The sequence below is a fragment of the Solanum verrucosum genome, unplaced genomic scaffold (genome assembly GCF_900185275.1).
Source record: "Solanum verrucosum unplaced genomic scaffold, falcon-dt-bn FXZP01000127.1, whole genome shotgun sequence".
NCBI lineage: Eukaryota > Viridiplantae > Streptophyta > Magnoliopsida > Solanales > Solanaceae > Solanum > Solanum verrucosum.
In genome coordinates this window covers 309,847-362,912 of record NW_026020321.1, presented here as the reverse complement: position 1 = coordinate 362,912, position 53,066 = coordinate 309,847, and the positions used below count along the sequence as shown (strand labels likewise).

The following is a 53,066-nucleotide window of genomic DNA, read 5'->3' as shown; positions in this document are numbered from 1 at the left end:
TTATCAAGTTCAAGCCTATGTTTATGGTTTAGAATTCCCCTTACATGCTTGTACATTCCACGTACTGAGCCATTTGGCCTGCATCGTTTCATGATGCAGATACATGTATTCAAGATCATCAACATGCATTTGTTGAGGTCATGGGATGTTCCAGTCAGCTTTGGTAAGCCTTTTTATATTCCGGAGGACTTTACCTTTACCTTACAGTTAGTAGTTTTGAGATGTCGTGGGTTTTATCCCGATATCTTTCTGTAATAGTAGAGGCTTCATATATAGACATAGTTGAAGAGTTTTCTGTATTTACTTTCTTTTGAGTATTGTTCAGACTCTTAAAGTTCACTATTGGAGTTTAATGAATTTAATTCAGTTTTAAGCTTTTGCATGCTTGAGTTAGTTCCGTTTGTAGTCAGCCAGGATGAGGGTTCGCTTGGGGACCAACAATGGTTCTTGAGTGCCGGTCACGTCCAGGGTGTAGACTCGGGTCGTGACATATGTATTTATTTCTATATTTGAATATGAGATCTTAAATGAAGGATGAATGAATCTTTTACATCTCATCACAATGTATAAGACGATCTAGTCTTGGTAACGAAACGACATATAAGATGACTCTAAGGTAAATCAAGATTTTATTTATTCCTAGATTTGAACATGATGTCTCAAATGAAGGATGGAAACACATTATACATCTTATCACAACGTATAAGACAATCTAGTCTAAGTAACAAAACGACCTCTAGGTAAAGCGTTGTTGTCACGCCTTGAGCTACACCCTAGACGTAATTGGCACCCGAGAATCATTATTGGCCCCAAACAAACCCTTGTCCTGACTCAACTCTCAGCGGAAGACTTACTCAACAATAAAGAAACCTTAAATATAACTCAACTCATAAAGACATCATTACTAAAACTAGTTTAGCTCAATATAGTTTGAAATGTTCAATAACATAACTGTTCAACTGAAGTCTTGAAACATTTAACAAAAAAAATGAAAAAAGACTCCTCAAAACACTACTATCTATGACGCCTCTAATGACAATGATGGAAGTCGGGACAAGACCCACGACATCCTAACAAAACTGAAAAGTAAATGGGAATTCTCCGAAAGCAAGGAGGCTTACCAAAACAACTTTGGAACTGCAAGTGGTATCAATCGTGCGCCTGTTGATGACCCTGAACTCTTGCCTGAACTCTTGTATCTGCATCATGAAAGATACAGGCCAAATGGCGTCAATACATGGAATGTACGAGCATGCAAGGGGAACTCTAAAGCACAGACATAAGCTTGAAATGATAAAAATGAAGAACATACTCTCCCCATCTCGACTCAACTAAAGGATACTCAAACTCAGAAATACTCAACTCAGCTCAATATAAAAGCAACAATAAAGATGCATTATAAAGAAAGCCTTTAAAACAATAGATAATAACTCAGATGTATTTAAAAATACAGTAATAACTCTTTTACTCTTATTTGGGAGATTAACCTACAACCATCACTATGAGCTATGTGATAATACAACGTCTCGTCTACGCTGCCAGAACTACTTTGCCGGAGTATAAGATATCCTCAACTAAGTGGATCCACTAAGCTAAGCTTAAAAAACAATAAGGAATCATCTATATGATCCTTTTTACCCATGTTGGCATACATGGTTTATGAGGATTTTGAGTTGTCTGAACTCGTCCCCATATCGGTGCTCAATATTACTCCCAATAATATAACTCATGCTCATATGTATAAAAATATTTCCTCATCCTCAAACTTTGAGATTTATTACATAAAAGGGTCTCTTAAAAGAGATAGTGCTCAAAGACTCCCCATGAACTCATTTGGAAATCAAGGTTTCATTCTCATTTTAAATGTAAAACATTTACTCTTGGGAATACTTAGTTACCATATATTCATTTTAGAAAAATGAAACTCAACTCTCCTCATCCTCATACTCAAGTCTTAAAACAAGTTTTAAAAGTTTGTAAAAGACTTCACAAAATTGACTCGAAAGGTTCTCTCAAACTTGAATCTTAATCTTTTCTTGAATTTGGAATGTGAATTCAAGAATTTATGATTTGGATGTAATACATATTTCTCAATGATTAGATGTAGTTTGAATAGTTATAATCGATGAGAGCAAATATACGTTTTAAAAGAACTTAGACGAAAAAACAGACGAGGGTAGCCGACCCTGACGCACTGAGTGGCGTGGAGTGCCAAATCTTAAACTACAGAGCAACATTTCTGGTGCACTGCTGGCGCATCGGTGGTGCGCCACCCCAGGCCCTGCCCAGAAAACCTGACGAATTTTCCTCTTCGATTTTAGCCCTAATTCGCCTAGAACCGATTGGTTTCTCCCAAACTCTCTTAGATTTGTATACTCGACATAAGTAAACAACAATGTACTAAAAAACAACTCTCAAACTCATAACATTCACCTCAAGAACTCATTAAATCCCATTATTAAAGATTTAAGAACGAAACTTCAAGAAACTCATCAAAAACCTCAATACATGGATTGTCATGGATGAAATTAACTCAAGAAACTCATGATTGGCGTGACGGTGAATGAACCCATCACTATGGAAGCTTACATACCTTGTAAGGATCAAATCCTGGATGAAATTCTTCGAAGATCGCAAGAACCTTGAACGAACGCTTGAACTTTTCCTTTTTCTCCTCTTGAACTTCTCTCTAAAACCCTAAGCTTGTTTAGGATTGTGAAAACTAATCTCGATCAGTTTAGACCCCTATTTGGGTGCGAAAATGCTTAAAGCTAATAGGGTAAGAAAATGACCAAAATACCCCTCCTTAAATAAAATGAATTTCCTAAATCGGACAGGTTGAACTCAAATGAGAATATCTCCCTCATCCGAACTCAAAATTTAGCAAAATTGGTAGCGTTGGAAAGAGGATATAAAGATCTTTCATTTGATATCTCATGGGCCAGCTAAATCATCTTATGCTAAAAGTTATGATTGTTTGAAGTTGACCCAAAACTCACATTTTAAGAATAACTTGCGCAAATCTCAAATTAGCTCTTTCCAAATTAGTTCTTTCTAAATTTTGCTCTTTCTAAGACTGAGGTTATCACTCCCTGAGCCTATACCCTGGACGAAATTGACACTCGAGAATCATTGATGGCCCCAAGCGAACCCTTGACCTGGCTCAATTCTCAGCGGAAGACTTACTAAACATTAGATGAACTCAAAAGCTAAAATTTTCTCAAAAGTCTAAAAATTTATAACTTAGAATATTTTAAATAAAACATTCACTGGCCAAAAGAGGCAACTCAAGTCTCAAACATCAACACTGGAAATGAAAAGACTCCTCAATTATTATTGTCTATCTATGAAGCCTCTAATAACTATGATGGAAGTCGGGAAAAGACCCATGACATCCTAACAAAATTGAAAGATATAAATGAAATCCTTCGGAAGCAAAGAGGATCACCAAAGCTAACTCGAACTGCAAGTGGTATCAACGAAGCGCATGTTGATGACCCTGGTTACCTGTGTCTGCATCATGAAAGATGCAGGCCAAATGACATCAGTACATGGAATGTATGAGCATGCAAGGGGAACTCTAAAACACAGACATAAGCTTGAACTTGATAAAAAGGAAAAATATACTCACCTCGTCTCAACTGAACTCAATTCAATATAAAAGCAACAATGAAAATGCATTATAAAGAAAGCTTTTAAAACAGTAGATAATAGCTCAAACGTATTTAAAAATACAATAATAACTCTTTTACTCTTATTTGAGAAATTCTCTAACTGTCAACCATCACTATGAGCTATGTGATGATACAACGTCTCGCCCATGTTGCTAAAATTGTCATATACATTGCTGGAGTATAAGACATCCTCAACTAAGTGGATCCACTAAGTTATGCTTAAATAGCAATAAGGAATAGGGGTGTGCATCGATCGGTTCGGTTTTATGTATTATCGGTTCGGTTTATTTGTTTTTGGTTTTTAAATATGCTAAACCAATAACAAACCAGTAAGATATTCTTTATCGGTTTTTGGTCATTAACGGTTCGGTTTTTAGTTTACCCAATAAGAAAATGCTCATAAAATAAATATATGATTTCTTACTTCTCTAACAATTGACATGATACAGTGAGACAAACAAATCAGTTGTAAATGCTTTGATATAGTGAAACAAGAAACATAATGAGAAATTATATCAATAAGAGTAGATGTAGTACGAAGGCTACAATAACATGTTACAACCAAAACATAATATGGAATTTCTGATGTGAAGTAGAAGTACTGTGACGTGTGAAGTGTGTAGACCATAATGTAGAGTACTGATATAGTGTCCAGTTATGTTAAATTATTAATATTTAATATTTATGAAGGGTATAGTAGTAACTTACTATCGTCTTAATGGGTTATCGGTTTACCCAATAACCCAATACTTAAAACCGATACCAAACCAATAACCCAATAATTTTTTTTTTATAAAACCATTAAAAATCCGTTAACCCAATAACCCAATAACATTTTTTTTTGGTTCGGTTTATTGGTTGGTTCAATTTTTGCACACCCCTAATAAGGAATCATCTAAAAAGTATGACCATTTCTACCCATGTTGGCATACAAGGTTTATGATGACTTTGAGTTGTCTGAACTCGTCCCTATATCGGTGCTCAATACTACTCCCAATAATTTAACTCATGCTCATATGTTTAAAAACATTTCCTCATCCTCAAACTTTGAGATTATTACTCAAAAGGTTCTCTTAAAAGAGATAGTACTCAAAAACTCCTCATGAACTCATTTGGAAATCAAAGTTTCCTCTCATTTTAAATGTAAATGCATTTACTCTTGTGATTACTTAGTTCCCATATATTCATTTTGAAAAATGAAACTTAACTCTCCTCATCCTCATACTCAAGTACTCAAGTCTTAAAACAAGTTTGTAAAACACTTCTCAAAAAGACTCGAAAGACTATCTCAAACTTGACTCTTAATATTTTCTTGAATTTGAAATGTGAATTCAAGAGTTATGATTCATGATATAAAGGATATCTTGATGATTAGATGTAGTTTAAAATCATTATAATCAGGAAGAGAGTGAAAATACATTTTAAAAGAACTCAGACGAGACGAACGACGGAAAAAGACGGAGGCAGGCGACCCTGGCGCGGGGCGCCAACCCCTAAACTACAGAGCACCATTTCTGGCGCACTGCTGGCGCATCGGTGGCATGTCCCCCCAAGCCTCGCCTAGAAAACTCGATGAATTTTCCTCTTCGATTTCTGACCCTAATTTACCTAGAATCGAGTGGTTTCTTCCAAATTTCCTTAGATTCATTTACCCAACACAATTTCATGAAAACCTACTCGAAATTCCTCAAGAACAATGCTCATAAACAAGATCCCCATCTCAAGAACTCAACAAAACCCCATTATCAAATAATGAAGCACAAAACCCCAAGAACTCAAATCATTCAACCTCAAGAACGAAATTACGGATGAAAATCACATGATTGGTGTGTCGATGAATAAACCCAACACTATGACAACTTACATACCTCGAAAGGATTGAATCTTTGGTGAAACTCCTCAACGATCACAAAAATCTTGAACGAACACTTAAACTTCTCCCTTTTCTCCTCTTGAACTTCTATCTAAAACCCTAAGCGCGTTTAGGAATTGTGAAAATTGATCTAAGTCAGTTTAGACCCCTAAAATATTACTAAAAATGTTTAAAGCTAATGGGGTAAGGAAAATACCAAAATACCCCTCTTTAATTCAGATGAACTTTCCTTAATCGGACAGGCTAAATTCAAACATGCATATCTCCCTCATCTGAACTCGATGGCGTTGGAAAGAGGACCCAAAGACCTTTCATTTGATACCTTATGGGCCACCTAACTCATCATGTACTGAAAGTTGTGGTCGTTTGAAGTTGACCCAAAACTCACAACTTAAGCATAACTTGGACAAATCTCAAATTGGCTCTTTCCAATTTAGTTCTTTCTAAAAGTAGCTCTTTCTAAGACTGATGTGTTACAGAGGTGTTACAGTTGTTTATCAAGATTGTATTCATTCCTAGATTTGAATTTGAGATCTCAAATAATGAATGAAAAGACCTTATACATCTCATCACAATGCATAAGATCCATTTAAGGAAAATTGTTCGTCATCAAAATTGATACAAAATCAAAATTTCCTATCCGTGACAAAAAAATTTATATACATCCCACCACAAGTCGAAATTTCTTTCGCTCTCTGTTTATCTTTCCAAATTGCTTTGAAATGTTTTTCCTTAAGCCGACGGTCTTTCTGAAACGACCTTTTTACCTTCGAAAATAAGGATAAATCTACGTACACTTTACCTTTCTTGATGTTAGACTCTACTTATAAAATTACATTAGTATATTGCGTTTGTAACTGTATGAAAAGCTTGCATTTGATGTACTTTCGTAATTTACGTTACTTTTAGCATATAGTTCAACAATATTATAATTTAGAGAAAATGGCCAAAAACCCCCTCAATCTATATTCGAATTTTCAACTACACACTTCAAATTCACGAGGATCCTATCACCCCCCCTGAAGTATTTACTACTGAATTTATTACAGCCCTAAAAGGTCATAGTTACCCATCTATGTTAGACATGTGAATATCACGTGCTTGACACCTGGAAATTTCATTAAATTTTATTTTTTTTCAACTTTTTTTATAATTCTTTATTCTTTCCTCCTATATCTTCACTATACCCATTTTCACCATTATTGTAAAACCCAAATATCTTGGAGTTGCACTTGTGAGGAAGAGGGGGGAATAATGATGGTGAGACTTGTTAAGAAGCTTTGCCCGTCGGAAGATCTGAAAAACAAATTAAAAAAAGTGAGAAAGAAGAAAAGAGAGGGGAAGAATAGAGAAAGTAATGTTGCCATTAATGGAGATCACTGGAGATGAGCATTATTCTCTTAGGGAAGATGAAGAGGAGTCGGCGATGTGTTCCACATCATTGTCATGTCGATGCCAGTGACAATTTTGAAGAGAAAAAGACCGATTCACCGGCGATTGAACAATTAATAAGATTGAGAATATGTCTAGATGTAGTTGATTGATTGAAATTTGAGATTGATAATTAAAGGGTCTATTAGTAAGATTTTTTTTTTTTTGGTGTTCAAATGAATTTGATTTAAATTCAGATCAGTTTTTTTTTTCAAATTAGATTCAAAGCTTTTTGGGGTGATATACATGTATTCTCATATCAATTTATCAATAGTTTATTAAAATGATTTTACAAATTTGTTTAACAGAGAGTTTAAATTTTTTTCTTCAATCAAGAATGGTGAATTTGGTGAAGATGGTGATGATAGTAATTGTTTAGAGATGGTGACTTTTGTTACAACAACAATAATAATTAAAAATACATATCTTTTTAAAAGAAAATATCAAAAATAAAATTTTAATATTTACTTTTGGAGTTCACTCTCTCAAAGAGAGTGAGATACACTCACTTTGCCAGCTATGCATTTAGGGTGGTAATAATTTCAGTTTGAAACACTTTAGAGGGGTGATAGGACCCCTGTGTAATTGAAGTGTGTAGTTGGAAATCAAAACATAGATTGAGGGGCCTTTTGGCCATTTTCTCTATAATTTACTTCAATGATTAATCAAGTAAATCATCTATGTTGAGAGGGAAAAAAAAGAATTCAGTTATAATTATAATTTTTATGCCTCCCACATTAAACAATTAGCACCAGTGGTCCTAGCGGTAGAATAGTACCCTGCCACAGTACAGACTCGGGTTCGATTACCGACAGGTGCATTTCAAAGTTGTGAAGACCCAACTTTGTGAAGGTTGGGTCTTCATAGATGTCTGATATAAATAGACGAAAATCTAGTGCATTTTCTGTTATTTCAGCACGGTTAAGTACGATCCATACTAGTATAGAGGGTTACTTTATGCTCACATCATGACTTTTTCCATCATTGTGCGAAAAATTTGTTTGTATTGGAAATTAAAGCATAGTGTGCAAACATTGGTAGAAAAGTGGTAATATATACTAGAAGGTGTGTGCAAGATGACTCAGAAAAATAATAATAAGTTCAATAATTTTCAAGGTGAAAAGAAATATTCAAGTGAAAAGAAGGGACTATTGAATAAGTAAAATGGCTCATTTCCCAAGTTACGTCCTATTGAGGAGGATGGATTCATAATGGTTTGCAACTTTCTTTTGTCTTACGAGTTAGTGAACTTAACGCTTACATTTTCGGGCCACAAACTTATGAAACAAAGATTAAGCTTCACTCGACTAGTGTCACTTCTATGAGTCACAAAATAAAAAACTTTCAATTTTGAAAGTTGGTCATTTCAAATGACTTGTGAACTTGGTGGTTGGTGCACAATTTTCAAAAAAATATGAACTTTAACTAGATTTTTATTTTCATCAAACACACCTTTTAACTAGTCTAGTTAACTAGGTCCCTCAAACTCTTTAGAAACTCTAAAGATCGTGTCGGATTCTTCAAAATAATTTTTCTAAAGGATTTGACATGATTGTGACAACATTTTTTGAAAGTCAAAGCAATATAACTAATTAGCATAGTGGATTTACTTGATTTTCATATACATTCTCTTTTATTAGGAGGAAATTAATAAACGTAATTACAATCCAATAGCTTTTTCTATATACTTGCCTAAAATTGATAAGAAGAGGATGTGAATTAGAAGATAAAACAAAGACAGTTTGATGCATTAAAGTTTTTGTTATGTGCAATGTCTGAGAAAGGGTCCGACCACAAGATGACTTCTTCCAAAGCTCCCCTTCTTGAATTAGAAGATAAATAAAATAATATTCAATCTCACATCAAGTTTATAGGGAAAAAAATAGTTTGTACCTGTAATAAATAACCTAATATTTTAAAGACTATAAATATTCTATATTAGAAAATGCACATGCCCTCGTGTCTTTTTTTTTTGAAAATTTTCACATGTACGTATTTATATATTAGAACCACGATTAATAAGCTAATTAAAAGATAAAATGTTCCTAGTTTAACTTTTCTCTATTAGAGCTCGAACATGACACCTTTATGTTAATGTGGAGAATTTTATCCATCGGTCTCAACACCACTACCAAAGAAGAATTATACTAGTCTACTTTAAGTAGCCAAACAATTTTCTACCACAATTATTTTCGATACATTTAAATACTTTTCATTACTTGACACTATGTAATTTTTAAATATATAAGTTTTATTACAAAAAAAAAAAAAAGGTTATCATTTCAATTCTAAATCATATTTATTCTTAATCAAAAGTCTCAATAACGTCATATTAAATAAATTTAGTACTATAAGATTTTATCTCGAAATTATTATCTTTATTCCGAGTACCATACGAAACCATATGTGACTATTGATTATACTGTTGGGGAACTTCAATTTCTCTTTGCTCAGTGACTGTAAGTTCTTGCCACTCATAAAGGTTAATACTGATTCTTGATTTTAGTAGTATATTTTTTAATTTTCTGTAATGGGTGTAGAAATTATCTGAAATTGAGTTTGTTTGTTCATGGACCCAAATGTTTTCTTGAGCTGATTCAGCAAGTTCTTGATTTTTTATAAAAATGGGGAAATGGGAGGGCGGGGAATTGAACTCTCATGGATAGGTGAAAGTTCGGATAGCTAACCAATTGAGTTACTAAGATTCTCCTGCTTCTTGTTGTTTATGTATGAAAAAGTTACCTTTTTTATTTATATTTCCTTGATAAAGATGATAGTAGTGTATTTGCATATGCTTGTTTTGGTTAAGTGTTCTGTACAGAGGCGGAGCTAGGATTTGAAAGTTATGAATTCTGAATTCTAAGATTTTACTGTCTCAAGTGTTAGTAATTGGATTGTGAATTTATGTGGTGATTTTTTTAAATGCATATACATGATTTGAATCAAAGCTAGAGAGTTCTGCCGAACCCGTGATATATGCTACCTCTATCCATGTGTCTGTGTATCTGCATCTTGTTTGTTGGTGATGGGGAAGTTGGTTATCTCATTGAGGGGTTGCATTTTAAGGTAGCGAATGTCGAATAATGTTGTGAGCATGTGACCACTGACGTATAAGTTTTGTTGTTCGGACTCTCTTCAAGGTGTGTGTTGGGTCCTCCCAAAATAGTGCATTTTTGAAGGATTTGACAGGGGTATATTTACATATGGTTATTTGGTTGATTGGTCTGTGTATCTGGATCCAGAGGAGGAGCGAAGAAAGGTAAAGGGGTTCAATTGAATCCGTTCACTTAAACAATGTTTTATCGAATCCCTCGACACATAGGCGGATCCAAATTTTGAACTTTATGGTTTCAAGTTCAAAACTTTTGTTGCATCCCATTCAAATCCATTATCTGTTCTTATTTAGTGAATCTTTATACACATATACTAAGTCGGAGCTAAAGCTACTGGTGTAGATGAACTCGTAAATTGTGAACTACATCCATTCCTGCTCGCGTGAGGAAAGATTCTAGTATAGTGGTGTAACAAGAGGAGGACCCTTGTTACTAGACTGTTGAAAATGGAATAAGAGAATAGAGAAAGGAAGAAGAGAGTAGAGGAAGATAAGATATTTTGATAATTTTCTACCTTTCTCATTGATAGTACTACGGATATAAGTATTTGACAGATACAATCATAAGACGACACCTGTCTACTTCCAAAACAGAATTTAGGACTGAAAAGAAATTACTAAGTGTAACTAATTAAAACTCGAGGGACTAAAACAATTTATTGAAAACTTAAATAAACTAAGTCACAAATAGACATTTGTGACACCCCATCCTCCTTGAAATCAGTCTTGCCTTCAAGAATCTTCAAACGTAGGAAACTGTGACCTGATAAACTGATAATCTTCCCAAGTGGCTTCTTCCGGCAACAGGTTGGCCCATTGCACTAAAATTTGAGTAGAAGCTATGTTTCCCTTCTTGACCATTCTTCTGTCTAGAATAGCAACTGGCTCAACTAAAGGCTGGCCTCCTGGAGAGCAAATGGGAGGGTCTGTAGCCGGAACTACATGTTTACCCATTTTTTTCTTGAGTTGGGAAATATGGAAGACTGGATGTATTTTAGCCGTGGAAGGTAAAGCTAGCTTGTAGGCTACTGGTCCAATCTTCTGGATCACTTGATAAGGACCATAAATTTAGATGCTAGTTTCAAACTCCTCTTCACAGCTATAGATGTCTGTCTATATGGTTGTAGCTTTAGGAATACCCAGTCACCTACTTCAAACTCTCTTTCAGTCCTCTTTTTGTCAGCATACATCTTCATTCTGTTTTGAGCCTTTGCAAGATTTTCTTTTAATGCCTTAGCCATGATCTGTCTTTCTCTGTAGTACTGGTCAACGACATCAACACTTGATTGTGCAATTAACTCGAAAGACAACTGTGGTGGTTCATAACCATACAACACTTTAAAATGAGCCATTTTGAGGGACGAATGGTAGTTGCTGTTGTACCAGAATTCTGCTAGAGATAGCCATTTGTTCCAATCATTAGGCTTGTGTCCTGTCATACATCTCAGATAGTTCTCCAAACACCTATTCAGCCTTTCAGTTTTTCCATCAGTTTGTGGATGATAGGCAGAACTGTAAAGTAATTGCACCTGCAGGAGTTTGAACACTCCCTTCCAGAAATTACTTAAGAACACTTTATCTCTATCAGTGACTATACTTTTAGGCAACCCATGCAGCTTGTAAATATTATCCAAGAATATTCTAGCTACTTGGGAAGCAGTAAAAGGATGAGATAGTGCAATGAAGTGCGCATATTTGCTATACCTGTCTACTACCACTAAAATAATATCCTTTCCCTCTGATTTTGGCAGACCTTCTATGAAATCCATGGAGATGTGTTCCCGTACTCTATCAGGTACAGGTAGTGGTTGAAGTAAGCCAGGATAGACAACTTGTTCATTCTTGCATCTTTGGCAGATGTCACATTCTTGGACTAAAACTTTTACTTGATCAATCATGGCAGGCCAATAGAACACAGCTTTCAACCTCTGATATGTAGCCCACACTCCAGAATGACCTCCAAGCCCAGAATTATGAATTGTGGAAATAAGTTGTTGCCTCAACTGCCCATGCTTTCCTACCCAAGCCTTCCCCTTGTACCTCAACACCCCTTGTTGTAAGGAGATGTCCATCGTGGGATCAGGACTGCTGCTGAGAAGTGTAATAGCTTGTAACATCTCTTGGTCTCCTTTATAACTTTCAAGAATTTCTTCAATCCACTTGGGCTGTAACTGTGTGATCAGCATACATTGTTGAGTATCAGTTCTCAACTGATGTTCTTGCTTCCTGGACAGTGCATCAGCTACAAGATTTTCTACCCCTTTCTTGTAATGAATTTCAAAGCTTAAACCCATCAGTTTAGTTAAACCTTTGTGCTGTAATGAGGTAGTGATCTTTTGTTCCTGCAAGAACTTCAAACTAAAATGATCAGTTTTAATTATGAAGTGTTGAGGATGAAGATAATGTCTCCACTTGTCCACAGCATGAATGAGAGCAATTAACTCTTTCTCATATGTAGACAACCCCTGGTGTCTTTTACTTAATGCTTGGCTCATGAATGCAATTGGTCTCTTGTTCTGCATTAACACAGCTCCTATTCCAGTGTTGCATGCATCTACTTCTAAAACAAAAGTCTTAGAGAAATCAGGTAGTGCCAACACAGGAGCACTAGTCATAACAACTTTCAACTTATCAAAGGCTTTTGCAGCTTCTGAGGTCCATTGAAATTCTCCCTTTTTGAGTAGGTTGGTTAAAGGCTTGCTTACTTGGGCATATCCCTGTATAAACTTCCTGTAGTACCCTGTTAACCCTAGGAAACCCCTTAATTCCTTCACTGTTTTGGGATATGGCCATTCCACCATAGCAGTGACCTTAGACTGATCTGTGCTCACTCCATAACCTGTGATAATGTGGCCCAAGTATTCAATTTGTGGTTGTCCAAACTCACACTTGCTTAGTTTGGCAAACAACTTGTTGTTTTTCAGCAACTTTAACACCACTTCTAGGTGTTTAATGTGATCCTCCATATTTTTACTGTATATTAGTATATCATCAAAGAATACTAATATGAACTTCCTTAAGTGATCCTTAAAAACAGCATTCATGAGGGATTGAAATGTGGCTGGAGCATTAGTCAACCCAAAAGGCATGACTCTGAACTCCCATAAACCATGATGAGTTCTAAATGCAGTCTTATACTCTTCCCCTGTTTTCATTCTCACCTGATGATAGCCAGCTCTCAAATCCACTTTAGAAAAAACATTAGCCCCAAACAACTCATCCAACAAGTCATCGATCATAGGAATTGGATATTTGTTTTTAACTGTTAGACTGTTTAGCCTCCTATAATCAATGCACAATCTCCATGTCGAGTCCTTTTTCTTCACTAACAATGCTGGGGAAGCAAATGAAGATTGACTAGGAACCACAGTAGTTGCTTTAAGCATGTCATTAATAATGGATTCAATGGCATTCTTTTGGTCAAAGGAGTACCTGTAGGGTCTTAGATTGAAGGGCTGAGCTCCAGGGATCAAATTGATGACATGATCAGAACTCCTTTCAGGTGGCAATTCACTTGGTTCCTGAAATATGACAGCATGAGTCTTCAACAGCATGGCTATGCCAGGGTGTACTTCTTCCCTCTTTGGCATAACTACTCCAGCATTAACCATTGACAATTCAGCAACCACCTCACAGGTTCCACATTGCAGCATCCTCCTCAATGCTTCAGTATCAACCGTGGTTACTTCATATTCTTCTGTAATTCCATATAGAGGGACCATTCTTCTATCACACATGAAGCTCAAACTGTGCGGCCTAGTATGTAGAATGACTGGAGCCACCATATCAATCCAGTCCATACCAAGGATCATGTCATATCCTCCCACTTTCATTAATCTCAGTTTAAAATTAAATTGTTCATTCTGCATTTTCCATCCAAAAGAAGGGCACTCCAGTTGACAACTCATTTGTTGCCTATTTGCAACTGTCACTCTTATAGGTCGTTGCATTGGTTGAACTGGCAACCTCAACAGTTTGATAATGTGAGGATCAATAAAAGAATGAGTGGATCCACTGTCAATGAGGATTGTCATAGGTAATTTTCCAGCATAGCCTATAATTTTAATGGTAGAGATTCTGCCACTTGTGGTACTCAGCCCCAACAAAGCATTTAGAGAAACCTCAGCTTGTTCCTCCACTTCTTCTTCCAGGGTCTCAGGTACATCCACAAATTCCTCTGGTTGTTCTCCTTCAGGTTCCGCCTCTACCCCTTCTATAGCATGTAAACCCCTCTGTTTGCATTGATGTCCGGGAAAATACCTTTCCTTACACCTGTAGCATGTAGCACAGACCCTGTTCTCTCAATGCTTCCAAATTCGGTGGTAGGGTATTTGGTTTGAATGGAGCTCGAGTTTGCAACGACTTCTGATTAGGATAAGTAATCTTCAGAGGTTGCTGAGGAGTAACATTAGGTTTACTGTTTGTAACTTGTGGATTTCGAGGGTATGTAATGGCTAAAGGTCGTGTAGTAGTGGTTTGAGGAGGTTTGGTCGACACAAAGGGAATGAGAGCCTTGAAGGATTCTTCATACAGTTTGGCCACTTCATAGGCATCCAACACTGTCGAAGGATTTGCAAGCTTTACTAGAGGCTTAAGCTCAGATCTAAGACCACTGATGAAGCTTCCGACATAATGAGTCTCATTCACAAGGGATTAATGATGGTCATATAACTTGCAAGTTCCTCAAATTTATCCTGGTATTGATCCACAGTTCCAACTTGCATGAGTTTATTAAACTCATCAATGATGTCTTGAGGTCTAATGTTGCCAAATCTCCTACAGACTTCAGTGCAGAACCTCTGCCAAGTCATTCTTCCCCTATGGTTCATCACACAACTATCAAACCATATATCTACCCTTTCCCCTAAATGTACTGAAGCATAACTGAGTTTATCCTGCTCAGGTATGTTATACAATTCGAAGAACTTCTCACATTTCCTCAACCAGCTCCTTGGGTTTTCTCCTTCAAACTCTGGGAAATTTATCTTTGGTTTCAGGGTTCTTTGATTGTTGGTAGGTTCAGGGATATGAACAACGGGTGTGGGTAGTAATGGGTAAGTTGTGGAATGAGCTGGGTTCCTAAATATTGGTGGGCTTGAGAAGATTGGGGCAGGTGGAAAAGTGAATCCACGACCCACTTCAAACGTAGATGAAGTAAATTCGGTCTGGGACCTTACCATCGGGGATTTCGTGTTTGAGGTCTGACCGGCTTCCCATCGGTGCAAAGTTCCTTCCGGTGTTGTATTTGGAGTCGACCTCGGAGAAGGGGTTTTTGCTGGTAGCTCCAAACTCGAAATAATGAGCTCTAATTTCTTGTTAGTCTCCTGCATCTCAGAAAGCTGGCTCTGGAATTGTCCCTGAGTTGATTCCATAGTTTCAAATCGTTTGTTCGCATCTCCTACAAAAACAGAGAGCTGGTCTCGAACTGCTCTTACGTCGTCTTGTAGGCTTTGAAATTCCGGTGAAGAAGCCATCGACGGCAGCAGAGGAACCTGCTGCTCTGATACCATTTGTAACAAGAGGAGGACCCTTGTTACTAGACTGTTGAAAATGGAATAAGAGAATAGAGAAAGGAAGAAGAGAGTAGAGGAAGATAAGATATTTTGATAATTTTCTACCTTTCTCATTGATAGTACTACGGATATAAGTATTTGACAGATACAATCATAAGACGACACCTGTCTACTTCCAAAACAGAATTTAGGACTGAAAAGAAATTACTAAGTGTAACTAATTAAAACTCGAGGGACTAAAACAATTTATTGAAAACTTAAATAAACTAAGTCACAAATAGACATTTGTGACAAGTGGTAAAGGGGGTTAAAAAATTGTTTTAGGTCATAGGTTCAAATCCTTGGTGTAAACTCTAGTATTTATAGCAGATACCAACTAGTTGAGGGTTTAGGCCTAGTTGATTGATTGATTAATATAACTAATTCGAGCCGAAGACAGTTCGTTCAAATTGTGGGTGATGGGGGTAAAAAACTGATAAGTCTGAGTGCAGTACATTGAAGTCCTTTGGGACACAGAATGCCCTTTGTTTCGCAGGAAAATATGTGTATTACGTTTGATTCCTCATTGCCAAGTTCACAAAATTTTTTATGTTATATGACATTATTGTTTGTATGGAAGTGTATTCTTCTTGTGTCAACTGATTATATATTTCTCGTCTTAGTTCTTCATTGGATAGATTTGAGAGATTCCACATGTTTTCAGTTTCAGGAGTGTTGACTTCCATAGTAATTATTGATGGAACCTAACCACCCAACATCTAGCAATGATTATGCTGCTGATATCTCTTCCATCAGGCAAGCTCAAGTACGCATCGGGCCCTTTGCGCACAAAACTCCTGTCCTCACCTCAGAAACTTTAGACTCTATTGCTGGAAGAAAGTTGTACTTTAAATGTGAATGCTTTCAGAAGGGGTGAGAAGCTCTTTAACATAGAGTGGAAGGATTTCTTTCAAAGTAGCCTGTATAAGTGTGTTGTAGTGAACTAGAGTTTCTGCTATTTTTCGCTTCTAAGGGTTCTAATTAAGGGCCATTGTTTGTGCAATTTATCAGGGGAGCTTTTAAATTCCGAGGGGCATGCAATGCTATTTATTCACTTGATGATGATCATGCTGCTAAAGGAGTTGTAACTCATAGCTGGTTCGTTCAGATCTTTCTTGTTTATGTGGTTTACTATCTATATTTATTTTTCTGGATTACCTCCTGATCTACTTCCCGTTAAATTTAGTGGAAATCATGTTGCAGCTCTTGCTTTGGCTGCAAAGCTACCGGGCATCCCTGCTTATATTGTTATACCAAAAAATGCTCCAAAATGCAAAGTCGAGAATGTCAAATGTTACGGTGGTCAGGTTATCTGGAGTGAGCCATTGATGCAGTCCTGATAGGATACTGCAAACAAGGTGTTGCAAGATACTGGTGCTGTTCTTATTCATCCCTATAATGATCGGCGCATTATAAGGTAACATTGGTTTTCTTTGTTATTTTTGAATAGATGATACTTGGTACTTTCCCCTTCTCAACTACAAAATAGATTGAGAGGGGCCTGAATGCCCCCAAAGAGGCCTTAAAAGTATTCGGATGCACGTGTTTTGTTAAAATTCTATCTCCTGCCCAAGACAAACTGAGCCCTACATCTCACTTTATGTGTTAATGATCCTTCTGTATGATGATTTCATCTTTCTCGACATTTGCACATTACGAACTATTCCAAGGCAACCTTGAACTTCTAATTGAACTGTATGGAATAGTAGTTTTTGATATTCCAAAATACTACTTTTTCCAAAAAATTGAACCTTTTTGCTAGGAATCTAGACAGTATGATCTGTGCTGATGAATATTTCTCCATCTAATATGTTTTTTTGCGGTCTTTACAGTGGGCAGGGTACAATATCACTGGAGCTTCTGGAACAGGCTTCCGAAATTGACACCTTAATAGTCCCAATTAGTGGTAAATCAACTTTTTAAAGACTTTGATATATCATTTTCTTCAAAATTTAATTTGTAGACCAGCCTCAATTACTGGTATGGAATGAAAGTGGCGGTCTGATATCGGGAGTTGCGTTGGCTGCCAAAGCCATTAATCCTGCCATTCACATTTTTTCTGTCGAACGAATGGGAGCGGATGATGCTTTCCAGTCGAAGATCAATGGCAGGATCACTAAGTTATCTGAGGTCAACACTATTGCCGATGGGCTTCGAGCCTTTCTTGGAGACCTCACATGGTAAGGTCTTAGATCTTCTCCTACTCTAAATTACTGTGCCTATTTTGGAGCTTTTGGCAATCAAAATCAAAGGTTTGTTGGCGGCAAGATCGGCATGACTTTATATTTTAGAGATCGTACTAATTTTTTTAAACTATGTTGCTTGGATTCTTCAAAAATATTGTCAGGTATGCATTTTGAGGATCCGACCCGAGCGAGGCAACATCTTTGGAGGGTCCAAGCAACAGAATTTTTTGGTTCTCACTTTTAGTGTATTTACCCCTGCACTGAAGAAGCCTCTTGGTCCCTTTTTCCCAAGCCCTTCTACCCCCTAGCTCCTTTTCTTTCACTTCTACGCGGATTTCTAACAAGCCAATTTGATAACTTTGCTTTTTCTAACACACTCTTGATAACTTTGCTTTTTCTTACAAGCCAATTTGATAAATGGTATCTGGCATTTACCTTTACTGTCAAACAGGCCTATCGTCCACGATCTCGTGGATGATGTCATAGTTGTTGATGATGAAGAGATAATACAAGCTATGAGACTGCTATGAACTTCTAAAGATTGCAGTGGAACCAAGTGGAGCTATTGGCCTTGCAGCCGTTCTTTCCAATAGTTTTAAAACAAATCCAGCCTATAGTGAATGCAATAATATTGGCATTGTAATTTCTGGAGGCAATGTTGATCTTGGTGTGCTTTGGAATTCCGTTAACAAATGAGAAACCCTGTATTCAATCTCTCCCCTGATTCATGTATTCTTGCAAATTCTTGTTCTTTGATTTATGTTTCACATTATTTGTTTTTTTTAGTGTTCTTTTGTTATGAATGCTCTGTACTGCTTTCCTTCTTAGTTGTCATTTTCCCGCTACTGTCTTATTTTCTTTTTTATAACTGCTTGCTTTGATGCTCTTGAGCCGATGGTCTTTCGGAAACAAACTCGCTACCTCCACGAGGTATGGGTAAGGTCTGCGTATGCGTATACTCTACCATCCCAGACCACTTGTGGGATTACACTTGGTATGAAAGTTCGATCCAGTGTTGAGTCAATTTCTGTGGTTTTAGCTACTGAGTATTGGGGTATCTTTCTGCTCAGGGACCGTAAGTTCTTTCCAGCCATTAAGGTTCATTCTTTCCCTCTTATTTCTCTTTCTATTTTCAGTGTCTACTATCCACTAATACTGGTTCTTGATTTTAGTATTTTTTTTTTGCTGTAATGGGTGTAAAAACTATCTGAAGTTGAGTCTGTTTCTCATGGACCCAAATGGATTTTTGAGTTGATTCAGTAAAGTCGAGAATGTCAAATGTTTCGGTGGTCAGGTTATCTCGAGTGAGACATTGATGCAGTCCCGAGAGGATACTGCAAACAAGGTGTTGCAAGATACCGGTGCTGTTCTTATTCCTTCCTTTAATGATGGGCACTTTATAAGGTAACACTGTTTTTCTTTGTCATTTTTGAATAAATGATACTTAAATTCCACTGTCATTATTCCGGATATAGTAATATATCTGATACATGTATTATTATTGATATTTTTATCATACATAGCAAAATACAATGTTTATTATCTCATACATATTGTGGCAAAATATAATAATAAATGTATACAATCAAGAAGAAAAAAATTCAATCAAACCCTCTCAGGATCATATTTGGGTAGTATCTAGAAATTTGTGTGTACCTCGAAAGGGATAAGTTACCTAACCAAGAGCTCTCCTACCCTACACTTGTTTCCTTGATAGCATGGGTCGAAATTTCTTTTTTCTACTTTTCGATACATGTATCTTAAACAACCTCTTTCCTTTCTTATTATTGATACTTGCATCTGCTGCAACAACTTTCAATTTCTCTGATTTTTTTGTTGTTTATCCAATGACCGCATTTTTATGGGGTCATTGCGGAACTTGATTCTCCTCTCGGCTTCTAAAGCAGCAACAATCCCTGCATTGTTATCTTCTTGAGTGAAAATGCACAAATCAAAGTATGGACAATCTTGATAAGAATGTTGGTTAGAGGGTAATACCTCGAGTAAGCCTCTTAGGAGTAGAAGCTTCCGCCATTGATACACATAAAAAAACTTGAGAGGCCCACTAAAATAATTCAAATTAGCAGCTTAAAGTCTGAGAATCAGTAGAAAAAACTATTAGATACACATAACCAACATATTTATGCAAAATCGTTACTTAACTGGAAAAATCACGGTGCCACGAATTGAGGAAGAAGCAAAATCGCGAGATAGAGAATTAGGAGCAAATTATGGAAAGTGGGATTTGGTAAGAGAGTTAACCGATAGATACATACAGTGTATTAAGCCTTCAAAAAGGCAAAGGAAATAAACTAGTGAATTTGCTATAAAATGGTAACTGACGCCACATTTGGTAATATTTTTAAAACTAGAACTATGTATTTTTAGATATAGTAGCTATATTTGCTTAGTTAAGTAACTAATTTATGAGTGAAGAAGTGGGCTAGACCCATTAATCCTTAAAAAGGGGAAAGGAAACAAGCTAGTGAATTTGCTATAAAATTGTAACTGACGCCACATTTGGTAATATTTTAAAACTATAACTATGTATTTTTGATATAGTAGCTATATTTGCTTAGTTAGGTAACTAATTTATGAGTGAAGAAGGGGGCTAGACCCATTTTTTCTTATCAACATATAAGTATATGAGATATATTAGGGTAAGAGAGCTCTTGGTTCTTTTGAAAAAAAAACATTTTGCTCGAAGGAAGCAGCTGGAACTTTATTTGAGCCGATAAGCTTCGGGTTAAAATTTACTTAGTTCATAGCTTTATTGGTTGCTTTTTTAAAAAAAAAAATTGTTGATAAGGATATGCTAGAATTTGATAACGATATAATGTAGAGTCCAAATGGAGCAGATGTGATAAGAGAATCAACACATCTGTGATGATGGTCACATCCATTTTCCATGTAACTGCTTTCTTGGTTCTTTTGAAAATGTTTTGTCTAGTAAGAAATGATGACGATTTAAAAATTCTATAATGATTCGTATACAGTTAAGATGTTTTACTTTGGAACAAGAATGTTAATATATATATATATATAGTGATATATTAAAATTGAATATTTTGATGGAATGTGGTAATGAGATATGCTTTCAGCTTTAGATTTATGATTTGAGGTGTAGAATATTGAGATTTGGCCTCAAGTTTGAAATTTAGGGAAATTGAGATTTAACCCATCATTTGACATTAAGATTGAAACTTGATTATAGATTTAGACTCCGTGGCTTATGGGTAACGAGTCCATGATCCATAATTTCCCTTGGTTGATCCTTGAGATCAAAACAATTTCCTTTCTCTTTAAGACCATACTCAGGCAATTTGTCATGTTATATGATATTATTTTTCTTGGAAGCGTATTATTCGTGTGTCTGTTCTCAAAGTCAACTGATTATATATTTCTTGTCTTAGATCTTCTCTGGATAAACTTGAGAGATTCAACCTTGTTTGGTATTTTTGTTCTTTGATCTTCCCTGGACTGACTCAAAAAATTTCACATGTTTTCAGCTTTGCGATTGTTAACTTCCATAGTAATTATTGATGGAACCGAATCACACAAAATCTAGTGACAGTTATGCTGCTGATATCTCTTCCATCAGGGAAGCTCAAGTACGCATCAAGCCCTTTGCGCAACAAACTCCTGTGCTCACCTCAGACACTTTAGATTCTATTGCTAGAAGAAAGTTGTACTTCAAATGTGAATGCTTTCAGAAGGGGTGAGAAACTCTTTAACATAGAACGTCAGGGATTTTTTCAAAGTAGTTCCTATATAAGTGTGTTGTAGTGAATTAAAGTTTCTGCTATTTTCGCTTCTAATTAAGGGCCATTTGTTCGTGCAATTTATCAGGGGAGCTTTTAAATTCCGAGGGGCATGCAATGCTATTTTTTCACTTGATGATAATCAGGCCACTAAAGGAGTTGTAACTCATAGCAGGTTTGTTCAGAGCTTTCTGGTTTCTGTAATAAAACTATCTTTATTTAGTTTTTTTGGATTATCCCCTAATCTACTTCCCATCGAATTTAGTGGAAATCATGCTGCAGCTCTTTCTTTGGCTGCAAAACTACGGGGTATCCCTGCATATATAGTTATACCAAAAGATGCTCCAAAATGCAAAGTCGCAAATGTCAAACGTTACGGTGGTCATGTTATCTTCAGTGAGCCATCAATGCAGTCCCGGGAAGATACTGCAAACAAGGTGTTGCAAGATACCGGTGCTGTTCTTATTCCTTCCTCTAATGATTGGCGCATTATAAGGTAACACAAGTCTCACTTTTTTCGCTATGAATCTAGACAGAATGATCTCTACTAATGAATATTTCTTCATTAATATGTCTTTATGTGGTCTTTACAGTGGGCAGGGTACAATATCTCTGGAGTTTCTGGAACAGGCTTCGGAAATTGACACTTTAATAGTCCCAATCAGCGGTAAATCAACAATTTTAAGACTTTGATATATTGTTTTTCTTGAAATTTTAATTTGTAAATTAGCCTCATTTTTTTATTCGGAATGAAGGAGGTGGTATGATATCGGGAGTTGCATTGGCTGCCAAGGCCATCAACCCTGCCATTCGCATTTTGGCTGCCGAACCAATGGGAGCAAATGATGCTTTCCAATCAAAGAGTAATGGTAGGATTACTAAGTTATCTGAAGTCAACACTATTGCTGATGGCCTTCGAGCTTTTCTTGGAGATCTCACGTGGTAAAGTCGAGCTTCTTCTACTATAAACTACTGTCTGCCTATTTTACAGCTTTTTCATAGTCAAAATCAAACCTTTCTTGGACTTCTGGCATTTACCTTCACCATTAAACAGGCCTATTGTCCGCGATCTCGTGGATGACATCATAGTTGTTGATGATAAGGAGATAATACAAGCTATGAAACTTTGCTATGAAGTTCTGAAGATTGCAGTGAAACCAAGTGGAGCTATAGGCCTTGCAGCTGTTCTTTCTGATGGTTTCCAAAAAAATCCAGTCTATAGTGAATGCAATCATATTGGAATTGTTCTCTCCGGAGGAAATGTTGATCTTGGTGTGCTATGGAATTCCTTTGATAAATGAGAAACTCTATTAGGCCCAAGGGGCAGATTCAGAATTTGAACTAGTATTCGAGTTTGGAATTCTACCCCAACTCATTTGATTTACTGGGTTCGGAATCAATTACTATTTGTTCTCTTTAGTTAAGTTTTTATTTTATATATATATATATATGGGAAAAGGACAAATATAGCCTCGAACTATCATAAATGGTATGTCAATACCCTCCGTTATACTTTAAGGTTGTATATGCCCTTACCGTCATTCTTTTGGGTTGTATATATCCTTGAATCTAACGGATGGACACGTGGCATCATCTAAATGATTTACCCAATTTTATTTATTTTTTACCCAAAAATTAAAAATCCACCCGACCCACAACCAAAATGGGTGGTGCTAAAATCCACTCTTCATTTTTATCAAAAATCATCCCTTTATTCTTCTCAACCCACCATAACCATGGAATCAAGAACTCATCTTTCAAGGAAGAAGATGACTTGTTCACTAAAACTACTATTTTCTTCACTTTCACTAACAACCCTGCAAGTTATGTGAATCTTGTGTCTTTCAAATTTTTTAAATATGTAGCTTTATGCTTGCTAAACAAAAAAAATTTAAATTCATCTTCATTTAGCATTTAGCACAGTAGGAATCTAGGTTATTGGGTGTTTTATACATCATCTATTTCAAAAATATTTTCAACACATTCAATAATAACAAATCAATTTGAGCTTGAAATTTTTGATTTGATTGTAGACCCACTTTAAAGCTTGAAGCTTTGTCCATCAATGATGATTGTATTTTCTCAAACCTTTTTAACAATAACAAATCGATTTGAGCTTGAAATTTTCGATTTGAATGTAGACCCACTTTAAAGCTTGAAGCTTTGTCCATCAATGGTGGTAGTATTTTCTCAACCCCTTTCAACAAATAATAAATTGATTTGAACCAAAAAAAAAATGAAATTGATTTCTTGATTTTGATTGAAATAATATGCTTCTAGGTTTTTGTTTGTGAGATTTGGAAAATGAATTGAAGAACACTTCTCCTTTTATTTGATTTTTAATGAAGATGAAAAGCTATGTTTTTTTATTTTTAGTTTTAAATGTCATGATATTTTAATTTGGGCCATGGGTGGGTAAAGTATAGAAAATGGGGGGGTTTTCAATTTTTTTGGATAAATAAATAAATAAAATCAGGTAAATCATTTAGATGATGCCACGTGTCCATCCGTTAGATTCAAGGATATATACAACCCAAAAGAATGACGGTAAGGGCATATACAACCTTAAAGTATAACGGAGGGTATTGACATACCATTTATGATAGTTCGGGGGTATATTTGCCCCTTTTCCCTATATATATATATATATACAATGTTCAATCCAAAGTTACAAGTTTTAGATGAATCCGTAACTTTCACTCAATGTCCATCCTTGGAAACAAGTGTTATTCAAATTATCATTGTTTTTTATATACATACATTGTTGTTGTCATTTTCTTTTCACCATAAGTTGATGTCGGCTATATGAATCTTTATTGTTTTGTGTGCTTGTTAACTTCTTTTGTTTGTTGCCTGCTAGGACAGATATTATGTTGTAGCAAATTGTTGGTGGAAGACATACTATCTGGTTCGAGGTGTTAGTGAGGATTCATATTGTCGATTTCAATTTATTCTAGATTGAGACGATCCCAATTTATTCTAGACTGAGACGTAATTATTGTTGTTGTATTCGAGCATCAAATGTAGGTACTACAATTATGTGCAGGACAATATAAATATTTCTTATATGTATAATATAGACAAACATGATCCCAGTTTGTATAATATTGTATTGATTTGCATAGCTATATAGATGTGTATATAAACACCTTTTATATAATATCGTAAATAAACATGAAGAAATCGACAAATTGTGAAAACTATCAAAATTTCTTAAATTTTTATACAATCTTATCAAACGAGCAAATCATACTCCATAAACAAGTATGACATAGTGTTTCCTTATATATTAATTAAAGTAGTACTACTATTTAGTATTTACAGTATATATATATATATATATACTAGTTTAGGGTCACGTGCTTCACACGTGTACACCAAAAATGTATAATTTTTGGGGAAAATTTATCAGGTTTTGCTAAGTGATAAACATATGAGGAATTCAATTATACTCTTTACTTTATTGTTATAAGTTTTCTAAAAAAATTCTTTATTTTGCAGTATTTGGTGCAGAGAGGGGGAGGGGGAGATAGAAAAACGAAATCTTATGATAAAATTAAATTATTGATAAACCAAATTAAAACAAAGCTATAGTAATAAATATTCAACCTTTGACCATAAAAAAAGAGTTAAAAATCTTGGAAGACAAGTTAACGGAAGTGATATTCAACGATATAAGTTAAAAAAATAAATACATCAAGCTTCGATATTCTAGTAATTGCAGTGTTATTCATCCCTATAATCACATTATGCCTTATAATTTTGCCATAAATCCTCTTGTCTTGAAATTTTGTTCACTTGATCAAAGCTTCTGTAGTCTCCCACACACAAATATTGTATCACATATGAATCTTTCTATGAAAATACTATTGAAAGATTTGTTTTGTAGGAAAAAATATAGCTTTGAAAATATGAAGATTCACTTACAAAGTTGAAAGGTCAAGTGTTACAACAAATTAAAGACAAATATTAATTAAGAACATAAATTAATTTGGAAGATGAAACACTTACATGTATCTATTTAATTTAAATACTTCAAATACAATTCTTTGACTTTTCCGAGGCATGACATACTAATTACTTAAGTGAACTTGATTTGAATTCCAAAAGATACACGTTTTTATGAGGTTAAATACTACTATATTAAGTTATTTAAATTAACTAAGAGAAGTGGAAAAAACTTAGTTGATTTTCATTTAGAATAACTGTAATACTTTCTTATGATTATTTTTATTTTTTAAGTTTTGACTTAATATCTCCACACTTTTAAAATTTATAATAATAATAATAATATATAATATAGGGAGATAAGTTGAAAAGTGAAAAGGCAACCATTAGTAAATAGAATAAGATAAAATTTATAAAGAAGATAAAAATAAAAATTATTTCAATTAAGTAGTAGGCTAACATTAAAACATACAAATTATTATATTTAATAGGAGGAATTTACTTTATAATAAATGATTATTATTTTTTTATTCAATTAAGTATATATTTTATAATATTTTAATTTGGTGTAGGGGTAAAATGGTATTTCAACTTTTAACTTTGTGGCTTCCCACTTTTAGTATTATATATATATATATATATATATATATATATATAGAGAGAGAGAGAGAGAGAGAGAAAGATAAAATATAATAAATAAAAGGGGAGAAAAGGGGAATAAAGAAAATATCATCCAAAATAATGGGACAATATATTAAATAGGAAACGAAGAAGGGTCTAAAATACCCTTAAAGTATATGATATATGATAAATAAAAGGGGAGAAAAGGGGGAATAAAGAAAAATATCATCCAAAATAATGGAGACAAAGTCATGCTCTAGGGGATGCTATGAGTATGTTGGATTGTTGGAAATGCCTTGGCCAGATTTATAATGCATCTCAATAATTGAGTTTCAGCAGCTTGAAGAAAATAATTTGGGTTTTTCCCTTTTAGAATAATTGAGTTTTAGAAGATGGATTGGGGTGTTTTTTTTTTTTTTGGGTGGATCCGGGTTTGGATTGACTTAATTTACAACGAATCAAATAATGCCACGTATTAAATGAAAATGTTAATTAAATGGACTAATTATTCTTTTTGTGAAAAGGGTATAATAGGGCCACAAAGGTTAACCCAAGGGCATTTTGTGGCGAAAAGGTAAATGAAGAATATATATGTACCAATTCCAATACTTTAGGGATATTTTAGACTCTTCTCCGTTTTATTAATAATAAATACTTCCTCCATTCCATATTAATTGAATTTTTGAGGTGTTTCACACCCTTTAAGAAAAGTAGATTAAGACATAAATTGAACATAGTTTTTTATTTTTACCTTTATTAATTATTGTCAAATTTATTGAAGTCATCACTTTGAAAATTCAAATAAAGGATAAAATTGGAAGAACACTCTAAAAGTAGTCCTGAAAACTGAACAATTAAGTTAATTTGAAAAATAAAAAATGCCTCAAAAATTCAATTATATGAAATGGAGGGAGTACATAACTATTTTTCCTCTTGGTGAAATTTCTTCAACAGCTAATCCCATTTTTAAACAATAATCCAATTTTGACTTATGTTACTGATATCTAGAAGAAGACTAAAAGTTTCCCAAGTTAATTTTTAAAAAAAAATCCATTTTGGCTTATAGTATTGTTACCTAGAAAAAGACTCTCTTCCCCACTTATATATATATTCTAGAAGGACAGCCGGTCTATGACCAAATCGACCATTAATATTTATTATTAGTCATGTTTTGAAGTTTGTCAAAGTAATTTTAAAATGACAAAGTTATAAGAAATTTCTCTCCGTATTCGCTAATACTCCTTCCTTTGCCTTGTATTCTAGAAGATGACTCTCTTTTTTTAAATTAGTCAAGCCTCTCATTGTTCTTTTATGGTCATCTAGAAGCCAAATTAGTTTGAACTTCCAATCTTATATATAAGCATATTGGCTATAACTTCAACATCCAAACACTCTCCTATATACATTTCTCTCTTTTAGAGACTAATATCATATACACAAAGTTTATACTATACTTGTTAGTTTGAGGCTACCATTATGAAAGGATATATGGGAAAGAAGGATTTAAGGATATTGGAAGAGGAAGATCTAGATGATACTCTTTCGCTCTCTGATCTAATTCTCGTTCATGACGATGATGATATTGATTCTGAAGTAAGTGAAAAGTATTACGACTCGAAGAGTAGTGTTACTTCATCATCAGATGATGAAGATCACACGTTCGAGTTCATTAGTAATTACAAGAATAATGTCGTACTTCCTCCTGAAAATATCCTCTTTTGTGGGAAACTTATTCCTTACAAAAATAATAATCCCATATTGTCATCGTCGATGTCAAAGAAACGATCGTTTTCATTCTCACGTAAAAATAAGTTCTTGGGATATAATCAAACTCATGAGATGGAATTGAAGGATCTCAAAAATCGATTAGATCGTAAAGTTGGCGATGGAATTAGTGATTATAATAAATATGGCAAAGGAAGTGGGAATGGAAAAGGGAAAGGGATATTATGGTCATTGATTAAGGCAATAAGTTGCACTAGTGGTGGTGCATCCTACCATGCACAATCTGCGGTCAAAGCGTCTATTGGTTGCATGTCACTTGTCTAAGCGTCACGGAGCTTTGAAGTAACAGTAAAATTGAGTTTAATTTATGAAAGTGGGCATGATACTATTTGCATTAGAGTAGACGATCTATTTCACTAAGGCTTGGATGCGACCCTTTCCTAAATGAAGACAAGTCGGCTGCTTACTTTTGTTGACTCTAGGAGCATGCATGAGCTAGAGAGCTTATAATTTTATTAGAATTAGGTTGTTGAATTAGAATATTCAATAATATTAATCTATATATATCTTTCTCTACCTAACATCTTTATGTTCATATTTCAAGAATTCGTTGTTGTTCCAATTTTGAAATATCTAAGCTCTTCTATAAAATTAAAATAAAATAAGAAGAAAAAAATATACATATATATAGTATATAGTCTCCAACCCGATTTTATTTTATTTTTATATTTTTGGTTTGAATTTCCGATTCGACTATAACTGCTTAATACTTAGGAGGAAATTATATATTAGGGAAAAGAACACATGTACTCCAAAAAGGGAAACTATAACAAATGGTTATTCTATTAGTTTCATAACCCCCCACCCCTGGTTTTAACTATCAATGTGTGTGTATATATATATATATACTTTGATGGTATCAAAGAGGAAGAAGCAATGCTTCAGTGAAAACACTATACTTCTTGATATCATTAGAATATATATATACTCTGATGGCATCAAGGAGGAACAAACAATGTTTCAATGAAAAGATTGTTCAATTATTATTTGATATCATCATAGTATATAGGTTCAATTAGAGTATATATAGTCTGATGGTATCAAGGATGAAGAAGCAATGGTTCAGTGAATAGTAGGGGTGTGCACTATTTGGATTAAACCGAAAAACTGAACCAAATCAAACTGATATACTTTTAAGTATTGTGTTTTACGTTTTGCTTGTGATTTATATTAGAAAGTATATTTTTAAGAGATTCAATTATATATAACTTTGATTATGTTTCTAATTAATAACATAACCGAATAACTAAACCGAAAAGAGAAAAATCGAATCGAACCAAATTTATTTTGATTTGAATTGAGTTACACTTCTTCAGAACCAAAAACCGAAAAATCCAAACTGAATAGTACAAAACCAAAGCGAAAAACCGAAAAATCCAAACTGGATAGTACAAAACCAAAGCGAAAAACCAAATGCACACCCCTAGTGAATAAAATAAGAAGGTAATCAAATCTCCAATCAGAATAAATATATTGGATTGAGTCCAATTTGTATAGTTTTCCCAAATTATTAAGGGCTTAGTTGAATGACGTTTAAATACACAATTTTAATGAAAAAAAGATATCTTAAAGGTCGATTGATTCTTGGCACCCTTCCTAAAGGTGGTTGAGGCTAGGGAAGTTCTCAGTTAGATTTGGGTCCATTTTGATTAAATTTAAAATTAAATTACTTTAGTTTTTAAAATTTTAAAATTAAAACTAATATAATAATAGACATTCATCAGTTTTTATTAGATTGTATCACTAAAATCACTTAACTTAAAATCTTTATCTTCTAAAATCACTCAACTACAATTTATCATTAAAATAAATTTGACATGGCAAATTAAATTAATTTTTATGCCATGTCATCGTGGACCCCACAAATAAATAATCTAGAAAATTTATTTATTTTAATGTCATGTAATCATGGACCCCACAAATAAACAAAATTATAAAATTTATTCATTTTTATGTCTTCCCCTCTTAAATTCTGTTTTTGCTATCAAATCTGTAACTTTTTTTTTTGGAACTATTACAGACGATCAAAATTTCGTTCTTATAAAAAACAAATTCTCATCAACATTGGAAATAAATGTTAAATTCAATGGCATTGACTATATTGACTCCCGTGATTGAGCACCATTGTTAGCTAAAAAAAAAAAAAAACAATATATTGTGTCATAATAGGTGTCTCACATAACCACAAAAAATTACAAAAATAATTTCTATACTTTGTTATACATGCTGAAATCTTGTTTATAATGAAGTATTTTGGGTACATTTTGTGGTTTGGATCTTCATTTCAGTTTTTCTATATATGAATTCCATTCCTCTTATAAATAAGAGACTATAAGACTAATTATCTCTGGATATATTCATTATAGACTTTACAACGCCTTTATGTGGATGAGAACTTTAGGGAGAAATAGAGAAAGAAGGAAGCGGGAGATTTGAGCAAGAGAAATAGGGTTTTAGTGTTTTAGAAGAAGACAACTTGTGGGTGGGTGGGTATATTAATAAATATATTTTATAATTTTATTTATTTGTACATGGCATAAAATATATTTTATTTTGCCATATCAGATTTATTTTGGTGACAAATATAATTTAATGATTTTAGAAGATAAAAGTGTTAAGTTGAGTGATTTTAGTGATACAAAATAAAGTTAGTGACTTTACAAGATAATTTCTCATAGTTCAGTAACCTTTTAAGATATTAACTCCATTCTATATCTACAAATTCCATATTTGTTGCACTAAATTTCATACAAAAATTTGATTTTTTAGTGTTCTTCCAATGAAATCTCATTCTCTAGGCATTTTAACTTCTTCACCTCTTCAAAGGGAAGTGGAGACCAATTAGATAACAAATCATTTATTATTGAGCAACTTTCACATATAGCAAACATAAAAATCATATTTGTATGTTATAACTATAGTTTACATAATTGCGCTCCATAGTAAATTTTATGTTTGCTATTGAGCTTTTGATTTGTATAATTTGCTAGATACATCCAATTTTATACAATTGTTATGTTTTGTATAAATTCATTTATATGTGTAATTTGTACAATAAGATCTGTATTTGTATTACTATAAGTGTATAGGACAAAAATATATGTATTTGTATTTGTATTTATATATACAATTTTCTCTCGCTTTATACAAATACAAACGCATTTTATACATTTGTATACCGAATGGCTAATTGCATACCGAACCAGATGACAAAAAAAGGGGATATTTGCTGCGAATTACAAATAAAATGAACTATGGCTATAATATTTAATTTGAATTAATAATTTTTTATTTCATACAATTTTCCCTTTATTAATCCATGTGGCCTTAATTATCAAATATGTACTCCAATTAGGCTAAATCGGGTTATTTGGATAAAGTTGGGCCAATTTTGGCCGAGCGGCCCATTCCCATAATTATTTCATTAAACTTTGTGAATTTTATGATAAGTTCAGTCTATTTTTAAAAATTTTGGAAAACTTACAAAAGTCTCATACATTTGGTGGTTAATTACATCATATCTCAAAAGTTTTCCTAATTATAAAAAAATTCAGATTTTTCATTGCTCTCAAATACATTCATTGATTGACTGATACATTACTTAATGAGAGGGATATATCCTGGGGGTAGGGTCATAGGGATTATCATAGAGGGAATTTTTGTAATTTTTTTAAATGATAAGGAATCATAAAGATTATGATATCTTATGTTGTGTATTTATGTAATTTTTTCAATTTTTTTTGACAAGTTAGAACCCAAAATATGTTGGGTTATGAAGGTGATTAGGGCGTCATGCGGAAGCTTACAATTTGCAAATCATATAGTTGATAAATCAGATAACAAAAACTTATACTAAAAATCAAAATATTATTATATCAAAACTAATATAAAGAAAAACATTGAAACTTTAGAGAGAATAAATCTCTCAATAAACAAGACTCTTAAACGACTACATTGTGGATGCTATTGTTCTATGTTAGAAGAAAACAAACCTATATTTATAGAGTCCTAAAACCTTTTCTTACTAGAAAAGGAGTCCTAAAGGAGAGAATAAACCAAATATAAAATAATATTATATTTTCCTTTCAAGAAAAGTAAAAATATTTATGGTAATATTTTATTTTTTCTTTAAGGAAAAATAAATCTTAAATTATGGTAAGAAAATCAAGGCAAAACCCTAACAAAATAAACCTACAAATAAAACTTATACACGTTCAACAAAATTAGAATAATCACCGGTACAAGTAATTTAAATCAACATAAACACAAATAAAACATGCTTCACCCCACCAGAATTGATAGCACAATTGCAAGACAAAACAAAAAACAATATTTAAAATTATTGATAAAACCCAATATATATTGGCGGATATGATCTTTTCTTAATTTTTTTTTAATTAATATCAAAACCAAACAAAATATTTAAATTTTAAAACTTTAAAACCAAATCAAATCCAAAAAGTATTAATCTATTCATTCCTTGTAAATGATCTGATACTTATTCACTCACTAACTATTCTTATTTTTGTTCTCTTACTTTATGACTTAATTTTATTTTGTTCCTTACGCATTATAAGCCTTATTCACATTAATTAGGCATGTTATAATTAAAATCTTAGTCATTTTACTCCACGTATTATTGAGACACACCAATAAATTCAATTGTTCTTCCTCTATTTTAAAATAAGTGAATTATTGATATATTTTTCATAGTTCAAATTAACTTAATTGTTCAATCTTCAAAAATAATTTTAAAATTTTCTTGTATATTTACCCTTCATTTGGATTTCCTATATATGTGATGAGTTTAAGAATTTTTAATTGCTTTAAAGTATTGAGATTAGTTATTATAATCAATGTTTAATCATTCTAAAGAGTAATTTGACAATAATTAAAAAGGGTAAAAATGAAAATAGTGTCTGGTTAATGTCTTAATATTCTTTTCTTAAAGGGTGTGCTATACTCCAACAATTCACTTATTTTGAAATAGAGGAAAGGGTAAACAAATGTTTGGTTTTATAAGTTTAATGAAGGAGGAAATTTTGCAAATAGCCATTAAAATAAATTTAATTAAGCATCATAGTTATAGTTTACTAATTACGATTCGTAACTACATGTTAGAGGGAAGAGAGATGCGTGTGAGATTGGGAGAGGAAGGAAAAAGGTGAGCGAGAGAGGACAAAGAATGGAGAGAGGCGAATTGTATATATATATATATATATATATATATATCTGTTAGATAATTGTATATATGTAATTGCTATACATATTTATTTGTATATCTGGCAAGCAAGACGGGAGAGGGAGGAGAGAGGCAAGCGAGAGAGCGGAGAGAGGCGAATTGTATATGTATATCTGTCGAATTGTATATGTATTTCTATCAGATAATTGTATATGTAACTAGTATACATATGTATTTGTATGTCTGGCAAGCAAGATTGGGAGAGAGAGGAGAGAGGCGAGCAAGAGAGGGCAAAGAATGGATAGAAGTTAATTGTATTTATATATCTGGCATATAATCTGTCATATATCTGTATAATTTGTATTTATATATGTATAAAAGAGGAGAAGGCGAGAGAGAGGAAGAGAGGAGAGATGCGATGTAATTATAACTAAAATTAAGCTGCGATTGGTAATTAATGAAAACTATGACTATATTAGCTAATTCACTACTATATATTTGCTTATTCGCCTAATTTTTCCTTTAATGAAACCTACTCAAGTAATTTTATCCGACTCTAGTCTCTATTTAAATGTAATCTAATCCCACCATTTATTAATTATTCGATTAGAATATTTTTTTCAAATGTTTTATAAGGATTTAATTATTGGACTTCCGCTAAAAAAATCATAGTAGAAGTAACTTGAGTCAACTATTACCCGCGTTAGACTGATCATGATTTGAGGCTATTCAATAATTGTTATTAATTAATTAGTACATAATTAAAAGCTTTTTGGATAACAAAACATCGTATAAATTGAAAATTGAAACAACCTTAACCTTCTTCTCCTAATCCTATTAAAGAAATTTATTTTAACTATATTATGATTAGATTAAAGAAGCATCTTCCGACATAATCACGCCAAATTTTTTTTGCAAAAATTATCAACTAATTAAAGGATTAGCCGACATAATCACGAGGAAAAAATAATCAATATTTCTAATCTTGTCATGTTAGGAAAAGAATTGAAAAGTTATTTAGCGCGGTCAAGGTCTTTACTGGAACTCTTTTGTAAAAAAAATTATGTATATATATAGATTTTGAATATCTTAGCAACTATTTGAGGAGTTTAGAATTTATCATAAGATTTCAAATTTAAATGTTAGACACTATAATTTAGTAACTTTTTTAACCTCATGAATATTCTGAATTCGTTGCGAAAATATTAATAGCATATGTACTATATGGTGTAGCTTGATCAAAAAATTATGAAATATGTAAAATTAAAATAATAATTTTAAAAAATAGTAATGTGGTTGAAGGGGAGCTATCCATGATAGAAGAAAGTGAGGAAAAGAACAAATGGAGTAGGTTGTTTCCTTTTGTACATTTCGATGTATGGATGACTTCAGGATTCCTTTTTGAACTCTATGAGACAGATTGATGTTTAATTGCATAATAATTAATAACTTCGACACGTTTTGAGAGTATAAAAATAATGTTAAATATAATGTATTAGTTAAATAGAAACTATTTATTATATATTGTCTGATTTAATGTATTAAAAAGGGGCGGCTCTAAGGCTTGGCCAGTGGCCATTGCCTTGGGCCTCAAAAATTTGAAGGCCCCAAATTATTTAAATTATTGTTATTGATTTTATTATATATTAGTATAATTTATATAAATAAAATTGTTATGGTATATTTTTTTTTATTATTTGTTTGAGAGTATTTTTTACCAATAAATTCATAAAATCTCATAATCTTTTCACCTCATTATTTGATATCTTTGTTTTAACTTCTGATTTTAAATTTTACCCTTTTTATATAGGAACTAAGTTATATATGAACTGCGTGAACACAAAAACATTCATGCACAAGTTTACTTTTCATTTTAATTTAATACATGGGAAAAGGGTTCAAAACACACCCAAACTATTGCCGTTACACATATGAACTTTGCAGGGGTCCTATGACCCCCAGACTTATTTTTAGTATATTTTTATGGGTATTATTTGCTTAGTCAGTCCAACAAGTCACTCAAACGTACAAGAGGCGCGTGAGGATGGTATATAAATTATTGTAACCTAAATTTATTCGCCACGTAGCAATTAACTTATGACGTCTTTTTTTTCATTAAATATTACAATGTAGCCGTTGTTCTTCATCAAAAACCTCCATTAAAGACACATTGCCCACTTTGAAAGCTCATCTTTGAAGAGGTAAGCTTTGATTTTATTAAATATTGTTTATATTCGTGTATAGGGCTTCTAATTTGTTGTCCGATTTTTCTGTATAAAAATTAGGTTAGCTATGGAAGAGGTAAAATTGGATTTGAACAAGATTGTACAGACAATGAAGATCCGATGTTGATTTCGGAGGTGCGATGCAGTCATGGTGTTTTGCTCCCTTTGAAGACTTCTTGGTCCGACAACAACCCCGGAAAAAGATTTTGGTCTTGCCCATATTATGGTGCAAGAAAGTGTAATTTCTTTCGATGGAGGGATGGTTTGATTGATGAAAGATCTAAGTTCATTATTCCGAAATTGGTGAAGAAAATTAAGGAAATGGACAAACAATTAATGTCGAAGGTAAAAATAATGAAGAAGATGAAAGAAATGGCTCATTGCAATGATAGTGAAATTGTCGAGATGATGGAAAATTCAATTGTGATGGACCTTGAAGGCGAATCGGCCCTAAGCGTGAAGAAAAAGAAGGACAAGGAAGAAGATTTTGATTTCCATGATTGTGAAGAGTTGATAAAAGATGTAGCAGAAAAGTCGATGGAAGTGAAGAAGAAAGAGACCAACTACTCTAACTTTATTAGGATTTTCATAATGTTTATGTTAATGTGGTTTGCTATATGGATCAATTGGTTAATGTAAGTTGAAGACTTAAAGACTTGTCATGACCAATTGCCATAGTAGTTGTTGTATTTTTCTGGTTGAAGTCTTTTGTGATGAGAAATTTGATTTTCTTGAATGATATTTAGTATGTTTATGGTTAAGTTGTTTCAGTTATTGAATTGGTAAACATGTTATTGAAATCAAACAAAACTTGATAAAATGAAACATTTCTTCATATAAAACAAATGCATCATAAGTTTATGTACCAAAAGACTTACATCAACATAAGTTCATAACTTCACAAAAACAACCATCTTAAACTTCTTAAGTTTGTTTGCCAACCCAACTATTAACATCTTATCAATACCAAAAAAATAACCACCTTCACATATTGTCAAAAACTACCAACATGTTAGCACTATTTCCATGCTTTCTTAGGTTGGGAAGAAGATAAGTTTTTCCTTTTGTTCACCCTCATCTCTTCAAGTTGGCCTGTTGTGACTACTGCTTTACCCTTCCACCTTACTCCAGTCCTTGGTTTGTAACCAAGGTCTCCAATAACATCAGCTGACCTTATAGGCTTTCTTGAACCAGTGTGTATTATCCTACTACTTGTCAAGCCATGCTATACACAAAGAAAGTTAGTTAGTAAACTACATTTAGAACATAAAACTTTACCATATTTTTTCAACACTTACATTATATGCAGTAAACTTATCTTCAGCAACAAACACACCCATCCCAACTGTCATAGGCCTTTTAGCAGGTGGTTCAACTAGTGCATCATATGAAGTTGGTGCATTGGAGTTTCTTGCACTAGATTGAGAAGCAACATGTGGAGTAGGTGCAACGGGTAATTGATAACTAGTTGGATTTTCAAACCACTCAGCAAATGAAGTCCTTCTCGGCATAGGGATTGTCATACCATTAGCAGGTGTCTTTCTTGGCCTTCCTCTGCCTCTTGCAGGTTCTTGATCAACTTCATAAGTAGATGCTGTTTTTCCCCCCTTCCAGTGGCTCTAGGAGGTGCTTCAATAGTAGGTGTTGCATTTTTTCCCCTTCCCCTGCCTCTTGGAGGTGCTTGAACAACTTCATAAGTAGATACTGCCTTTTTTCCCCTTTCAGTGGCTCTTCAGTAGTAGTTATTTCTTTTATTGGTCTTCCCCTGCCTCTTGGAGGTGCTTCGGTAGTGGTTGTTTCATTTCTTGGCCTTCCCCTACCTCTAGGTGGTGCTTCAGTAGTGGTTGTTTCTTTTCTTGGCTTTCCCATACCTATTGGAGGTGTTTCAGTAGTAGTTGTTTGCTTTCTTGGCCTTCCCCTACCTCTTGGAGGTGTTTCACTAACAACAGTTGTCTTGGCCTTTCTTGGCCTGCCTTTGGCCTTGCTTGGGCCAGCAACATTGCTTGGGCCAACATGATCCTACAAGTTTTTAAAACAATCACATTATGGTCAAACAGTCACAAATTCTAAAACAAAAAATCACAAAATTATATAGATACACACCTTTAAAGGACAACCTCTCTTGTTATGATTTTTACCATGACAAATGCTGCAAGTCATGTAAACTCCTTTTCTTGACAACTTGCCACATGTTTTTGTCTCCCCTGCCTCTCTTCTCTTGACTTTTCCTAGTCTTCCTGGCATTGACTTAACAACTGGTGGTTGAACATGAGGGTTTATGGACTCGGGCCACATTTTCATATTGGTGACTAGTTGGAGGAAATGACAATAAGTTCTCAGATAAGTCTCCTTACTCCTTACTGTATCAGCTATCAACAAAGTCAATTGGTTCCCACTTCTTATAATATATGGCAGCTATGGCATGTGGGCAAGGTATTCCCTTGAGCATCCAAGCCCTACAAGTGCATGTTTTACTTCTAATATCAACAGTATGTTGATATGGTCCATCATTAATTTCAAATCATTTCTCCCCGTTTAACTTAATATTATTGCCATACTCTACTCTACTACACCCCAAGCAATAGGTAACATCTGATTATTGCCATATTTAGCCACAACACACAATAGTTGTCTTTTAGTTACTCCTTTCAAAAAGCAACCATCTAAGCCAATACATTTTCTACAGCCACCTAAAAAGGATTTCTTCAGAGCATCAAAACAAATATAAAAACTCTGAAATACCATCCTACCACTCCCTTCAGAACCATCAACCTTCAGAACACAAGTACTCTCAGGGTTGGTCCTCAACATCTCATCTCTATAATCAAGTATTCTTCCAAACTCTAACACATGATCACCCATAATGCCTTTAAGTATTTTCCCTCTAGCTCTCTTGGCAGTGGTTTTTCCAACATGAATTTTCATCTCTTTCCTGATCAACTCCTAAAATTTAAAGATCATAATATTTGGTTGTTCAACAATTCTATCCCAGTAATGTTTAGCCAAGAACCTAGCATTGCACATGTAATTCCTAGTGGTCTTGACACATTTGTGTTTAGGAATGTAGGTTTTAATTATAAAATCATTTCTTGACTTGTCAAGACTTGCATACAACATCTAAGGACAACCTTCTCTATACCTAAGACTAACCTTTTTGGGCTCATTGATGTACTTTTCCAACTGAACACCCTTTTGAAGAGAATAGTTGGTAACTGCCTCTCTAAACTCTTTTTACATCCTCAAAAACCATCCCCAGCTGCCATACCACTTTTTCAGCAAACTTATCAAAAATCACCCTTCTATTTGTACTTCTTGGTCCTATCTCATCATCTGTATCTGTCTCAACACTAAATGCATCAGAACTACAATACACAGGCTCATCACCAACAACTTTACCTTTCAAGCTTTTATCAACAACATCAGTTTCATCAAATCCCATATCAGGACCAACTTCACCAACATAAATTTCTTCAGGGTCATTTGGTATTCTTTCTCTTCTTTTCCTTCTTTGGTATGTCCTTCTTTCAGCCCTCAAGTTTATGCACTCTTCATGGACATCACTATCATATTCAGCTTCACCTTCATTGAAAAGATCTTCATGGTCTGATTCAGAACTGTTTTCTGTTGAATATTCAGACTCCAATTCACCAAAAGTTTCAGTATTTGTTGGTTGTGAAGCTGGTTGAGAAGATGAAGTAGTTCCAGTGGTTGGTGGTTCAGTAAATGCAGCTGGTGCAGTTGTTGGTTTGGTAAAATGAACACTCTCACCCCCTTCTTCAACACCCATATCCCCTTCTTTAACACCCCCTTTTGTTTCTTTATTAAAAGTACCCAAAGATTCCTCACTGGGACCAGTGTATTCCAATAAAGCAATGGGACCATCCATTTGATCAACCATGTGACAAACATAAACTTCAATAGTATCTCCATTTTGAAAATCTTGACAAAGTTCAAAAATGTCCCAGCTTGGATCTCTACAAGACAATTACTATTAGGTGGCCTACTATAAAATGTGCAACTTGTAGTGTACCCTAGTTATTTTATGTAGCCTATTAGTTCAAAATAGGACATTCGATCCACATCAACATCCAAATATTTAGTAATTTTACCTCCTACATACACTAGTTTACGACTACTAACATCCAGAACCCCACCATGATACCATCTTAATGTTACCTCTACAAACCCACTCATCCCTGAAATTATACAATAATAACAATAATAAATAAACAGAAATATAATGATAAGTAATATACGCAACCATACATGGTAGAAAATTAAATATTTTTGGGGAAAAGGAACTACAAGACAGTCACCTACGAATAAACCCTAGTAGTGACAAAATTATCCATCAAAATTCAACTACGAATAAACCCTAGTAACGACAAATCAAAGCATTTCATATAATGTAATCTAACTAATTTTTCCTTCAAGATAATTGACAAACAACAAGATTTACCTGGTAATTTTAGGAAACCTAGCAATCTAGGTTGTAGTGAAATCGTCAATGGATCGAAAGGTTGAATCTGAAAATCTGAAATACACACCCACCAAGATGCAAGCAACAACTTTGAATCAGTTGATTCAAAGTGAAAAAATTGTGTGATTTGTGAGAAAGAGAAGATGAAAAGTCGTTGAGTTTTCTCTCATTTTCTAAAGTCGCTGAGTGTGACTGAGATATTTGTGAACGCGCGTGTAGGTAAGCGCTTACGTTTGAGTGAATTGCTGGACTGACTAAGCAAATAATACCCATAAAAATATACTAAAAATAAGTCTGGGGGGTCATAGGACCCCCGCAAAGTTCATATGTGTAACAACAATTTTGCCCATAGTTTGGGTGTGTTTTTGAATCCTTTTCCCTTAATATATTATATGAAAGTTTTATAATTTATTTTAGATATTCACCAATGAGTGCTACTTAATGGAATGGATTATATCATTTAAAAATAATTATATCATTTAAATTGATCAGAAACTTGATAAGGAGGTGTATATATTTTTGTTATTACTATCCATACTCAAAACTTTAACTATTAACTTTAATTTAATATATTATATGAAAGTTTTATAATTTATTTTAGATATTCACCAATGAGTGCTACTTAATGGAATGAATTATACCATTTAAAAAGAATTATATCATTTAAATTGATCATAAATTTGATAAGAAGGTGTATATATTTTTCTTACTATCCATACTCAAAACCTTAACTATTAAGTTAATGTTCACTACAACAAAAACAACTTTTAGCGACAATAAATAGACACATTAATAAAGAATGCTAAAGTTTGTTACCGGCATTAGTTAAGTGTCAATAGATTCAATGTCGCTAAAGGCTTTAGGGACATATACAAAGAGTGTTAATTGCCGCTAAAAATACATATTTAGCGGCAATTGAGCTATTGTCGATAATTAATTACCGCTAAAGATCATTTTTGATGTAGTGGTTTTTTTCCTTTTCTTATTTGTGATGATAGCCAAATTAAAATTTCAATTTGAGGTTTGAAGCTTAACATCGATAATTCATCACTTTTATTTTTTTTACTCTTCTTCCTTCTTTTTTTTGTGTGTGTGAAATTTGTTATTTTTGTCTTAAATGATTAATCTATTGTGTAGAAAATAAATTTTCTTGTTAGTGTATATATTTAAGGGCCTCTTAATATGATTTTGCCTTAGGCCACAAGATCTGTTGAGCCGCCCCTGATTAAAAATAGCATGTATTGCAAAAAAATATTAATAAAGTAATTTAAATGGCGCTTGAATTGGCTTAAAAGTTGGTCAAAACTACCTTAAGTCAGTTGTTAACTTCGGAAAGTGTTTAGCAAATATACAAAAAACTTTAAAATAACTTAGGAAGTGCTTGACATGGTTAAAAATAACTTAAAATAAGCTAAAAATAACTTAAAATAAGTTAAAAAACAAAAAAGTAGGTCTTCCCCTACTATTTTATTTTTTGACTTAAAAGTCATTGTCCCTTCAGGGACATCCGATAAAAAAAACTTAAAAGTCATTTAAGTTTGACTTTTTATTTTTGACTAAAAACTATTTTTTTAAGTCAATCCAAACGGGCTTTTACAAAGATACCCTCCACAAATATGATGGATTTACATACGCACCTCAATACAACAATAGAGTATAGATGAAAAAGTGTATTATACAAGGTATACTAATACACAAAGTTAATGCATGCATTATTTTATTCTAATATACAACAAAGTGTAGATGAAAAAGTGTATCAAACAAGTATTTCTTGGAATGGACTTTCATATTACTCTATATCATATTACATGAGATTAACAACATTTTATTATAACAAAAAAAAATATCCAAAACATTATTAAGAGATGTTAAAAAACAACTAAGTCCATCGATTTTTCAACGATTTTTTTATACAAACAAAGGGTGATTTACATATATATCATTAGTTTTGGAGCTAATTACTTATATATACGTTAGTTTGCAATATTATGAATCTTACCAAATCTTGGTGCGTCTAGATATATGTATCTCGAGATACATTGGGGTCAAAATTAGGTGTAATTTGCTCCAAAAATATTGTATCCAAGTGGGTACACATGTATCTAGGATACACAGACAAATTTTGCTCGCCTCCTTCTCATCTCGCTCTCTACTCTCCTATGTATTTGGTATTCCAAATACATGCTAATCACACTAGATACATACAATACATGTATCTAGTGTGATTTGCATTATTTGAAATATATAGACAATCTCGCCCGCGTCTCTTCTATTCTTATTTGCCTCTTTTTCTATTTCAATGTATCTGGTAGCAAAAAAGTTATATATCTAGGTGTATAAAATATGTATCTAGGTATATCTGACTTGAAATTTTGTATGAAATCATTAATTAATGATGTAAAATATAATTATTTCAAACTATAAAAAAAAAAATTAATAAAAATATTTGTGTAATTAGATAGTTTCTCCTCCCTCTGCTTTTAACCAAGACCCAAGCTATACAATTTTGGCACTTCCTATGTATGCTAAAACTTGAGGATTATTGTGCTTCCGTATTCTACCTCTTACAATGTTGCTACTTGATACTGCATTTTATTTGCTAAACCACCGAATGGTACTTGAATGAGGAACTTTTAAAAATTTACTATAGTTTGGCTTTAGTTAGAGATTTATATTTATATTGTGCTTAATTCTAATTCATAGTTATATGTTTGGGGGATGATACAGGTAAATGAGACTAGGAAGAGAGGAGAGAGACTTAATTATAATTCATAGCTATATGTTTGGGGAGGATACAGGTGAACGAGACTAGGAAGAGAGGAGAGAGGAGGGCGAGAGAGGAGAGAAATAAGAGAAAAGTTGACTATATGTTGTATTAGTTGTATCACGAATACTATTGATACAACTGATTTGTATTAATGAATACAATTGTATCAAAATCTGTTGTATTTTTGCTACATAATAGGAAAAGAGAGGCTAACCAGATTGAGAGAGGGAGAAGAGAGGCGAGCGAGATCTGGGAGAGATGAGAGATGATGAATATATGTTGTATTCGTTGTATCAAGTTATATCACAAATACAATTGATATAAAATATAAAATATATTTACCAAAATACAATTGATATAGAATAAGTTACCCACATTTTGATTGAATAAAACTAATACAAAAATACATTTGACATAATACAAATATCTAGAATACAAATACAATTCATACAAAATATAAATATAGTTGATACAGAATATAGATACAATTGTCATCTTATGTCGAATGTTATTTGGGTTGCAACATTGTTTTGGCTGGATATAGAGAGGGGAAGAATTGGGAGGAGAGAGGCGAACAAGAGAGGGAGTGAGAAGAAAGAGGAGAGAAATTGCTATAAAGTCCTACCTTTAGCTACGAAATAATTATATATTGTTTTACTAATTAATAATTCCTTATCAGATTTTGAATCAGATACACAACTCCTTTCAAATTTCCCACAAGCTATCTCCTCCTTTTAAATCTGATACACAACACACACATGTGTGTGCGCGTGCGCACGCATGCACGCACGCACACACGGATACATTAATGAATGTATTAGTGTTTTTTTATATATTGGATACATGTATCTTTAATACGAGATACATTCTGAAATATAAATACATAGGGAGAGAAGGAAGCGAGAGAGTCATATAACTCAGATACATGCAAATCACGCTTGGATACAATGTATCTGTAATAAATTACACTTAATTTGACCCACATATATTTGAGATACATGTATTTGGTGAAGTAAAAAAACGATACAGAAGGTAATTTCCTAAACTCATTGTCACGCCCCGAGCCTACACCCTAGGCGTGACCGACACTCGAGAACTATTTCTGGTCCCAAGCGAACCTTTGGTCTGGCTCAATACTCAATGGAAGACTTACTCAATATTAAAAGAACTCAAAAGTAAACTTTACTCAATTGTCTAAAAAGGTAAACTCGGAATATTTTAAAAATAAAACATTCACTAGCCAAAGAGGCAACTTAAGTCTAAAACATTAACTACTGAAAATGAAAAGACTCATGAACTACTGACTATCTATCTATGAAGCCTCTAATACTATGAGGGATGTCGGGACAAGACCCCAATCATCCTAAAAAAATTGAAATAAATGAAAACAAATAAGGGATTCTCTGAAAGCAAGTGGCTCACCAAACAACTCTGGAACTCGATTGGTTCAACGAAGCGCTGGTTGATGATCCTGGTTACATGTATCTAGATCATGAAAGATGCAGGCCAAATGGCATCAGTACATGGAATGTACGAGCATGCAAGGGGAAATCTAAAACATGACATAAGCTTGAATGGGAACTGAAGAAACAATTTACCTCGTCTCAACTCAACTCAATCCCAACTCATTTCAATATAAAAGAAATAATAATAATGTGATATGAAAAAGCTTTTAAAATAGTAGATAACAACTCATGTATTGGATAATACAATATAACTCAGTTTGTATGTAAAAATACAAAATAAACTATATTTGGGAGATTCTCTACTTACAGCCATCACTATGAGCTATGTGATGATACAACGTCTCGTCCATGCTGCCAGAACTGGCATATACCTTGTCGGGGTATAGAACTCCTCAACTAAGTGGATCAACTAAGCTATGCGTAAAAAGCAATAAGGAATCATCTAAAAAGTATGACCCTTTCTATCCACGTTGGCTACATGGTTTATGGGAGCTATGAGTTGTTTGAACTCTCCCCCATATCGGTGCTCAATACTACTCCCAAAATATAACTTAGCTCATATTTAAAATATATATATATATATATATATATATATTACCTCATCCTCAACTTTGAGATTATTACTCAAAAGGTTTCTCTTAAAAAAGATTGTACTCAAAATGCCTCATGAACTCTTTTGGAAATCGGTGTTTTCCCTCATTTTAAAAGTAAAAACATATACTCTTGGGAATACTTAGTTCCAATATATTCATTTTGAAAATTGAAATTCAACTCTCCTCATCCTCAAACTCAACAAGTTTTAAAAATATTGTAAAAGACTTCTCAAAATGACTCGAAAAACTTTCTCAAACATGGCACTTAACTCTATCTCGAATTCGAATTATGAATTCAAGAGTTATGATTTATGATAGGAAGGATATCGTGATGATTAAATGAGTTTTAATTAGATAGTTAATAATAAAAAACGAGCGAAAACACTGTCTGGGGAGAAAGGGCGTGACATGGAGATAAATTAAAATATTTGATCGCGAAATAATTTTTGAAATAATGGAGTCTGCGTTCTCCCCACGACGCGGAGAGGGAGGAAATTCTCTGGGGGAGCATGTTCGTGACGCGGACCTGGGCAACTATTTTTGCCCGATCTTTTCTTCCTCTCCAAAACTCGATTCAACTCATACCCACTGAAATTCTAAGGTAAAAACTCTTGAATTCTTATAACCCAGAACAATTTCAGCGAAATCTCACCTCAAGAACTCACCCAAACATCAAAAATCAAGAATGAAGAGCAACACTTCAAGAATACTCATCAAGAACTTAAATTTATCAATCTTTATGGATGAATTCGTTAATGTAAATCATGATTGGCGTGTGGGTGAACGAACCCATCACTATGAAAACTTACATACCTCGATTTGACGAAACAAATCCTCGATTCGCAAGAGATCTCGTTCGTTCTTCCTTTTCTCCTCTTTTCCTCTTCTTGAACTCCTCTCAAAACCCTAAGCGTAAATTAGGATTGATCCAAATCATATTTGACCACAAAATATTACTAAAAATCATTTTAATTCGATGGGGTAAGGAAAAGACCAAAATACCCCTCACTAATTCGAGTAACTTTCCTTAATTGGACAGACCGACTTCAAACGGGCATATCTCCCTCATACGAGCTCAAAATTTAGCAAATTCGGTGGCGTTGGAAAGAAAATTCAAAGACCTTCCATTTGATATCTTATGGGCCACCTAACTCATCTTTAATTGAAAGTTATGGTCGTTTGAAGTTGATCCGAAACTCACAACTCAAGCATAACTTGTAAAATTTCAAATTTGGCTCTTTCCAAATTAGTTCTTTCAAAATTTAGCTCTTTCAAATATCGAGGTGTTACACTCATGTGAATGCACGTAGTTAATTGCGATGTTTATTTATGAAATCTGCATAAAATTTCATCTTCAATTACTAATTTCAATTTTTTCAAAAAGTATGATTTCAAATTCTATTTTTTTAAAAAAAAAATATAAATCTAACCAAAAATTTATATTTTTCAAATAATTTTTTAAAAAAAAAATTGTAAGAAAACACACACTCATGCTCTACGTGAAGAGATTGTGTGTACCATTTGAGAGACTAATTATATCAAAGAAAAGGTAGTTACGACTATTATTGATTTATTAGACCAATATATCTTTGTAAAATTATATGTATTAATTTATAATCATAAACATTTATTTATAAAACGAACATGAAAATATGTGATTTATTAATTCGACATCTTAGAATATTCTAATACCTTAATTATGAACTATAATTTTCTCATTTGATATAATATTGAATAAGAGTTGATAAGTACTAGTTTTCACAAATTGTGAAATTTTCATGCTTATAATATAAAAAAAATATAGCTTAGCAACTCCAAATTATATGTCTAAATAAAATTCCAACTTCAAACGTTATTTTAAATTCCTAATTTCAATTCATGATCTAAAATCATATCTAAACTGATCTTATTGTAGAGTGACCCTTTTGCTGGTATTAGATAATCAAACAAGATAATCAGTCCAATTACTTGCAATAAAAACAAGATAACCACATAAGCTACATCCAATTACTTGCAATAATGATTTTTTAAATTATATAAAATTTATGTTAATATGTAACTAAATATCACTCTTCCTATATTTTATGTTGACATTTGGTCTTTGATTGCATTAATGAAGAATGCTCCAAATTCAATCAAATAATTTATTTATTTTTATAACAATTATTTTACCAATTAGACAAAAGTACTACGTCCCCAATTTATCTTGCTTCACGTTGAATAAATCTTTTTCATTGTCAATTTTAATATTAATGCCACGCAGAATTTAAGATACTTAATTCTCAAACAATGCTCCTTTGTCAATATAAAATTAATTGTATATAAATCAAACTTCAAAGATTTGGTTTCTTAAAGAAATTTAGACTTTGTTTTTATCTATAGAATTCCATGTCTTATGCCATGATTTACGCTGGTATTCTTCCTAATTAGGGACCCACATGCCAATGGTTATTATTTGGTGTCCGTTTGATCATGAATATTTTTTAAAAATTATCTCCGTCATAGTCTTTGCCTTTTGATCGAGCATATTTGGTGCACCTAGTAAACTCTTCATTGATAAAGAAAATGTAAATTGGATAAATCCTAATGCAATAAGCTCAGAATATTTTTAAAAATTCTGATTTTGAAATATTTCAATATTGAACTTTATGTCAAAACACAACTTCAATTTTTAAATATTATTGTTTATTTTTTAAAAATAATTTAGTAATTCCTCCGTCCACTTTTAATTGTCATTATTTTCTTTTTTAGAATCAAACTATAAGAACTTTGGCTAACATTCATGATATATTTTTTCATCATATTGATATACAAAAAATGCAATTTATAATAATTTTTGTATAATTTTTGAATATCTAAATTTTTTGTATAAAATATCAAATTAATATAATCTAATTTAACTTTGAAAATTAATCAAATTAATTTTTGAAAAGTGAAATATGACGAAATCGACAAATATAATATTTTTTATGTCCAAACGTCTATTCGATCGGTCAAAGTTAGTACTTGACCCATCATCTAATTTCTTATATGATTACCAAGAAAAATACGACTACTACTATTTTCTTACATTCATACATGCTTTCAAGTTGAAATAAATTTCATGATTAAAGTAGTGGACACATAGCTCTAGATGAACTTCAATGAATACAAATATATAATGACATACTTCTGTTTGATCATAATTTTTTTTCAAAATAAAATAAAAATTAAAAACATTATATATTCATGAAAGTTGATTAGTTTTTAAAAATCTAATCTCAAAAGAATTTCAAGTTTCAAAAATTGATCTGGATTATTGGGTAAAGTTTTAATTTCATTCATAAAAATTTTCAAATAAAATGTATATCTAAATATTACTTTGAATTCGAAAATTATTTTTAAAAATATATTTCATGAATTCTTCTTTTTTCCCAAAAATTTTCAAATTAATTTAGAGTCAAATGCTTGCCGGAAAAAAAACATGATAATTGGAGTCAATAATATTGGATTAGAAAGCGACAACACCAGTTAGAATAATCAAGTATATCTAAAATAAAATCATCTTGAATAAGCTTATTAAATTTTATACATCAAGCAAACATCATAAATATGCCTAAATAATTTTTATGAAAATAATGTGTATATATAAATAAGCGTGTTAATATATATTTAAATATTTTTTTGTTTTGAATTTATGAAGTTTGAGTTGATGATAAAATTGTATTTGATTATAGTATATTCAAAAAATATATTTAAAATAATGTTCATTCTTTAGTAGCGACCATAAAATTTGAAAGTCTAATTTCAAATCAGCGTTTGTTTATAAAATTTGCACAAAATTTCAATTTTAACTTCAAATCAAGATTTTCACTTCGCGAACTTTAAAAAAAATATAGGATTTGAAATTTGAAATTGTTATTTTAATTTATTTTTAAATATATAATTTAAATTCATAAATTTATATTTTACAAAAAAGACCCATAATTTAAAATTTTGTCCAAAAGAACTCATGCTGGACGTGAATTGTATGTACCATGTGGGAGGATATTATCAAAGAATAATTAGTTAAAAGTCGGTTAAAACTATTGTTGATTCATTGAACTAACGATTTTATAAAAAATATGTGTATTTAAAATTTCTTAATAATATGTAATCGCAAATATTTGTTTATAACAAAAACATGGAGATATGTGTTTTATTAATGTGACATATCATGATATTTCAATACCTTATTTATAATCTATGATTTGCTTATTTGATAAGATTATATAAAGGGTTGTGAAAGTTTTGATAGTTTTCACAAATTATGAATATTTCATGTTTATTTATTTTTAAATATAACTTAAGATATTCAAATTGCATGTCACAACAAAATTTAAACTTTAACATAACATGATTTGAAATCATATACAAACAAGATATGTACTTAAATATAACTTCAAAAGTGAAAAATGAATTTTAAAAAAAAAACAAATTACAAGCTATTTTCTAAATTTAAAATACAACTTCAAATTGAATTTGTGTGATGACCCGGTTAGTCATTTTTTGTTTTTCCATGGAAATTACTGTTTATCCCTCTCGATGTCGACCCCGAGTCGTTTTTGATTGAGTTTGAAAAGTTGGTTTTAAACTATGAGTTAAAAGTTGAGAATTTGGTAAGTTTTGAGTTTGATAGGCCAAGTTGTTAAGAAAGTGATTTTCAGTGTCTTTTGGAGTTTCGAGTGTCGGAATGGGATTTCGTCGATTCCATCAGTCCTGAAATGTGAAATCTTATCTGTGAAAGTTGTTGATAACTGATTCCGAGTCTTTTTGAGGATTTGAGGTCCTAAGATGTGAAATTGTGGAAATTTAGCCTTTGGGTTGACTTTGGTCAACATTCGGGGTTCGGATGCTTGGATCGGAGTTCTGAGAGTTCTATTGAATTTGGGCGATGATTTTAGGCCTAGTCGAGGCCTTGTTTGATTTTTGAGACATTTCGAGTTTGTTTTAGCTTTTATAGGCATGAGTTGGTTTCTTGTATTTTTACGAATGTCATGTCAAGGAGACTTCGGATTTGTGTTTTGACAGTTCCATTGAGTCCGGAACGTCGAGTATAATCGATTTTAATATATAGTTTGTGTTTATGGGGTTCCCAACGAATCCCGAGAATCCTTTCGATTACTTTGAATTGGCAGATTTTTCTGTGTTTTGGTGCAATCCTCCGCATTCACGGAACTTTTGGGTTGTTCGCGGAGGGGAGGGGGTGAGAACCCCGCGTTCGCAGGAGACCTGCTGCGTTCCCGGAGGTTCAGGTCATTTAAAACCCGCGTTCGCGGGTAGGGGTCCACGTTCGCGAAGGGCCCCTAACAATGTTTAAACCCAAATTTCGGAGTTTCTTTCCCATTTTCATTTTTAGAGCTTTGAAAACTCAGTAGAGGCGATTTCAAGTGGGTTTTTAAAGATAAAATTGTTGGGTAACATTTCTTAACTCTAAATCTTCGATTACCCATTATTATTGAATTTATGAGTTTAAATCAAGATTTTGGGTTGATAAATTGGGAATTCTTCATGAACTTTAGTTTTAAAGAAAAAGTGAGTTATGAACTGATTTTCAAGTCCATTTTCGAAATGATTTTCCCTAATGAGTTCCTAAAGCCTTGAGTAATGTTTTCAAGTATCATTTTACCGGATCCAAACCTTATTTTTGGAATTGGATATTGTGTTGAATGACCACTTTTCAAGGGAATTGTTGTGGGTGTTGTTGTTTCCGAAAAGTGATTGTGAATACTTCCTTATTTATAGATTGTGTGGCTTCAGAAGTGATTCGATAGGGGAAGACTCAACTATTGGAGTAATTGTTGATTGATTTAAGGCAAGTGGCTTTCTAAACCTTATATTCTAGTTTGAATTCGTATGCTTCCTTTGTTGATTGTGTGTTGGGAGTAATGAGAATGAGATGAAGCGTTTAAATTGTCAATTTGTTATATCTAAATGAACAAAAAAGGGTTGAAATGAAAAAGGCTATGTGTTAAACACGATGATGTGAATTGCCTTACTTTAACCCTTATTGATTGGTGAAATGCTTGAAAGCATGAATGTGGACTTGAATTGTGCAAATTGTTGTCTCTTCTATGTGGTGTAATATTGATTGTGTGCTTTGATGATTGAACATCGTGATAAGACATGTGATGAGTTATTATGCCGAGGTCTTTATCGACAAGTGTTATTATGCCGAGGTCTTTGCCGGCAAGTGTTATTATGTCGAGGTCTTTGCTGACAAGTGTTATTATGGCGAGGTCTTTACCAGAAAGTGTTATTATGTTGAGGTCTTTGTCGGCAAGTGTTATTATGTCAAGGTCTTTGTCGGCGAGCCTTATTATGCTGAGGTCTCTGCTAGCGAGTGTTATGAGCCGATGAAAAATGGTTTCGGCTAGTTATGATCTTTGTGACTTGATACACTTGATGCTTATGCATGCCTTACTTGTGAATTGTAATTGATGTGCTTGTTATGTGTGATTGAACTTCTTCTCATTGATATTGACTTATTTGATTTGTTGATTATTGAAATGTGAAGATCAAACTGTGAATATTGAGCCTATGAGTCGTGTATTGTAGAATTTCTAGGTTGGATTGATTTCTGTGCAGGTGTAGTTTGAGGAGGTTCGGTTGGAGTGAAAGGGGTATTCGTTTTCTAGCTAGTTGCTTTGTTTAGTAGGTTGCTTGCTAGGTACCGTGTTGTTGGTACTCACCTTTGTTTCTACACTTGTGTAGGTTCCGAGCCTGGACCCGTGTGATGTCTCTTGAGGCTCGTCAAGGACTTGAAGAGGTAGATGCTTGCCATTCGGCGGACCCTCTTTATCCTGTCCTTACACTTTGTTCTATTTGAGAAATAAAGTTTGACACTTGTATTTATTTCTTAATTCCGCACTTATGTATTTAGTGGCTTGTACACGTGACAATCAGATTTTGAAGGTTTTAAATAGAAGAATAAGTTTTCCATTTTATCTTGTTCTTGTTTTACTGTTTTTCGCTTTTATCGTTTTCGGTGAATTGAAATTGACTTGTCTTGATAGGAAAAGACAAATGTCATCCCATCTTTGGGTCATGACAATTTGAAATTTTAATAATAAACACTAATTTGAAATAAAATAAACGTTTCTAGAGTAAGATTATAGCCAGACTAGTGAAAGAAAAACAAAAATGAAGATCAACAAGAATTGCAATGTGCAATCTTTCATTTTTAATCATAATTTTTTGTTCAAAATACATAACGAAATCACCGTTATTATATGGCTATAATATTTTACCACACTCTTCAATATATCCTAAATTCTAATATAAATATCAAATATCGAAAAAAACAAAAGAAAAAACAGATAGAGGGGATGAATATGTAACATTGATGTGGACCTTTATATATACTCCTATGTATAAAAATAATAATAATTGAGGTGTACTCTATATAGTACTCTTCATTGTAAACAAAACTGAAAAGCAGTAGTTAAAAAGAAACAGACAATTGACAAGAGCAAAAACGCGTGGGTCCCACACAAAAAATCATCTCATCGCGTAGACTTATTGGCGCACGGTCGCACTAGAGCGGGTTCCACTTACCTGCAAAATCTGAATTTTCAGGTGCACCCATAATAATCTCGTAGATTATCGAGAACATGATCCTAAATATAAAAGTCGAAAGTTTTAGAATTAAAAGCTACAATAAGTATGTGTTGGTACGAAGGATGATAAGTTTAAATTTATTTTTGCATGTTCGGTTGGTGAGTGAAAAATATTTTTCAATTTTTTTTAAGTATTTAGTTCCAAAAATATTTTTGTTAGATTATCAAGTGCACGGATAATAATGATTTAGATTACCAAGGATGTGAATTTAAATGTTATTTTTTTCGTCTTAATTTATATGAGTTAGTTACATTATGTTCTTCAATATCTTTTTAATATGTGTATATTGGCTTACTAATTCACTTAATATGGAGAAACTGTTTTATTCTTCGATTCAAATATTTTTTGTTATCTTCAACTTTTATAGTTGATATTGTTTTTTTTTTTCCAATATTTTTACTTTATGAACTTGTGGTTTAAATATTTTCTTAAATCGAAGGTCTATCAAGAATATTATTTCTATTTTCATAAGATAGATGTAAGTTTGTAAAAATAACACTCTTTTCATAAATCACTTGTTGAATAATTTTTTCTTTTTTAGTTTGTTGTTGTTGTTATATCGAGTTTTTAATTTTAGACCATTAGATTTTTATTTTCTTAAATTTCATGCTAAGTCAAAGTACGATGAAATCGACGGTGGGTAACGGGGAGGAAGGTGTTGTGTGGGGACCACAGTTCTCAGAAACGGCCAATCTGAAATCCCTGAACAATGACAGGAACGAACTACCCTGATGGCTAATTTTGGCGCCAAACTACTTACTTAACAAACGTA

At 33.0% G+C, this 53,066-nt stretch overlaps 1 protein-coding gene and 1 pseudogene across 1 annotated transcript; both read left to right on the top strand.

Annotated features, from left to right (window-relative positions):
- The first annotated feature begins 16,222 nt into the window (after positions 1–16,222).
- Positions 16,223–18,766, top strand: LOC125835383 (serine racemase-like; annotated as a pseudogene).
- Positions 18,767–19,008: 242 nt separating this feature from the next.
- Positions 19,009–22,890, top strand: LOC125835380 (serine racemase-like). Its single transcript, XM_049514505.1, has 7 exons — positions 19,009–19,232; positions 21,338–21,546; positions 21,678–21,764; positions 21,855–22,085; positions 22,183–22,256; positions 22,345–22,531; positions 22,644–22,890. Exons 2-7 carry the CDS (start codon positions 21,371–21,373, stop codon positions 22,888–22,890), a joined length of 1,002 nt encoding a protein of 333 aa, XP_049370462.1. The 5' UTR covers positions 19,009–19,232; positions 21,338–21,370.
- The last annotated feature ends 30,176 nt before the right edge of the window (positions 22,891–53,066 follow it).

What these genes read in the sequence shown, in the direction of transcription:
- LOC125835380 (XM_049514505.1), top strand. Translation starts at nt 21,371, where the DNA reads ATGGAACCGAATCACACAAAATCTAGTGACAGTTATGCTGCTGATATC. An exon ending in TTTAATAGTCCCAATCAGCG is followed by an intron (nt 22,257 to 22,344) that starts GTAAATCAACAA and finishes TTCGGAATGAAG; the next exon opens with GAGGTGGTATGATATCGGGA. An exon ending in TTTCTTGGAGATCTCACGTG is followed by an intron (nt 22,532 to 22,643) that starts GTAAAGTCGAGC and finishes ACCATTAAACAG; the next exon opens with GCCTATTGTCCGCGATCTCG.